Source organism: Bos javanicus, chromosome 7 (genome assembly GCF_032452875.1).
Source record: "Bos javanicus breed banteng chromosome 7, ARS-OSU_banteng_1.0, whole genome shotgun sequence".
In the NCBI taxonomy this organism is placed as follows: Eukaryota; Metazoa; Chordata; class Mammalia; order Artiodactyla; family Bovidae; genus Bos; species Bos javanicus.
In genome coordinates this window covers 17,610,730-17,671,677 of record NC_083874.1, presented here as the reverse complement: position 1 = coordinate 17,671,677, position 60,948 = coordinate 17,610,730, and the positions used below count along the sequence as shown (strand labels likewise).

Below are 60,948 nucleotides of genomic sequence, written 5' to 3'. Positions count from 1 at the left end.
ATTTTCAAAGGAGCAGAGGAGCCTGGCAGGCTACAGTACATGGGGTCGCAAAGAATCGGTCGTGACTGAATGACTAACACGATAACAAGAAGACATCAAAATAAATTCCTGATGGATCAGATCATACAAATAAGGGTGACCCCTGCCCCCACCCCAGGATCAGTGAATTACTTCCTCTGTTATTTAAATGTGTGTAGCATCCTTCAGTAGGTCAGATAATTATGGAGCACAGTCTCTTGGGATGGCTCCACAGAATCCCCTAACCCAGAAATTCTCAGCTGGAGGTTACCCCCCTCCATTACAACCTGGGGTTGTGATTGGCACCCAGTGGGTGGAGTCTATGGAGGCTGCTCACTGGCCTCCAGTGCACTGAAATGGCCCCTGCAGCAAAGAATTATCTGGCCCTGAAAACCAACAGCAATAACCAAAGTCGAGAAACCTGACTGAGACTTTCGAGATTATCAGACGTTGTTATAATTGATCCCTGGGATGTGGTTCCCGGATTGATATACAAAGTCTATCAATCCATGTTAATGTCTCTCAAGAATTCATAAACCTGGTGTTGGCATTTCACTCTTTAATATAGCAAGAAAACATAAAAACATAAAGTGAAAGTGGCCCTGCTGGGAGGGGCTAATTTGGGGTTCAGCCCCAGGAAAATGGGACTTCCTGTGTCACCCCTCCAGGGCAGGGCTGATCTGGGGTCAGGACTGAGCTCCAAACAGGTGGGGCTTCCTGGACTAGCCCACCTGGGGGAGGGACAGCCCCACTGGGGAGCACAGGCCCTGGAAAGCAGAGTGTGCCCTCTGTCTATCTCTGCATCAGGGCATGCCTTGGGTTCCCTGAGGGTCCTCAGGGGAGGAATACAGAGAGGGGAAGTGGGGAGGAACGTGGCACACAGAGCATAGGTGGCTCTGGGACTTGGCATTGCCTGCGATGTAGAAAACCTGCAGGGATGAAGCCAAGAGAGGTTGTGGTGGGCTGACATCACCTTCACTCCATGGCCATTCTCCCACTCCAGTCTGGCCTCTCCTGCACTCCCGTCCTGGGAGGTGAGGAGTGCCGGGCATACCCAAGGGCTCCCAGACAAGCAGACCCTCCCTGTACCCCGGTGTCCCACGGCATCACTTACCACCCAGAAAGCCGTCAAAGCTCCCTGCAAGAAGCCGAAGAAAGCATCGTAGGGGTGGTGCCAGTGGTCCAAGACCCGGATGTAGCCAGTCAGCAGAGCCAGGGACAAGAAAAGGAGCTGGATGGTGGGCCGTAAGAGCCAGATTTTCTGTCCCCAGGAACCGGCCTGTATGTAGAGCTGGAAGGCGGGTGGCAGTGCCTTGAAACCCTGGGAGAGGGTAATCAGAGGGACTACACCCCAGGGCTGCATTTTTGTGCCCACCCGTGTTTTCTATCTGAACCTGCCAGTTTTGTATGGAAATGTATTTCAGCTTCTAAAGAGGGTAGGGGCTGTGTCCATCACTGTAACAGAGCTATGTGCTCTTAGCTACATGCTAGCGTTGGGAGAGTTGTTAGTTGGTGAATGATTTCCTAAGAGTCAGGTGAGACCCTCCGGGTAGGCTCATGCTGTGAGTGGGCACTGCCACTTCCTGCATCAGGTCTCCAATCGGAGCAGGTTGGCCTCATTGGCAAACCTTCAAGGAGCCGAGTTTGGGTTCTTGATTTTGAAATGGAAAACAGAAAAAAAAAAAATCCCATCAGGTGAAATTTACTTCCTTGAGATGAGCAAGAACAGGACAGTGGTGCTTGTGTGTTTCAGGGAGAGATCAACTGTGGGCACTTGAGGGACGCTTAAGAGGTGGGGGAATTCCCCGAGATCCAGAATATTCTGTTCACAAAGTTGTCCACTCCATCCAAAAATCAGACCACGGCCGGCCTCTGAGTTGTGTGTGGTCTGTCTGTGCACGTTGGCATGTTGGCGTGTACCCAGTCCCCCAACCACCGCCCCATCCCGGGAACGAAGGGAGTCTGTTTTGCTTGTTATTAATGATTAATAGTGACCTTTAGGCCAGATCCTGTTCTGAGTCCTTTGAGGGTATCAGTTCATCTATGTGTTAACTCATGAAACCACAACCCTAGGAGGCAAGTGCTATTTCCATACAGATGAGGAAACCGAGGTTCAAGGTCTCACGTAGTGTCACACAAAGTTGAGGCTGGAAACAGAGCGGGTACATTCCACCTCCAAAACCCTGCGCTTTTATCACTACAGGAAGCTGTAATTACTTTGTCTTAAAATACAAAGGGGCAGGGATGGTTTGGGGGAGGTGGCCGCTGAACCCACTGTCTTTCAGGGAGAAAACATTGGTGGTGTAAAGGCAACTGTGTGACCGTCATGTGCCCCGGTGGCTGGAGCTTCTGTGTCGTTGTGTCTGCCCACCACCAAGCTTGGGTGCTTTGGGCTGGCTCTAATCTGCTTCTGCCATCCAAGCCTATGCCCCTGGGTTGTTGGCTCCTTCCCAGAGGCAACTCCCCCTGCCCCCCCCGCCCACTTCCCTTCCTGCCATTTTATTACCTAAATCTTAGATCTTCACCTCAGCTGGGTCTTGGGTGATTTCCCTTCCTGCTGTCCTTGGTGGAGCCCAGTCCTGGGCACAGACCCAGCCTGGCATGAGCCCTCTCCAGCTGCAGGGGCAGGGGCCGGGGGGACAGAGGGTTCTGCAAGTTGCTATTCTGGGACCAGGACGCTGAATGAATCTTAAGAGGAGATGGGCCCACCCCACTCTTGCCCTCCTGACTCTGGGGGAACACACAAGCTCTGTGGGAGCTGTGCCTGGCACTGTGGGCACCGACCATGGGATGGTGGGGGTGGGGGGAACAATGGAGCATTTTCTGGCCTTGCTGTGTGTGCAGCTCACCTCCCACCAACACTCACCACCAGATACACCATGCAGTACATCCCCAAGGAGGCGTTCTCAGAATAGAAGGACATCCTGGGGGATGGGCAGGGGGAGCATGGATATCAGCTGGGGGTGGAGTGGGGTAGGGTGGGGTGGGGACACCTCCTGGGTTCCCCTCTCTGCCCACCCACTCGCCTGGCATCGAGGACATCTTCAGGATGCCCTGTGCAGCTGTAGTTGGTGATGTAGCCATTCTCACAGTTGAAGGAGGTTGGATCCGGCAGGCATGTGGCCAGGAAGTGGGGCCGCAGTTGACCTGTGGTCATCTTGGCGATACTGGTCAGGGAGAAGCTGGCCAGGCCGCCAAAGATGAAGGCGCGCAGCTGCTTGTAGATCATGGCCATGTAAGCGCTGCTCATGAAGGCTGGCGAGCTTAGCTGCAGGCCCCTGACCCGAATCAGCTCTCCCAGGCTGATCTGTGGGGCCAGAGTGGATGGGTGAGGGGGTCACTGCTGAGGGCAGGGGGTGCAAGGAGGGAAGGAAATCCTCCACGCTTTATCGCATATGGAAGGGAGGCTGTTGTTTCCCACTAAACCAGCCGAAAGTGTGGGTCTTCTCATTCCATCACACACACACACACAAATGGGTGATTTCTCCCACCCCTGTGTCTGAAATGGGAAGACTCCTAAGCCAAGGAATATGGCTTCCCATTACCACCAGGGAAAGGGGGGGGGTCCCATATCTGAAAGGGGTAGGATTTCGATATATCAGGAAAAGAGGCAGGGCATGGCTCTAGCTTATGTCAGACATAGGTAGGATTTCCTGTCCTATAGCTAAAAGGAGTGGGACTTCCTGTTACACCAGGAGAAGAGGTGGGACATCTCCCTAGTTTATGTCAGACATAGGCAGGATTTTCTGTCCCATATCTAAAAAGGGCAGGACTTCCTGTTATACCAGGAAATGAGGATAGGCTTCCACCCAAATGCTGGAAAATTGTGGAACATCCCCTGTCACCAGGAGGAAGAAGCAGGATGTTCCATGTTTGAGAGGAGGAGGTTTCCCACCTTCCCAGGGGGCAGGGCTGCTTCCTGCCTTCTGCATAAAGGGTTGGGGCTTCCCAGTCTACTGGGGGGAGGTGGGGCTGAACTTCCTGTTCCATGCCTAAGGCAGAGAGGGGGTTCTTTCCCCTATACTAAGTCAAAAGTGGGGGCTTACTTTGTCCTCAAGGAAAGGGGTTTTATGCCATTGAGCAGTGAAATGTCCCATTTCAGTAGGAAAAAGGTGGTATTTACTCCTGCTTTAGATCTATAATCCTGGGGGGTTCCCATTTTGCCAGAAAAAGGGGTGAACTCGCTCATAGCGTGTCACCACAGCCTGAGGTGAAGTGGCCAGCCTCTTACCGTGAAGATGGAGATGAAGAAGCCCATCTTTATGAGTGCCGAGTCTTCGATGATGTAATGGGCCATCCGGGGGTATTGGATGGTGGTGTCATTGCAAAAGAAGCCCTGGATGTGGGGTTCCAGCAAACCGGTCTCACTCAGCACAATGGGGAGGCTGACTGCAGGGGGTGGAGATGACCCCACTCATAGACGGGTCACCTGAGGTTGACTCTCCTTAGGCCTTCTGGCCAGTCTGTCCTCCCAGCATCTCCACAGCCTGGACATGGGGACATAGGTGGGGAGGACAGTCTGGCCAGGAGGCCAGAGCCCCAGGGACCCATTCACAGCTGGGGTCTTGGGAATGAGGTGGATAAGGGGTAAGGATAATGATGGAAGGGATAAGGGTGGAAGGGCTCACTCTTTCCATATGTGTGTGTGTCCTCTTGTGTGCAGGTACACGTGTATGACTGTGGCTCCGCATGTGTTTGTGTACGAATGTGTATGTGTGCTGATGGATAGCTATGTCTATGTCATGTGTATGTGGTGTGAATAGGTGTTTGTGGTGCTCATGAGTACATGTCTGTGAGAGAGAGAGAAAAAAAAAGAGATTATACATTGTATCCACGGATGTGTGGGTTGTGTTGGTGTGTGTGGCTGTGTGTGGTATCTATGTGTGTTTCATGCCTATGTGGATGGTTCTGTGGCTGATCGAGCTGGGAGAAAATGGTAGCAAAGTTGTGTGTGAGCAGCCTCTGGGGCCCCTCACCTGACACTACTATCCTGAAGGCAGGCAGACCAGGGGGCCTGTCTCCAGCCGGTGTAGGCCTGCTCATTCTACAAGCCTATACCAGGCCTCCCTCCCCGTCTTGACTCTCATCCGCTGAAGCCTAGTGGCAGCTGGAACCCAACCTCTCACCATCCCCAGCTCCCTCGCTGGGCTGGAAGGGCCAAGCTAGTGTCCCAGCCTGGCCTCCGCATCCCAGCAAAGGAGCTTTGGTCACTAGTTCTACCCACTGGGGAGTTGAGGGTATTGGTCTATGCCAGCCACACATCTGGACCCCAAGCAAGCTCAGGCCACATGGGTACCCACACACCCAGAATCTGACACACACAATTATACAACCACACAGTCTGACCCAGACACCCAGATTCCGATGTACATACACAGACATATAACAGTATACCCACAATACACATAGGCCCATATAGACCCAGACACAAAGCTGGCTACACAAATACCATTGGATGGACCACCACCCCAGATGCATAGTCACGGGCTCCCATAGATGAAGTGCATGCAAAAAAGTCACCCACAATGAACCGCCCCCTGCCCACCAAGCCAATACAGCAGGCAACACAATACAATATGCAACTCGGGGACCCAAAGGGACACACGCATACACACTCACATGTGCACACACACACAGAATTATACATTCACATGGATATGAGTGCAACACAGACCAGCCCCAGACATACATATAGACCCAGGGGCTTGCACACAACATACCCCTAGTCAAAACGTACACAGAGATATATATAGTAAAACATACCTCCTACCACAGACACATAGACAGACCCAGATACACAACTCAAGGAGACTTACAGCACATAAAGTCATATGCAAGACTGAAACAAAAAGATGAGCAGCTGGACGCTGACCCCAGCATCCAGATCCAGGATGACAGGTAAGCACACAAAATCCATTCTTGTGGAGAGTCCCTTTCTGCTCCCTTCACGCAGAGTCTCATTGACCCAGACATCCCAGAAATATGCTGATGACACGAATGTCCCAAGTACACACATTAGGGCAGGCAGCCAGCCCCAGGCCTAGCAAACCAGGAAGACAAACTCCCTCCAAGGCTTCTTGGGTGTCCACGTAGGGCAGGGGCTCAAGGACGGTAGGGAGGGGGCTCACCCAGCATCAGACAGAATAAGTCCAAAGCCACCAGCAGCTTGGCAGTCCAGGAGTGTGGCAGCGGATGGAACAGGGGTGTCCTGCGCGGGTCTCCAGGCCACAGGCACTGGTATCGGACCACCAACTCAGGCAAGGCCAAGATGGTATGTGGTAAGTTGATTGCCTGTGGGGAACGAAGGGGTTGGCATGCCCACCCGGACTGGAATTAGAGCTCAAGAGGCGATCTGGTCATAGTGGGGGAGAGGCTGGTTTGAATGGTGAAGATCAAGGTGGGCAGGGAGGGGTCCCATTGCAGGCCAGTAATTAGATGGCCAAGGAGGCGGGGCAACCCCCAGAATGGCCAAGGAGGTGGCACCTTCCTGAGGACGGCCTGAGGGTCGGAGGAAACTGAGGCCTCCCTGACTCCATTAGTTGGGAGCCCCATCCCATTCAGGGACTTGACTGATTTTGGGGTAAGGTCTTGAAATTTTGAGTGGGGTCTGGAAGAAGGTGGAGAGGAACAAAGTGGGTGGGGTTTAAGTGCTCAGACAAAATGCTCAGAGACCAGAGGACTCCAGGAAAGTTAGACTAGGACTGGGGATGGGGCAGAGAGTTCTGGAAATGTGTTGCTGCTGCTGCTAAGTCGCTTCAGTCGTGTCCGACTCTGTGCGACCCCATAGACGGAAGCCCACCAGGCTCCCCATCCTTGGGATTCTCCAGGCAAGAACACTGGAGTGGGTTGCCATTTCCTTCTCCAATGCATGAAAGTGAAAAGTGAAAGTGAAGTCGCTCAATCATGTCTGACTCTTAGCGACCGCATGGACTGCAGCCTACCAGGCTCCTCCATCCATGGGATTTTCCAGGCAAGAGTACTGGAGTGGGGTGCCATTGCCCAGGACAAAATACTCAAGAGACTGGAGTCTCCAGGAAAGTCAGGCTAGGGAGACAATAAAAGGGCGGAGCCTGGGGAGAGGCAGTCCTAGCCCGAGAAAAGTAGAAAAGTGAGTGGGCCAGGAGAGTGGGCAAGGCCTCAGAAGTTGGTCTGAAATGTGGGCGGAGCTTACGGGAAAGTGGGCAGACTGGAGGCTGGGCAGGGCTTGGGACAATAGTGGCTAGGAAGTGGGCGGGGCCTAGGGAGAATGACAGGGAAGTGGGAGGGGCTTATGAGTGGGCAGGGCTTGGGAGAAAGGGAAGTGGAAAGGGCTTACGGAGTATGACGGGGTAGTGGTGGGGTTTGGGATTGGGCAGGGCTTGGGAGACTGGGGCAGCTCTGCGAGGGGCAAGCCCACCTTTCTCAGGGTCCCGCGGGTAAAAGGCATATCGGAGTTGACGAGAGTCCTCCTGGGAGAAACGTCTCCGTGCTGGCGATTGCAGACCTTGGGCGATTCCCTGGTGGTCATTCTCCGGCTGAGAGCCTGTTTGGGCAGGCAGGACCCTTCCATCTCTATCAACGGCTGCCCTGTCCCTCTTCGCCACGCCGGGAGTCCTCGCCGCTCCTCATTGGTCCGCCGCGGACCAATGGGAATTCGCCTCCGGGCTTACCCTGTCTTTACTGTCCCTGGAGCACCGTCCTCGCGGGGACCCGGGGTTGCACCGAGTGGGGATGGGTGAGGGTCTTCAGTCCCACTCCTTCTTACGCCCTGTTCCCGCGTCCAAGACCCTGTCTGGTCCCGTTCCAGCCGGGCTCCGGTGTCTCCCTTTCCCTGTTGCCACGCTCCTTTCTCCGAGTGTTTCAGTAGACGCCGAAGCATCTTTTCATCCTTTCAGCCTAGACACCCTCCTCCCACCCGCCCATTCCGTGAAGCCCTGGACCGAGGCGCCGGGTCCACCAGGGGTCGCCCGCGGCCCACACTGCCAAGGAAAGGGACCCAGAGTTTCCTTAAGGGAGGGAGTGAGTGATACGCCCCCAGAAGGAGAGCCTGGGGGGTGGATCTTTGGTGGCTCAAAGACCCTGGATCTTCCCTGGGGGCGGGACCTGGGTTTCCTTGGTTGTGCTCCCTTGTATTTGTGTCTTTTCCAGTCTTTCCAGGTCAGCCTGTGTCAGTCAGTGTGTGACTTAAGTGCCTTTGGTGGTCTTTGGGCATCTGATACTGTGTGTCTTTGAATGCATATCTCAGAGCCTTCAAGACTCTTTCAGGCTGTATGTTAGTGGGTATGCGTGACTCTGGGCATGAATCTGTCCTTTTGTGCTCTTGTGGCTAGCTTGGGCAGCTGTGTGTCTAGTATTGTGTGTCTGGGCATGTCTTAGTGTGTGACTGTGTGTATGCCTGTATGGTGTATCCCCACCACTGTTTTGGTATGCATGTGATTGTGGTATTGTGTGTTCTTATATTCTGGGGTGTTTATGCTCTGAATATGTATCCGTTGTGTGTCTCTGTGCGTCTGTGGCTAGCTTTGGGGGCTACTCTTGTGTATCTGTGATTACGTGTCTCAGTGTGTGTATGTGTGGTGTGTTTGTGTCTCTGCCTTTGTTTGTAATTGTGTACTGCCTGAATCGGGATGTCTTTTGTACACGAGTGTCTGTCTGGTGGCTGCCTTTCTGGGCCAGTTGGAGAGTCCCTTCCAGGTGTTAGCCGTGCTGGGGCCTCCTTCCTGAGACCAGGCTGGCTTGCTTCCCAGCAGAGTGAGCTGGCTTCTCAGGGACCGGGCCCTCTGAGGGGTACCCTGGGCCTGCCCTGGTATGCTTGGGTCTTCCCCATCCCTGTGTTCGTCCACTGCCATTAGCAGGGAAACACCATTTCCTACCTTTGATGTCACTGGTGTGAAAATTTTCCCTTCTCCAAATAGCTCGGGTCTTTCTCTCTTTTTTATTTTTTCTCTTAAAATGTGTGTGTGTGGCCTGTGTGTGGCCACTGGTTTCTTTCTCTATGTACTCATACTTGACCACGATTCTGTACGTAACACACACACACAAACCAAGACAAAGCAAACGTGGAAAATGTAAGTGGGCAGAAGCTTATACAGTGGAAGGTTCATGATCTCTTTTTCAGATAATTCTCCTGAATACCTCTAGCTTCCTTCCTTTTTTTTTTTTTTTAAATTATTTATTGGGCCACCCTGGGTCTTAGTTGCAGCATGTGGGATCTAGTTTCCTGACCAGGGATCGAATCCAGGCCCCCTGCATTAGGAGTGCGGAGTCTTAACAGGGAAGCCCCCCACTAAGCTTCTTATAAACCTTCTAGATATGTGCTATGCAAATGTGTCTTTGCTCTGAAACCAAATCCGCATTCTTTGTTTTCTTAGCCCTTAGAGATCTCTATCGAGCCCCAAATAGATGACTCAACCTCCCCCATGGCTTATTACTGAACTGATTCTATGAGTGATAATCTGACCATTTCGATGACACTTTTGACTATTTCCATTCTGAATTCTTCCTGCCTCTCTTTTGGCCCAGACATCTGCACTCGTTTCTGGACTCTGCTGCTTCATCTACAGGATCAAATCCCCACCTACAAGTTACAGAGGCACCAGACCATCAGCCTCAATCGTGCCGGAGAGCACTTGCTGAATGCCAGGTGCCATTCTGGCTTCTGATTCGGGACAGTAATCCCAGGAGGTGGTCCCTGTAATAGCTATACTTCCCTGATGGGAACCTTGAGGCAGAGAGGTGAAGGCATTTGCTTTGAGACAGAACTGGGATTTAAAGCTAGCTATGCGTTGAGACCTTCTCTTATTCCCATTTCAGTTCAGTTCAGTTCAGTTCAATCGCTCAGTCGTGTCCGACTCTTTGCGACACCATGGACTGCAGCACACCAGGCTTCCTGTCCATCACCAACTCCTGGAGCTGGTGTGAAAAGCAAGGCTCAGAGATGGGATCATGTGCCATTGCTGTTCCTCAACTAGAAACACACTGGTAGGTACATCCCCTCACTCCCACTTTCCTTATCCTGAACACTCATTACGTTGGAAACACAACACAGTTCAACAGTAGCTGGGTAAGGGCACCCCAACTCCACAAAGTCTAATGGCACCATCATGCCTTGTCATGTTTACACAATATGGCAAGTGCATTCACATGCCGGATCTGTGTTTCCCCGGCTTCCCCAGGGCCAAGGAGACTCGGACCCAGCTTTTCCAGAGACTTAATCTGGAGAACGTGATTCTTCTCTCAGTTTCAATTTCCTCCTTCAACACGTGTGGACACTCCCTCAGCTCAAAACCAATCTCACTCAATTATTTTCTTCTCATTTTTCTTCTTTTCTTGGTTTACAGCCCCCTACTGGGTCCCATGCTGTCTCACTGTGCACTTACCCAGTAATCACTAAAGATCTCTTTCAGGCTTTGCCTATGGGGACACGAAGGATCCAGGCCAATGGACTTCATTCAGGGTGGCGGGCAGGCAGGAACTCATAAGGAGGTGAGTTTGGCTAGGAAGAATCAAGGCATACTTCCTGGAGGAGGTGCCTGTTTGCTGGGCCTCTGAGAGGGGAGAGGGGTTCTCCCCCCTCCAACTACTTCCTGCCCAGTCCCTCCCTTGAGCCCTGGAATGGCAATGGTGAGAGAATTCAGGTCCTTCCCCTAGAGGGGAGGGAAACCAGGGCCCACTCTCTCCTGGGGAGACAGTTGAGCACAGAGGTGTGACTACTGAACCATGTGGTGCTAGGCAACTGATGCTGAGAGCTCCATGGTGGGCGGGGCTGTTTATATCAGATGTGCCGACCACAACAATGCGTCATGGCGTTCCCTGGCTGCGGCCTGCGCCTTCCCCAGGCTGCCAGGCCTTGTTCCCCCACCCTGGAGGGGGTGTACAGAATTCTGCTAAGTCCCTTAATTCAGAAGTCACTGGAAGTCCTTGACTGTGACTTTGACTTTTGGAGTTTCAGTTTTTTTTTTACTCCAGCCATTGGAATTATAGAAAACTCAGTGATCCAGCTCACCTGGAATGAGCCTTTGCCATGGGCCTGCCACTGCTCACAGCAAGTTCTCAGCTACCCTTTGAGATTTACTCTTACTCCCATTTAGCGGATGTGGAAAGTGAGGCTCAGAGAGCTGAAACAGCTTGCCCCAGACCACACAGCAAGAAACCGGAGGGCTGAAATGCAAGAATGTTAGAGCGGGGGCAGCAAATTTTCCACTGAGAGACCAGAGAGAGTAAACATTCGGGGCTTCATGGGCCAAACAATCTCTGTTGTAACTACCCCATTTGGCTGGAACATTGCAAAAGTCACCACAGACTGTATGGAAACGAATGAGCGTGGCTGTGTGCTGATACAATTTTATTTGTGGACACTGAAATTTGAATTTCACACGTGATTTGCACCTGTCAGGAGTCTTCTTTTGACTTTTCCCAGCTGCCTCAAAATGAAAACACACAAAATGTCAGTGGACTGAGGTTTTTCCACCTCTAGAATCCATGCTGGTAACTATTATACTTCATTCATTCCTTTATTCAATAAATACTATCAAGGCCTATAATTTTCTAGGTACTGGAGGTAGCATGGAAACCAGGCAGGTGAAGATATTCCTCTTTGGGACTTAACAGTTTCTTGGGGGGAAACAACCACGAGCAAGTAAACAAACGAACAAGAATATCTCACGTGGTGGAAACTGCTAGTAAGGAAATTTCAAGGGGTGATGTAACTGGGGCCCGAGAGAGAGACACTTTCGTTTGGGTTGTCCGAGATGGTGCCTGGGAGTTCTCTGAATTCCTCTTTTTCGTCAGCTCAGGCAAACCTTGTCTGTGAGCTGCCTTGGGGTGGGGTTTAATAATAAACAGAATGGCCAGTGGCCTGTGAGCTTCTTGGCAGAGCGATGGTATCTGGTGAAGCCTCTTTGTCCTCAGAATCTTTGTATCTATCTTCCTGGCTGGTCAGATTCCTCGGAGAAAAGATCCCACCATCCCCATCTTTCAGGTCCTGGCTGCTGGGTCGAGGGGGCGAGGGTCAAGGTGGGACAGTTTCAACTCTTGCATTCAAGTTCACACATTTGATTCACACATGATCCTAGCATGATTCTTCTATTATCAACTGCATTCCTCCCACCAGAAATGTTGAGATTTCCGTGGTCTAGAGGGGAAAAAAAAAAAAGCAACAAAAAAATGGCTGTGTTTCCACCCTACTGGGGAGCAGAGCTGGTATCTCTTTTGGGAATTTACTTTCAACCAATGCTTCTACTTTAGCTGCCACCCACCACATCTCTTTTGGAGTTGGCAGGAGGTCACCAATAACTGAGGCGTGAGACACGGTGGTTGATGGTGGTATTTTGCTAGGGAATGTGTATTTGGCATTCCACCCCATGGCTGACAAGTTTTGGTTTAGGTTTTAAAACAGTCCCTTAACTATGGCTGCAGTGAGATTTTGGGAGACAGTAAAAGTAGGCGCTGGACCTTAATTCTTCTGCTTTACTCAGAAGGCCAGCTGACCGCAGATCTGGGGGAAAGAACATTCCAGGCATAGGGGACAGAAGGTGCGAAGGAACAATCTTGGTACAACGCAGTGGGTTCTTCAACTTGGGCAAGTGTCAGAATGTTCTTGAAGGCTCCTTCAGACACTGACTGCAGGGCTTCAGTTCCCAGAATGTCAATAGGTCTGGCTGAGGTGCTAGAATTTGCAGAGCTAGCAAGTCCCCCAGGTGATGCTAGTTTGGGCACAGAAATTTTTTATAAACCGCTAGTATTAAAACGGAAGCTTTTTACACCTAGGTGTCAACAAGAGCCAGTATCATTACTGTTTTCTCCTTTTAATTCCTCAGAGAGGCTTAATACAAGGTTGAATACAGGGTCGGTATCCGATCTTTGTTCAGTTGAACCAAAACACCCCTCCCCCCATTTCCTGGGCCGCTGGTGGACGGGTGAGATCAATTCCCGAGTCCATTCTCCCTTGCGCTATAGGGGAAGTGAGACCTGAAGAAGGATGGCGAGGTCCACCCTGCTGGTCTGGGGAGAGCCGGGCTTCTCTGGGAGCCCAGGGCTTTTCTAGGGCTGGCCATCTGTCAATCCACGATTGCTTCCTCTTTTGAGGCAGAGTTCTGGTCGCATCTCCGCTCCTCCTCCCGCCCCCGCGGACACCACCAGAGCGCGAACGGGAAATTTGAGTTTCCTCCGCCTCACTCAAGGTTGTCCCTTTCCTACAAGGGGAATTTCTCCACCTGGACTCTCCAGCCTTTTGCTTGTGGGGTCCAGGGAGCCCCAGACGGGAAGCGTCTAGGTGGGTGGGTGGGGGCAGGCCAGGGAAGGTCCGGGGTCCCGGGAAAAGAGAGGGAAGTAGAGAGAGGACTGAGCAGGGCACTCGGGGTTCCATTGGGAGGACTTATGCTCCAGAGGACAAGCGGGCTGAGGCCTGGCTGTTCTTTGATTCCTCCGAAGAAGTGCTGAGTTTAGGGGAGCCCTGGAGGAGCCCCAATGCTGGGGGGAGGAGCGCTAGGGAGGGATAAGAAATCTGGAAAAGAGACAAGAGAGAGAAGCAGAGAGGCTAAGAGATAACCAGGGAGATGCAAGAGAGAGAACTGGGGGTCAAGAGGATTTGATGGAGCAGAGCGTGGAGAGCTAGAGAGAAAAGGAGACGGAGATTCAGGGAAGAGAAAGTTGGGGAAAGTTTGGACCGAAGGTGGAGGGGGCGGGGCGGGGCCGCACGGGGCGGGGCGGGCGGGAACCAACCTACCCAGCGGGTCGCTGGGATCCCCACGGGCCACTCCCCGGAAAGCGGGACTTAGCTATAAAGGGCCGTGCGCTGGACCCGGCTCGCAGCCGCCCGCAGCCGGCCATGCACTCCAGCAACCTCGCCACCCCGGACCCCGAGGCCCAGCGGTCGCCCGCGCCCCCGGGTCGCGTCTGCAACCCGCTGCCCTGGGCTCTGAGCGCCGCGCTGCTGCTGCTTGCCGCTGCCTGCGCCACCTGCGTGGTGCGGGTCTGGGGCGTCCCCGGGACCCCTGCCTCGCCGGTTTCCAGTCCAGCGCCCAGCTCGATTCTCCCCGTGGGCCTGGAGCAGACTTCCGACCCCCACGCCCGCCTCCCCAACTCTCCGCAGGTGAGATACTGCCCGATCTGGACTCTGAGAGAGACCCGTACCCAGCCCCGGGACCCCTTCTCCATCCGCTTCCCCGCCTCCCGCAAGGTCTTTTCTGCGTCCCAGCCCGAGGGTGGAGAGACCCACCCCCCGTCCTTCTTGGATTTCTGAGGGCACCAATTCTTTATCCAGGTCTCCAAGGGGGCGCCATTCTAATCCTAACCCCCCGTGAGACCCCATCTGCACCCCGGGCTTCAGATGGGGACCGTTTCACCAACGCGCACCCCGAGGGACACTGCAATCGTCGTGGGGTTCCCCTTTTCTTTCGTAACTCGGGGAGAACCTCGGTTTTTCCCCGGACCCTTAGGGTACCCTCCTTTCCCTCTCAAGACTCTGCAGTGTCAAGCCCCCTGGAGGGACTGTCTCATTTCCCTCCTAAGTCCTCGGGGTCCTCTCCTTGCAGACAGCCAGGGCTGGGGCAGCGTGTGTGTGTGTGTGTGTGTGTGTGCGCGCGCGGAGTGGTTCTTTTGGAACGCGAAGGGAAGGGACCATAAAGACTGTAGGCTCAAGGCCTGCGCAGATCCCGGGGACCCCACTTTCCAGGGGGCTGCGTGTTGCGAGTAGGAGGACCTTTATCCACTTTGCGTTTGTCCTTTCTCTCAGCAGGGCGTGTTCGCGCAGCTGGTGGTGGCCGATGGTGGTGAGTGACTCCCTAAAGACCCGGGGGAGCTGGTGGGGAGGGTGCACTAAGTGGGAGAGCTCCGGGAGAGGGAAGCCCCCTCCCCCCTCTGACCCAACCTGATCCTCTTTCCCTCCCTTCTCTGAAAAGCTCCCCCTACCCTCTTAGAACCTCGGCTGTCCCTCTCCGGGTCTCCTTCTCTGACCTCCATCTGTGTCCACCTCAGACCCCCGCCCCCTTAAGGCTGGGCCTGGATCCGCGCAAATCTCAGCCGGGTCGGCTCCCTCTACTGGACTCAGGGAGATCCGGACCCCTCCTCCGCAGCCGTTTCCCCTCCCTCACTTCTGGAAGCCCTGTTTCCCACTCACTTCCCTTCCCCGCTTTCAGGGACCCTCCTCCTCCTCCTCCTCTCTCTTAGGGAGACTCTTTCCCTGTTCCCTCTGCCCCTCCCTCTCCCAGACTCTCCTCCTCACCCTCCCTCAGTAGACCGTCCCCCTTTCCTCTCCCTCTTTTGGGGACTCTTCCCCCCAGCCCTTTCCCTCCCCCTTCCGGACTCTCCTGCAACCTCCTCGCATCTCTTTTAAGAAGACCTTCACCCCATCCTCTCTCTCTTTGAAATTCCCTCCTTCCTCACCCTCCACCCCTTTCTCTCTCCCGTTAGCTTTCCTCTAGGATCTTCGCTCCTTCCTGACAAGCTTCCCTTCCCCGCCCTCTCCCTCTCGTCCTGCCTCCTTCTCCGAGTCCCTCCATTCTATCTCGTCTCTGCCTGCCCCCTCTCTCTCCAAACCCCTTCCTCCCATCCCTAGGAGCTCCCTTTCCCCTCCATCATCCTTTCTGGCATTACATGTCCTCCTCCTCCCTAGTTTCTGGAAGTCTCTCTCCCTCCACCAACACCCCCTCTCTCCCCTCCGCTTCCTCAATCTCCACCTGAGTCTCTTCCCCCTCCCCCCGAATTTTCCTCCCTTCTTAGCCCCTCTTTCCCCTCCTCAAGCCCTACTTCCCTCCGAGACGCTTTTCCTTCCCTGAGCTCCCTTATCTTTCTCACACACTCCTCCCCACTTTTGCCTCTCCCTTAGAGCCGCTCCCCCCGTTTCCCAGGGCTATGCTCACCGCCCACCAGCTATGCACACCTGCTCAGTGTACCCCACCTTCTCCTCCCACAGCACAGCTGACCGAAGGGCCGGTGCAGTGGCGTAGCGAGCGGGGGTTGACAGGTGTGACTCTGGCGCCAGGCGTGCACTACGACAAGCGCACCCAAGAGCTGGTGGTCCCCGAGGCCGGGGTCTACTATGTTTTCTTGCACTTGACCCTGAAGCGCGTGATGGCGGGCAACCGCAACGGCTCCGACTCCGTCTCCGTGGCCCTGGACCTGCAGCCTTACCAAGCCGGGGCCGCCCTAACCCTGACCTTGGACTTGCCACCCCCACCCTTGGGGAACTCAGCAGCTGGTTTCCGGAGCAGCTTGCTGCACCTGGATGCGGGGCAGCGCTTGAGCGTCCACTTGCGCCCCAGGATCCGGGAGCCTCTCTCCTGGCAGCTCTCAGCCGAAGCCACGGTCTGGGGCCTCTTCCGCGTGGCCACCCAAGTTCCCAGTGGACTTCCCTTGTCAAAGCTCACGTGACCCCAGGCCTAGGTGTCACCTCCTGGAACAAGACTGCATCTTCCCTTCTTTCGTTGGGGCCCCAGGTGATGGGACCCAGCTCCTCTACCTCACTGGGCTGGCCATGGGTCAGTGCTGCTGACCCCCTTCCTCCAGGATCCTCTGGGTCCCTCGGTATTTATTCTGAGCTGAGCTCAGACACTGTACATTATATTAATCCATTCAACTGATATTTATTGAGCTTCTGCTCCATGCCAGGCACTGTACAGGGCTAGAGAAATAGGAGCAAATAAAATAGACCCTCTCCCCATCCTTATTTATGTTAATATGTGTGAAATAGAGACTCATTTCCAATCCCTCTCCTTCCCACTCCATGGGATTCACGGGGCTAACTTGTGGGAGAGGGTCCAAGTATGTATGCTGCGTGAGCTTTATTCACTCATGCAAAATTTATCAGGCACTGTTTTAGGTGTTGGGGATCCAGCCAGGAACAAGATAAGACAAAACCTCCAGCTTTTGCCAAGCTGATGGTCTAATATGCTGGCTTTACAATACGACTGTGTGTGACCGTGTGTAACAGGGACATACGGGAGGGTGTGAGGTGGTACCTGATGCTGGATAATAAAATATTTTTATATATTATGACTGCTATGTACTGTACATTTACTAGACATTGTGAGTTATCTTGAGGCTTCAAACTGCCCTGTGCCTTAGGCATGGGATTTTTGTTATTTTTGTGATATTATTTCTATGCCCTTGAGATAGTTCACCTCTACTGTATCTGGCATTGGAAATACTGTGTAATTCCGTTTCTCAGGACATTGCTTGCCAGCTCTGTGTTCAGTGTCACCACACTAGTAACTTAAAATGGACCATGGTGATGGTATTTACACTAGGGGAAGCAGCAAAGCTTACAAGTCTGATTTGATGTATTGTTTGTTGATTGCCTACACTCAAAAGTGCTGGGAAAACATGTTCGCCATGTAGATGACATTTATGTGGGTTTTGCCTGTAACTGTTAATATTGTCACTAGCACACAAAAAAATCGAGGGCTGTTAAACCATTATCTGATTTAGCAAAGAAGTTCCAAGCATCATCAAAAAGCAAGTGAAGTGTGAACACACATCTTGATTGTTTCGTTCCATCTCCGTGTCTAGAGGAAAATATCAACCTCCATTTGCTTGTTTCTCACCTGCAAGCATAGATTGGCTTTGGGTTACAAAAGTGGAAAAAAAAAAACCAAAAAACGAGAAAGGCAGTCTGTGACACTCAGTTTTGGCTGTATGGAATTTGCAGTGGGGAGTATCTTATTTTATTGCTGGAGGTTGCCTGCTAAACATTTATGCCAATAAAATTTATAATAAATACAGATTCAATGCTCTCCTTTTAAAAAATTTTAATTTTGTTTATTCATTTTGCTGCATTGGGACTTAGTTGCAGCACTTGAAGATCTTTTGATCTTTCTTTGAGCATGCGAAATCTAGTTTCTTGATGAGGGATTGAACCTGGGCCCGCTGCATTGGGAGCATGGAGTTTTAGCCACTGGACCACTAGGGAAGTTCCCCAACTTTCTACTTCATGAGAGCTGGTTGTTAAACATTTGCCAGCACACCACTGTCCTGACCAGTTCTCCCACCCCCCCCTAGTTTTCCCATCATGAAAATCTGCCCCTTGGCCCATTTAAACCAGATGGACCTTGGCTCCTGGGGCTGGGGTGGACAGGGAGGTTTCCATAGAGCAGGTGACCTTGATGGGGACTTAAAAGGAGGGGTGGAGGTAAGGAGGAAGGGGAAGAGCTTTGCCTGTGCTAGACAGCCAGGAGGGTGTGTGATGGGCAGTGAAGATGAATTTCATTGCCTGACCCAGCTCTACACCTTCTCAAAGAGTTCCTTCCATTCCCCACATCCCTTCTGAGTGAGCAGAACTGACATTGAACTGACAACCATGAATACAGGCATGAAAGTGAAAATGTTAGTTGCTCAGTCATGCTTGACTCTCTGTGACCTCATGGACTGTAGCCTCTGTCCATAGAATTCTCCAGGCAAGAATTCTAGACTGGTTTTCCATTCCCTTCTCCAGATCTTCCCAACCCAGGAACTGAACCCAGGTCTCTCACATTGTAGGCAGATTCTTTACCTTCTGAGCCATCAAAGTGAAGTGAAGTTGCTCAATCGTGTCTGACTCTTTGCGACCCCATGGACTGTAGCCTACCACGCTCCTCCATCCATGGGATTTTCCAGGCAAGAGTACTGGAGTGGGAGGCCATTTCCTTCTCCAGAGGATATTCCCAACCCAGGGATTGAACCTGGGTCTCCCACATTGTAGGCAGACGCTTTGCCATCTGAGCCATCAGGAAGTCTCAAATATTTGTAGCTCAGTCAGTAAAGAATCTGCCTGCAGGGCAGGAGACCTGGGTTCGATCCCTGGGTTGGGAATATCCCCTGGAGAAGGAAATGGCAACCCGCTCCAGTATCCTTGCCTGGAAAATTTCATGCACAGAGGAGCCTGGTGGGCTGCAGTCCATGGAGTCACAAAGAGTTGGACAGGACTGAGCGACAAACACACACACACACATCCTTAAATTATTAAACTAGCTCTATAGTGAAAGTGAAGCCGCTCAGTCGTGTCCGACTCTTCTCAACCCCATGGACTGTAGCCTACCAGGCTCCTCAGTCCATGGAATTTTCCAGGCAAGAGTACTGGAGTGGGTTGTCATTTCCTTCTCCAGGGGATCTTCCCAATCCAGGGATCGAACCCAGGTCTCCCGCACTGCAGGCAGACGCTTTACTTTCTAAGCCACCAGGGAAGCCTAGCTTTCTGGAAACTAGCTCTATGCTAATTGGCAAATATCTATTACTCCCCACCCCCTTTTGTTGGAAGCTTCCTCTGGACCCTAGGATGGCCCTGATAACCCAGGATCCAAAGTGTTAACACTGAGTTCGCCCCTGGGATTGGTGGGGGAAGGGTGTAGTCCAGGGGCCAACTTCAAATCTGATTGGTCAATCTCTGGCTACACTGAAGTGAGTGAGTGAAGTCTCTAGTCGCGTCTGACTCTTTGGGGCCCCTTGGACTGTAGCCTATCAGGCTCCTCTGTCCATGGAATTTTCCAGGCAAGAGTACTGGAGTGGGTTGCCATTTCCTTCTCCTGGCTACACCCGCTGTTTCCAATTTTAGTGATCACCCCTGGTGCCATGTGGTGCCACTTCTCTGGCACAGTTGATTGGTCAGTGTGGATACATGACTCAAGGTGGGCCAATCAGATCTCCTTGGAAGGAATGCAGTGTGCCTGGCCCCTTGCTGATCTTATTAGTCATGAATTGGAAGCTGTATGGGAGAGAGAGGCATGGAAGGGCCCACGGGCAGAGCAAGATGGGTGGGGATGTGTGGATGAGAGCACAAAACCCTGGTGTCACAGAGGAGCCACCGAGGTTTCCAGTTTGTGTGTGCTCAGTCCGTCAGTCTTGTCCTACTCTTTTATGACCTCATGGACTATAGCCCACCAGGTTCCTCAGTCCTTGGAATCTTCTAGACAAGAATACTGGAGTGGGTAGCTATTCCCTTCTCCAGGGGATCTTCCCCATCCAGGGACTGAACCCATGTCTCCTGCATTGAAGGCGGATTTTTTACCAACTGAGCTTGATATCAGGGAAGGCATTGCGTCGGTGATGGCATCCAACAGAGAGAGTTAATTCTCAGGTAGGTTGATAAGAAGTCCGGGATCCCCGAGGAGGAGAAAGGGGTCTGGGGCTCTTGAGGAAGAGAAAAGGACAAATTTTTTTTTCCTACATTCCTTAGTCTGTCACATAAGATGTTATTTTCTTTAAGCCCAAAGCTGATGATTACACAAGAAACAACACATCTTAAGCTCCATACTAAGGATTATATAACAACAATGTATCTTGCTCAAGGACATATTTCTCCTTTTTAACAAGAACCTTTTGGCTAATCTTGTTATTTTACATGGGAGTGGTTCTGGTAAGACCTTTCTATTGTTAATTCTAATCTTTTTAATTTAAGATGTATGTTGTGGGAGTTTGTCTGGTAAAAGTATATATTGATAAGACTAGCAAGGGGGCACTCTCCATCCCCCTTCTGATGTCAATGTCAGAAGCTTTCTCTGTCCTTTTTATACTTTAATAAAACTCTTCTACACAAAAGCTCTTGAGTGATCAAGCCTGGTCCCTGATCCCAAAGCTAAATCTTTTTCTTTGGAGATCACGAATCTAACATCGTTCACCATAAGCTATCACAGCCATCTCATCCTCTGTTGCCCTCTTCTCCTTTTGCCTTCTCCCAGCATCAGGGTCTTTTCCTTGCCTTTCAGCTTAGGCTGCTCACAGGAAGCACGTGAATTCTGGGGGGACACTATTCAATGTCTAGTGTGTTCTCTTGTGGGTGGGGCATGAGAAACTTGAGTGTGCTCCCAGGAATTTCCTTCTGGGGTGTGTTCTGTTCTGCCAAATGACCTTGAAGACAGCGTCTCCAAGGATGCAGTCCCCCAAGGCTCTATCCTTCCTAGTGGCTTTGGGATTCCAGTGTTATATTGTTATGTTGAGGATGAGTCTGAGATCCCTAAGTAGAGACCCATAGCCCCTCCCACCAAAGCAGGAGGGAGGAGACATGTCCCACCAGGACATGTCTCCAGTGATGGAGAAGGCAGAGTGGAGAAGCCCAATGCCTTGCATCAGCTTTGCGTGTTGAGTGTATGTGTTTTGGGAGAAGTACAGTGAGGCAGGAGCAGGGATGGGTCTGCAAAGCATGTTTTATTTTTATTATTTAAAAAATTTTTTGGCTGTGCCACTCAGCCTGTGGGATCTTATTTCCCCAACCAGGGGTTGAACTCATGGCTCCTGCAGTAGAAGGAGGATTCTTAACCACTGGAACCACCAGGGAAGCTCCGAGCATTCTTTCTTAAAAAAAAAAAAGAAAGAAATTGTGTTAAGATTACAGCATAAGATCTACCCTCAACAAAAGTTTAAGTGCACAACAGAGTATTATTAACTATAGGTGTAATATTGTACAGCAGATCTCCAAAACAAATTCAATTTGAGTAACTGAAACTTAATACCCATTGAACAACAACACCCCATTTCCCCCTCTTGCTAGTCTCTGGCAAACATCATTCTACTTTCTGTTTCTATAAATTGACTGTTAGGTTTCTCATAGAAGTGGAATCATGCAGCACGTGTCCCCTCTTGGTCTGGCTTATTTCACTGAGCATAAGGTCCTTTGGGTTCAAACATGTTGTGACATACAGCGGAATTTCCTTTCTTTTTAAGGCTGAATTATCTGCCATTGTATGAATGGGCCTCATTTTCTTTATCCGGCTGACCATGAACACTTAGGTTGCTTCCTTTTTTTGGCTATTGTGAATAATGCTACAGTGAGACTGAAAGTACAAATTATTTCTTTGGGATTCTGATTTTAATCTTTTTGGATCTGTAGCCAGAAGTGGGATTGCTGGGTTTACACAGAACATGCATTTTAGTGTCACACAGAGCTGAGTTCAAGCAGTGCTAGCTAAGCTGTGCATCCTTGGGCAAGTTTCTTCACCTCTCTGGGCTCAGTGTCTTCATGGAAAAAGTTTTGTATCTCATGGGCTCCTAGGAGTATTAAGTCAGTTAATGAGTTTAATGGCATGGTGCCTGGTATTTGACTCAATATGTAGAAGCTGTTGTGATTATCACATCAGTTGGGTCATGGAGAGATAAAGTGTCTCAGGTGAAGTGAATTCCTGGTAGGAAGAACAGCACGTACAAAAGGTCAAAAGTAGGAGATCGGCCAGAATGGTGTGAGATGGGGTTGAGGGGGTCAGATCATCCAAGCTTGTGGATGACAACAGCCCAAAGCTTTATCCTGTGGGCAAAGGATTATGAAGACAGAGGTCAGATCCTGGAAAAGACCCTGATACTGGATAAGATTGAGGGCAGGAGGAGGAGGAGGAAAGAGAGCACGAAATGGTTGGATGGCCTCACAGACTCAGTGGCCATGAATTTGAGCAAACTCCAGGAGACAGTGAAGGAAAGGGTAGCCTGTCGTGCTGCAGTCCACGGGATGGCAAAGAGTTGGACATGACTTAGCAACTGAACAACAGCAGCAATAGCTCGGATTAGCTGGTTAGATTCTGCAACCAAGCAGGACTCTGTGGGGCTCCTGGGCACAGAAGCCCTTCTGTGTCCCCCATTTCTTTCTTTTTTAATTAAAAATTTTTATTGATTTTTGACTGCACGGGACCTTTGTTGCTACGCACGGGCTTTCTCTAGTTGTGAGGAGTGAGGGCTATGCTTTGTTGTGGTGCACGGGCTTCTCATTGCAGTGGCTTCTCTTGTGGAAGAGCACGGGCTCTTTCAGAAAGAAAAGTAAAGACGTGGCAGGGAAGAAGGTCTAAGATTGAAGGCTGAGACTTCCCTGGTGGTCCAGTAGTTAAGAATCTACCTTGCAATGCTGGAGATGTGGGTTTGATCCCCGGTTGGACTGCAAGGAGATCCAACCAGTCAATCCTAAAGGAAATCAGTCCTGAATATTCATTGGAAGGACTGATGCTGAAGCTGAAACTCCAATACTTTGGCCACCTGATGCGAGGAACTGACTCATTGGAAAAGACCTGATGCTGGGAAAGATTGAAGACAGGAGGAGAAGGGGACAACAGAGGATGAGATGGTTGGATGGCATCACCTACTTGATGGACATGAGTTTGAATAAGCTTCGGGAGTTGGTGACAGACAGGGAAGCCTGGTTTGCTGCAGTCCATGGGGTCGCAAAGAGTCGGCAAGACTGAGTGACTAAACTGAACTGAACTCAACTGGGGAACTAAGATCCCACATGGCCGAAAGGCAACCGAGTCCACGTACCACAACTAATGAGCCCGCTCGTCGCAAGAAAAGATCCCTTATGACATAAGGCACAGTGCAGCCAAATAAATAAGTAAACAAACAAATATTTACAGTCAAGGGCTGAGGAACCCTATTATCCAATAGATAATCTGGTTCAGTTGGAAGCCAGGTTGCACAGAAACCTGAAAAGGAGCAGCCAAAGAGGAGAGAGGAAAGTGAGGATTCCAAGGAATCTCTTTCTAGAAGGAAGTAGTGGTCAGTGGTGTTTGATACTGCTGACTGAGAACTGAAAATGTTTACCAGCTTTTGAATCATCAGATTCACGGGTGGCTATATTTAGGGGTGTGATCGAATCAAGTTTCATCAGAGTGGCTTGAAATTAGTTAACAAGTGAAGAATTTGAGATTGTCTCGAGAGATACTGTCTTGAAAAAATTTAGTATTTGGAAATAATTTCAGATTTAAAGAAAATAACGAAAGGACCAAGATTACCTTTACCCAGATTCACTCACTGTTCACATTTGGCCCCTTTTGCTTTGTCGTTTGCTTTCTCTCCTCGCTTCCCCCTGCCATGTTGTGAATGAAAGTTGGATGTATTCATTTAAGATGAGTCAGACGAGATCAGGATTATTAAGAAACAGAACTGGTGGAAACCACATCCTCAGAGGTTGGGGCAGTTCTAGGAATTTCCCAAAGGTAGTGTGTGGACTTAAGAAATGGGAGGAAGTTTGGGGGCATTTATCAAGGTGATCACACAGAAAGAAACATGGGTAAAGCTACATTAGCTGTACTCATTCTTTGGCCCATGTTCTAAGTGTGCTTCCCAGGTGGTTCAGTGGTAGAGAATCCGCCAGCCAATGCAGGAGATGTGTGTTTAATCCCTGGATTGGGAAGATACCCTAGAGAAGGAAATGACAACCCACTCCAATATTCTTACCTGTAGAACCCCATAGACAGAGGACCCAGGAGGGCTACAGTCCATAGGGTTGCAAAGAGTCGAACTAAACAACAGTAACAACATGTTCTAAACAGATCCAACTGATATAATTTATCCCTTGGCTAAATCAGTGAATAAAATATATCCAATGTTACAACTTGACTCCTTTTCTAAGTCAAGTTATAACAAATAGAACAGGCAGTGGAAAAAAAAATTACTTAATTAAAAAAAACATTTTGTTGTTGTTGAGTCCATAAGTCATGTCTGGCTTTTTGCGACCCCATGGACTGCAGCATGCCAGGCTCCTCTTTCTTCCACTGTCTCCCAGAGTTTGCTCAAATTTATGGCTGTTGAGTTGGTGGTGCTATCTCATCCTCTGCCATTCCCTTCTCCTTTTGCTTTCAGTCTTTCCCAGCATTTTATTCATTTCTTTATTTTACTTTTGGCTGTGCTTGGTCTTTGTTGCTGCACTCGGGCTTTGTCTAGTGGTCGTGCGTAGGGGCTATTCTGTTGTGGAGTACTGGCTTCTCATTGTGGTGTCTTTTCCTGTTGTAGAGCATGGGCTCTAGATGCATTGAGATTCAGTGGTTGCAGCACGTGGAATCTTCCCAGACCAGGGATCAAACCCATGTTCCCTGTATTGGCAGTTGGATTCTTTACTACTGGACTGCCAGGGAAGTCCCTGAAATTGTCAAACAAAAGATGAGCAGACAACTAAGAATCACCAGGCATATGACCAAGATCAACATTGTGAAAGAAACATTTTAAACTCTGCAAATCAGAAAAGAATCGACACCTGAAGAAATAGAGCTAATAGAACAAGTAAGACTCCAGACAAGCTAAAGTCATTTCCCTAGAAATATTTTTTCAGATTAAATGACATTTAAATACTCCAATATTAAAATCTATAAGGATATGCCCTCAAATTTGAGTCAAGCTTCCAGAGAGATGAAAGTTTAAAGATTAAATGCCGTTGTCTTTGAAGTTCAAAGATACTAAAGTGCAAAGGGATTGACCTACCAAAGTGAAATTAAAGAATACTTTTTCATGCTCTCATTTGTTTGTTCAACAAATATTTACTGAAAGTTTTTAATGTACTAGCAATTTTTCTAGGTGCTAAGGATTCCTGGGGAAAGAAAACAGACATGGGTTCTCTCTCAGGTAGCTTATGTTCTAGGTCAATCATTAACTATTTTTGTAAGTGAAGTTTCCTTTTTTGCAATATATATGTATATAAATTCAAAGTGAATCAACAGGAATCCACCATAAATTATTATTTTGACACTCACCAAAATAGTCACCTGGAAAACCTGCTTTTTGTTGCAAAATGCAGAAGGTCTGATTACATTTAAATCACTGAGAACTTGAGAGAAGTATATCACAAACCATATTGCATCCATAAAGATTTTCTCGGTCCTTACTATAACACTGCACAGTGCAGTTGTGACATGGCAAACTAGTACAGCACAGAAGCAAAAGCAAAACCCAACAAACCAAAGAAAGAAAGCCACGAGTCTAAAATTGCTGAACAGTGAACAGATCAAACTTAGTAGTCAAATCTATATCATTGGATGCTTTAAAACAAGTCTTCCTACACCTTGCAGTGTATGATTTAACTTTTACTTAACACAAATCAACTTTAAAATTAGTAGTAGAGATTTTTTAAATGAAGAAGTTTTGCTACTGCAGTAATATAGTTAGACACCCTAAAGGAAAAGAAACAAAATGTCAGGATATTTGATTGAAAAACAATTTGTAAATTAAAGTAGTATGCAATTTTTCTTTCATTAAAACAATTTTTTTAATGAAAAAAAAAGAAACATGAACATTTTTAGTGATAAAAGATATAATTCACAAAGAAGATAGACACCATAAATGATTAGATGCCTAACAACAAAGAAACGAAGATACATAAAGCAAAAATCAGAATAAATATAAAGGAAAAGAAAAAAGTGTATAGTCATAGTGAGACATATTAACATTTCTCAGAATATTTTATCAAGTACAGAAAAAAAAAAGAATAGGAGCATCTTGAATGGTGTCATTAATAATTTAAATATAATAGATTTCTATTTATATTAATTTACATTAATCTTATATCCTACACAAATATATTTAAAATTTTGTATCTCATACATGCAAATTTTCAGCTAGGAATTCATGCAGTGGTTTATTTTCAAAAAAATTAAAATGAAGGGAAACTGGTGAAAATGGTTATAAAGAGGGTATAAATCCAGATTCTTTTGACAATAGGCTAAATTTAGACTTCTGCAGATTCTTGGATTTTTTTTTTCCTCTTTAAAAAGCCCACAATTAAAATCAGTTAAGAGCAGTGTACTTAACTCAGGTACGCCTTTATAAAAAAGGACTGTTATCTTATGAAAACAGTGAATTCTATCATTCACTGTCAATTTAACCAGACATCTCAGTCTTGGAACTGAAATACAGAAAATATGATGTTCCAGGGTAGTAGACACAGCCCTGAACAAAAAGAAAACTGTGCCAGTTTTGTACCTGGTACAAACATCAGTCAATCTTTTGCACTTGGGATTTCTGAAACATCCACTGCCAGCCCTGATTCTTCTGCAACAAGTGAGCAGATTCCAGTAAACTGCTGGACCAGATAAATAAAATTAGAAAGCTGTGTACGGCAGTTCAGTTCAGTTCAGTTCAGTCGCTCAGTCATGTCCGACTCTTTTCGACCCCATGAATCGCAGCACTCCAGGCCTCCCTGTCCATCACCAACTCCCGGAGTTCACTCAGACTCACGTCCATCGAGTCAGTGATGCCATCCAGCCATCTCATCCTTTGTTGTCCCCTTCTCCTCCTGCCCCCAATCCCTCCCAGCATCAGAGTCTTTTCCAATGAGTCAACTCTTTGCATGAGGTGGCCAAAGTACTGGAGTTTCAGCTTTTGCATCATTCCTTCCAAAGAAATCCCAGAGCTGATCTCCTTCAGAATGGACTGGTTGGATCTCCTTGCAGTCCAAGGGACTCTCAAGAGTCTTCTCCAACACCACAGTTCAAAAGCATCAATTCTTCAGCGCTCAGCCTTCTTCACAGTCCAACTCTCACATCCATACATGACCACAAGAAAAACCATAGCCTTGACTAGATGGACCTTTGTTGGCAAAGTAATATCTCTGCTTTTGAATATGCTATCTAGGTTGGTCATAACTTTCCTTCAAATAAAGGAAGGGCAGTAAGTGTAGGGCAGTAAGTTTATTTAAATAGTGACTCAATCACTTTTCCATCTGTAAATAATCTTTTAAGTTAATCTTAGGCAACTCTTTTTATGTGTGAAAGTGAAAGTGTTAGTCACTCAGTCATACTCTTTGCAGCCTCCTCTGTCCATGAGGATTCTCCAGGTGAGAATACTGGAATGGGTTGCCATGACCTCCTCCAGAGGATCTACCCGACCCAGAGACAAAACTCATATCTCCTGCGTCTCCTGCATTGCAGGCAGATTCTTTACCCACTGAACCACCTGAGAAGCTGTTTTTATGTGTAATATATATATATATATATATATATATATTTCTATTTATATAAAATGCATAGAATTGACTACTAAAAACACTGAAACTTGTGTGGAAAATTAAGTCCTTCATGTTCAGCATAACTAAAAATTGTGTTGCTGGTTTTTATTTTATAATTTATCACTGTAATTATTAAAATGAATATCAGGTACATTTATTTCATTGATGATTATTAAATAAACCACTCTTATATTAATGGAATAAAGAAAAGTTTATCCACGATTAACTTACCGTTAGAGCTATACTAGATCAAATTGCCAACATCCGCTGGATCATGGAAAAAGCAAGAGAGTTCCAGAAAAACATCTATTTCTGCTTTATTGACTATGCCAAAGCCTTTGACTGTGTGGATCACAATAAACTGTGGAAAATTCTGAAAGAGAGGGGAATACCAGATCACCTGACCTGCCTCTTGAGAAACCTCTATGCAGGTCAGGAAGCAACAGTTAGAACTGGACATGGAACAACAGACTGGTTCCAAAGAGGAAAGGAGTACGTCAAGACTATATTGTTGCGGAGAAGGCAATGGCACCCCACTCCAGTACTCTTGCCTGGAAAATCCCATGGACAGAGGGGCCTGGTGGGCTGCAGTCCATGGGGTCGCTAGGAGTCGGACACAACTGAACAACTTCACTTTCACTTTTCACTTTCATTCATTGGAGAAGGAAATGGCAACCCACTCCAGTTTCTTGCCTGGAGAATCCCAGGGACGGGGGAGCCTGGTAGGCTGGGGTCTTACAGAGTCGGACACGACTGAAGCGACTTAGCAGCAGCAGCAGCAGCATCGGACGTTGGCAATTTGATCTCTGGTTCCTCTGCCTTTTCTAAAACCAGCTTGAACATCAGGCACTTCATGGTTCACGTATTGCTGAAGCCTGGCTTGGAGAATTTTGACCATTACTTTACTAGCATGTGAGATGAGTGCAATTGTGAGGTAGTTTGAGCATTCTTTGGCATTGCCTTTCTTTGGGATTGGAATGAAAACTAAGATTAATAGAGATAAAACACTGATGCAAAAACACACCCCAAAATAACATATGCTACTATTTTCCATCACTTACAATACAGTAGTTACAGTGACACTCCAAACAGAAAAGCAAAGTAAAAAAATCAGAACCCCAGTGAAGTTTTTTTTAATTAATTAATTTATTTGGCTGCACCAGGTCTTAGTTGGGACATGTGGGATCTAGTTACCTGACCAGAAATCGAACCTGGGACCCCTGCATTCGGAGCCTGGAGTCTTAGCCACTGGACCACCAGGAAAGTGAAATTTTTATTGGAACATGGCCACGATCATTTTTTATGTATTGTTTTTAGTTGATTTCATGCTTCAAAGTAGAGTTGAGTAGCTGTGACAGAAATTGTATGGCCTGTGAAGCCTAAAATACTTAGTAAGGAAGTGTTAGTCAATCGTGTCTGATTCTTTGTGACCCCATGGACTGTAAACCTCCAGGCTCTCTGTTCACGCAATTCTTTAGGCAAGAGTACTGGAGTGAATTGCCATTCCCTTCTCCTGGGGATCTTCCTGACCCAGGGATTGAATCCAGGTCTCTTGCGTCGCAGGCAGATTCTTTACCATCTGAACTACCAGGGAGCTGGACCTTTACAGAAAAGGTTGCTGATCTGTGTTCTAGATAACCCCCAATACAATAATTTTATATTGTATGAATGCATATTAATGAGTTCTCCAGAGAACCAGCAAGATATGTATGAGTATAGAGATTTATTTTAAGGAAATGACTTATACTACTACGGAATTTTGCAAGTCTGAAATTTACAGGGCAAGCCAGCAGGGTGGAGAGCCAGGGAAGAACTGAGGTAGTCTCAAATCCAAGGGAAGTCTGGAGGCAGAATTACTTCTTCCTTTGGGGGACCTCAGTCTGGTTCTCTTAAGGCTTTCAACTGATTGAACAAGGCCCACCTACATTATGGAGAGTAATCTGCTTTATTCAAAGTCTAATTATTTAAATATTAATTGCATATAAAAAACACCTTCCCAGAAACATTTAGATTGATATTTGACCAAGTATCTTCATACTGTGGCCTAGCCAAGTTGACATAAAATTAGCTATCACAAATGTTATGAAAAAAACATATAGGGGATGTTTCAGAGAATGAAGGAGGTTTACTTTCAAATGATGGCCAGGGCTATTTTTAAAAAATATTATTTATTTAATTGGCTGCACGGGGTCTCAGTTGCAGCAAGTGGGATCTTCGATCTTCATTGCAGGCATTAGTTAGTTTAGCGCTCAGTCGCTCAGTCATGTCCAACTCTTTGCAGCTCCATGGACTGTAGCCCCCCAGGCCCTTCTGCCCATGGAATTTTCCAGAAAGAATACTGCAGTAGGGTGCCACGTCCTACTCTAGCGGATCTTTCCTACCCAAGGATTGAATCCACATCTCTTGCATCTCTGCATTGGCAGGCAATTCTTTACCACTAGCGCCACCTGGGCAGCCCTCATTGTGGCATACAGTTTCTTTAACTGTGGGATGTGTGATCTTCAGTTGCAGCATGCAGGATTAGTTGCAGCCTGTCAGATCTTTTAGGGGCAACATATGAATTTTTAGTTTCAGCATGTGGGATCTAGTTCCCTGACTAGGGATCAATCCCAGGCCCCCTCCATCCAGAGCACAGAGTCAGCCACTGGATCACCAGGGCCTCTAGAAGGTAACAGATGAGCTGGGGTTCAAGTGGTAGGAATTCAAGACATGGGAATATCTGAGGAAAAACATTCCAGGTAGAGGCGACAGCAAGTGCATGCGTCCTAGAAACAAGTCAGGTATATTTGAGGTCCAGAAAGACCAGTGTGGTGAACAGTAGTGGGGAATGAGGATGCTGGTGATATTATGAGGGCCTCATGTGTAGCTTTAAGGGTTTGGCACAAAACAGCAACCATTTTCTTATGCTCATGAATTCAGTGGGTCAGGAATCAGGGCAGGGTACACTGGGAACAACTTATTTTCTTCTCTACAATGCCTAGTGTCCAGCTGGGAAAACTCAAAGGGTTGGAGGTGGAGGTAACTTGAATGACTAGAAGTTGGAACCATCTGGAAGCTTGTTCACTCATAGGTGCTTCACCTGAGATGGATGGTGGGAAAGCTCAGCTCAGTCAGCACTATCAAATGACGTACCTGCCCTTGTCTTCTCTGTGTTGCTGGGCTTCTCATGGCATGGCAAGCTCACAGATGGATGCCAAAAGGCAGGAAGCAGAGGCTTCCAGGATGGTTCAACACTATACCTGAGAGTCACTTTGTCACCTACCATTCGGCTAATCTTCCTGAGGGTCCACCCAGGTCCAAAGAGTTAGAAAAATTGACTTTGGAGGGGCAAGTCCCACTTGCAGAAAGGCCCACTGGGATGGGAGTTGCTATGGCAGTCATCTTTGAAACATACCATCTGCCATTACCTTGAGGGTTTGTGGGGAGGCTTTAATAATATGAAGCATCTTAAGTACCTAGGAAGACTTGTAGTTCCAGGGAAGGGGGAGAATGAAGTATGTAGGATGAAGTACAGATCAGAAGGACCCACTTTTTAAAAAAGTACATTTTATTATTATGTTTTAAAATTTATTTGGCTGCCCTAGGTCTTATTTGTGGTACTTGGGGTCTTAGCTGTGGCAGGCAGGATCTAGTTCCCTAACCAGGGGTTGAACCAGGTCCCCTGTATTGGGAGTGTGGAGTTTTAACTGATGGATCACCAGGAAAGTCCCAAGACCAACTCTTATTAAATTTACTTATTTATTTAATTTTAAATGAAACAAAGATGAATGTTTTTCAGATAAAAGGTACTATTCACACAGAAGACAGACATCATAAGCCATGAGGTGCCTAACAACAAAGGAACAAGGATACATAAAGCAAAAATCAAAAGAAATATAAGGGAAAAGAAGAAATATATAATCATAGTAAGACATATTAACATTTTTCTGAGAATATTTTATCAAGGGCATAAAAAGTAAGAATAGGAGCATCTTGAATGATGTCATTAATAATTTAAATATAATAAATTTCTATTAATCTTTATACCCTACACAAATATATTTAAAATTTTGTATCTCATACATTCTTATTAGATGTCCATAGGGCATTTAGAAAAACTGGCAAAAAAATAAACATTACTAAATTTCAAAAAGTGGAATTCTTTTTTTGTAATTCATTTATACATACACACATACATTACTTTTGAAATTATTTTCCATTATAGAAAATTACAAGATATTGACTATAGCTCCCTGGGCTATACAATAACCTTTGTTGAATATAAGTTTCTTTTAAATTAGAAATATAGCATTCTGTTTATTCTAAGCCAAAAAGTGGAATCAAAATGCCAAGACTGACTCTTGACCTGCTAGATGCTAAGCTCCACGAAGGCAAGAGTTTCTGTTCATTGAAGTTCACTGATGAATCCCGGGCCTCAACGACAGGGCTCAATATTGAGTAGGTTTTCAATAAATATGGGGAATAAGGAGAAAGCACACAAACTCGGGCATTTCAGGGAACCACTCTAGGGCTTCCCAGGGGGAGCTAGTGGTAAAGAACTTGCCTGCCAATGCAGGAGATGTAAGAGATGCGGGTTCAGTCTCTGGGTTAGAAAGATCCCCTGGAGGAGGGCATGGCAACTCACTCCAGTATTCTTACCTGGGGATCCTATGGACAGAGAAACCTGGTGGACCACAGTCCCTGGGGTCGCAAACAGTTGGACACCTCTTAGCCTCTTAGTACACATACACCCGAGGGAAAGCAAATGAGAGGATTTCAGTTCTTAGCCTAGCTTTGCAGGATTAAGAGAAGTTATCCAGTCCTTGGAAGGAAAGCTACGACCAACCTATGGGTCATATTACAAAGCATATTAAAAATAGAGACATCACTTTGCCAATAAAGGTCCATCTATTCAAAACTATGGTTTTTCCAGTAGGCATGTACGGATGTGAGAGTTGGACCATAAAGAAGGCTTAACAGCGAAGAACTGATGCTTTTGAACTGTGCTGGAGAGGACACTTGAGAGTCCCTTGGACTGCAAGGAAATCAAACCTGTCAATCCTAAAGGAAACCAACCCTGAATATTCATTGGAAGGACTGACCCTGAAGGTGAAAAACTCCAATACTTTGGCCACCTAATGTCAAGAGCTGACTTGTTGGAAAAGACCTTGATACTGAGAAAGATTGAGGGCAGGAGGAGCAGGGGACAACAGAAGACTAGATGATTAAATAGCATCACCGACTCAATGGACATGAGCAAACTCTGGAAAATAGTGGTGGACAGAGGAGCCTGCAGTGCTGCAGTTCATGGGGTGGCCAAGAATCAGACTTAGCGATTGAACAACAAACAATCCAATCTTAAGAATCCCCCACAAGAGGGAACAATGAGTGTGAAGTGAGTGCATTCATGGAAAAGGTCTGAGACAGCTCCAGAACCCTGACTGGGCTGGCTGGTGAAGGTTTTTCTCTCTCAATAGTGTGTGTTAAGGTGCTTCAGTCATGTCCGATTCTTTTGGACCCAGTGGATTGTATCCTGCCAGGCTCCTCCGTCCATGGGATTCTCAGGCAAGAATACTGGAGTGGGTTGCCATTTCCTTCTCCAGGGGATCTTCCCGACCCACGGATCGAACCTGCATCTTTACATCTCCTGCATTGGCAGGCGGGTTCTTTACCACTAGCACCACCTAGGAAGCCCTTTCCCTCCCAAAGCCAGGAAGTAAAGACTGGAGGAAGTGACTTCTTCAAATGTGAAGACAGCAATGCAAGATTTCAAGGAACATGAACATTGAAGACAACTAAGCACCACTAACCTGGAGAAGGGCATGGCAGCCCACTCCAGTATTCATGCCTGGGAAATCCCATGGACAGAGGAGCCTGGCGGGCTACAGTCCATGGGGTCGCATAGAGACGGACACAACTGAGACTAACACACAGACACCACTAAAGGGATACAATAATTTTTCAGCAATTGATCCGAAGGAGATCTACAAATTGCCTAGCAAATAATTTTTAACAACATTTATTTATGTATTTATTTTTGGCTGTTCTGGGTCTTTGTTGCTGCTCACAGTTGTTCTCTAGTGGTGGTGAGAGGGAGATACTCTCTTTTATGGTGCACAGGTTTCTCATTAAAGTAGCTTCTTTTGTTGTGGAGTGTGGCTCTAGGGCATGCGGGCTGAGTTGTAGCTCCCGGGTTCTATAGCACAGGCAAAATAGTTGTGGTGAACGGGCTTAATTGCTCCACAGTATGGGCTTAATTGCTCCACAGTATGGGCTTAATTGCTCCACAGTATGCGGGATCTTCGTGGATCAGGGATTGAACCTGCGTCTCCTGTGTTGGCAGGTGGATTCTTTACCACTGAGCCACCAGGGAAGCCCCCACATTCCTTTTGTTATTGAACTGGTTGCCAGGACCAGTGCCAGGTCTTAGCCTGAATTCCTTCCTGGTCCTCATATGGGCTTTTCAGATTGTCATGCAATTGTCAACTGTCATAATTCTAGTGAGTGTGTCATTTGCATGCTGATGTATTACAATGAGTGTATAGTGAGGCTCAAGTTCTACTGGAAGTCAAATATTTAAAAAAAATATTGTTATTGGAGTATAATTGCTTTACAATGTTGCGTTGGTTTCTGCTGCACAACGAAGTGAATCAGCTATACATATACTTATATCTCCTCCCTCTTGGACATCCCTCCACCCCACTCTCCATCCCACTCATCTAGGTCATCACAGAGACCCAAGCTGGGCTCCCTGTGCTATACGGCAAGTTACCACTAGCTATCTATTATAATTCATATAAATTACAGTATTATAATTTAGAGCAAACCTAATTTCCCAATTCATCCCACCCCTCTTTCCCCTCTTGTGTCCATAGGTCTGTTCTCTTTGTCTGTGTCTCTATTTCTGACCTGAAACTAGATTCATCAATACCATTTTTCTAGACTCCATGCTGCTGCTGCTAAGTCGGGTCAGTCATGTCCGACTGACTACCATTGCCATTGCCTACATGCGTTAATATATGACATTGATTTTCTCTTTCTAACTTATTTCACTCTGTATGACAGACTCTAGTCCATCCACATTGCTACAAATGACCCATTTTTCATTTCTTGTTACACCTGAGTAGTATTTCATTGCGAAGGCAATGGCACCCCACTCCAGTACTCTTGCCTGGAAAATCTCAGACGGAGGAGCCTGGTGGGCCGCAGTCCGTGGGGTCACTAAGAGTTGGACACGACTGAGCGACTTCACTTTCATTTTCACTTTCATGCATTGGAGAAGGAAATGGCAACCCACTCCAGCGTTCTTGCCTGGAGAATCCCAGGAACAGGGGAGCCTGGTGGGCCGCCGTCTATGGGGTCACACAGAGTCGGACACGACTGAAGTGGTTTAACAGCAGCAGCAGTATTCCATTGTATATGTGTACCACATCTTCTTTATCCATTTATCTGTTGATGGACACTTAAGTTGTTTCCATATCCTGGTTATGGTAGATAGTGCTGCAATGAACATAAGGGGTACATGTGTCTTTTTGAATTATGGTTTTCGCAGGGTATAAGCTCAGTAGTTGAATTGCTAGGTGAGATGTTAGCTCTATTTCTGGTTTTTTAAGGAACCTCCATACTGTTCTCCATGCTGGCTGTATCAATTTACACTCCCACCAACAGAACAAGAGGGTTCCTTTCCTCTCCATCATTTATTGTTTGTAGATTTTTTGGTGATGGCCATTCTGAACCATGTGAGGTGATACCTCATTGTAGTTTTGCATTTCTCCAACAATTAGTGTTTCATGTATTTCTATCTGTGTGTCTTCTTTGGAGAAATATCTATTTATTTCTTCTGCCCATTTTCAGATTGGGTTGTTTATTTTTTGATATTAAGCTACATGAGCTGCTTGTATATTTTGGAGATTAATCCTTCGTCTGTTGCATCATTTGCAAATATTTTCTCCCATTCTGAGTGTTGTCTTTTCATTTTTGTTATGGTTTCCTCTGCTGTGCAAAAGCTTTTAAGTTTAATTAGGTCTCATTTTTTTTTGTTTTTATTTTCATTACTCCAGGAGGTGGGTCATAAAAGATCTTGTTGTGATTTTTGTCAGAGAGTGTTCTGCCTATGTTTTCCTTAAGAGCTTTATACTGTCTAGTCTTACATTTAGGTCTCTAATCCATTTTTGTTTATTTTTGTGTATGGTATGAAAAGGAACTAAAGAGCCTCTTGATGAAAGTGTAAGTAAGAGGAGAGTGAAAAAGCTGGCTTAAAACTCAACATTCAAAAACCTAAGATCATGGCATCCATTCCCATCACTTCATGGCAAAGAGATGGGGAAAAAATGGAAACAGTGATAAGCTTTATTTTCTTAGACTCCAAAACTACTGTGGACAGTGACTGCAGCCATGAAATTAAGACTCTTGCTCCTTGGAAGAAAAGCTATAATAAAGCTGCTGCTGCTGCTGCTAAGCCACTTCAGTTGTGTCCGATCCCACCAGGCTCCGCCGTCCCTGGGATTTTCCAGGCAAGAACAGTGGAGTGGGTTGCCATTTCCTTCTCCAATGCATGAAAGTGAAAAGTGAAAGTGAAGTCGCTCAGTCACGTCCAACTCTTAGTGACCCTGTGGACTGCAGCCTACCAGGCTCCTCCGTCCATGGGATTTTCCAGGCAAGAGTACTGGAGTGGGGTGCCATTACCTTCTCCGATAACAAAGCTAGACAGCATATTAAAAAGCAGAGACATCATTTTGTTGACAACAGTCCATATAGTCAAGGCTATGGTTTTTTCCAGTAGTCTCGTATGGATGTGAGAGTTGGACCATAAAGAAGGTTGAGCTCCAAGGAATTGATGCTTTTGAACTGTGGTGCTGGAGAAGACTCTTGAGAGTCTCACAGACAGCAAGGAGTTCAAACCAGTCAATCTTAAAGGAAATCAACCCTGAATATTCATGGGAAGGATTGATGCTGAAGTGGCCACCTGGTACGAAGAGCCGACTCACTGGAAAAGACTCTGATGCTGGGAAAGATTGAGTACAGGAGGAGAAGGGAGTGACAGAGGATGAGATGGTTGCATGGCATCACTGACTCAATGGACATGAGTTTGAGCAAACTCCAGGAGATAGTGAAGGACAGGGCAACCTGGCATGCTGCAGTCCCTGGGGTCAAAAAAAGTCAGACACGACTGAGTGACTGAACAACAGCAACATGATGCTAAATAGTGTCCTGCTGCTGCTAAGTCGCTTCAGTCGTGTCCGACTCTGTGCGACCCCACAGACGGCAGCCCACCAGGCTCCCCCGTCCCTGGGATTCTCCAGGCAAGAGCATTGGAGTGGGTTTCCATTTCCTCCTCCAATAGTGTCCTAGTTTCATTCTTTTACATGTAGTTGTCCAGTTTTTCTAGCACCATTTATTGAAGAGACTGTCTTTTCCTCATTGTATAATCTTGCCTCCTTTGTCATAGATTAGGTGAACCTAGGTACATGGTTTTACCTCTGGGCTTTCTGTCCTGTAGCATCCTGACATCTGGGGCCTAGCTGGTTCTAACTAGTTGTTGGTTTTCTCTTTGTGGCTGCCTCCTGAAACCTATATAAGAGCAATTGGTTTCTGTTGGAGAAGGGGCAGGTGTATAGTTCTGGGTCACTATTCTGAGTCACTTTCACCATTTTGATTATTTTCATCAGCCCAGAAATTCTATTATGTGCCTCTCCCAAGTCAATATCGCCAGTTGTAATCAACATTCTAACATCTATTACAATTCATTGTTGTTGTTGTTTAGTCAATAAGTCATGTCCAGCTCTTTTGCCATTCCATGGTCTATATAGCCTGCCAGGCTCCTCTCTCCATGGGATTTCCCAGGCAAGAGTACTGGAATGGTTGCCATATCCTCCTCTAGGGGATCTTCCTAACCCAGGGATCGAACCCCTGGGTCTCTGGCGTTCCTGCATTGCAGGAGGATCCTTTACCACTGAGTCACCTGGGAAGCTATTACAATGCATAACATTTGTCTATTCTTTTTTGGGGGATGGAAATCTTAGTTCCTCAACCAGTGATCAGACATGGGCTACCTGCAGTGGAAGCATAGAGTCCTAACCACTGGATCACCAGGGAAGTCCCAAAATTGTCTGATAAGTGGGGGTATATAATATGCATTCTTTTTTTGTCTGATATGAATTTATGATTCATATCAGAATATCTGATTCATATCATTGAATTTCTGATATGTGGAGCTATATAATATGCATTCTTTTTTTGTCTGGAGTATGCCACTGAAAATTATGTTTCTGAGGTTTATCCAAGTTCTGTGTAGCTATAGTTCATTCTTTCTTGTTATTGTCAAATAGCATTTCATTATATGAATGGAGCACCGCTTGTTTATCCATCTGCCAGCTGATGGACATTTGGGTTGTTTCCCATGTTTGCGTTTTGTGAATAAAGCCGCTACAAAAATTGTTGAGCAAATGTGTATGAACATGTGTGCATTTCTTTCAGGGAAATACCTAGAAGTGGAATGAGCTGTTATAGGGTTAAGGCAAGACCAAAATAGAAACAGAAACTTGAAAGCACAGACATACATTTACCCATAAGTTAAAAAAAAAAAAAATGTGGCCCCCATATGGTACCAGTTTTAGGCAACCACGTGGTAATTTGTGACATCTCTTCTCATTTAAGAAAAAAAGTTCTATTCCAGTAAAATACACATAAAATTTACTGTCTTAACCATTTTCAAGTTAAGTTAATTCATCTTGCTGTATGACCATCGTTATTGCTGTTTAGTCGGGAGTTGTGTCCCACTCTTTGAAATCCCATGGACTGTATAGCCACCAGGCTTTTCTGTCCATGGGATTTCCCAGGCAAGGATACTGGAGTGGGAGGGATCTTCCCAACTGAAGGATTGAACCCACATCTCCTTCGTTGGCAGGTGGATTCTTTATCACAGAGTCACCTGGGAAGCCCCTTCCATCACCCATCTCAAGGACTGTTTTCATTTCCTATCCTTCCTGTTTTGCATTCACATTTCCTCTTTTCCCAGGTAGCCTGAACTTTCTGGGGGTGACTTAGAAACTTTAAAAGTCTAAAAATTCCTTGAAACTACTGTTTTTCTTTTTTGAGTATATTCTTGCAACTCTCTTTTTTTCCTTTTGAGTGTTTTGTTTTGTTTTTTTTTTTAGTAACTCCCTCTCATAATATATTCTGTTTCTTTTTTTCTTATTACCTTATTTTCTCATATTACCTTTTGCTCCATCCCCTGATTCAGATCTTCAGCTAAAAATTGAACACATGTGACAATTATTCCAGGTTTAGAAGTTATAAACACGAGGGAGTTTCTATGCCTGGCTACCTACAAAAATAATCTGGAGAGCTTTGTTTTATTTTACTTTAAAAATATTTATTTATTTATTTGGCTGTGCTGGGTCTAGTTGCAGCACGTGGGATCTTTGATCTTTCTTGTAGCACGTAGAATCTTTAGTTGAGGGATGCAAACACTTGGTGGCAGCATATGGGATTTTGTTTCCTGACCAGGAATAGAAACCGGGCCCCCTGCATCGGGCGCACGAATCTTAGCCGCTGTACCAACCGGGAAGAGCTTTAAATAATACAGAGACTTGGGGGCCACCCAAGACCTGACCTACTGATTTGGCATTTCTGGGTGAGAGAACCCGGGAACATGTATTTCAATACTTTACTGAATGTGATAGGCTGAAATTAAAGACCACCCCAAATGACCCCGGCTTTTGTATAATTCCAGGTGATATGTTGAGATAGTACTCCCATGATTATCAGTTCAGTATATTATGGGGTAAAAGGGACTTTGCAGATTTTGTTTCATTGACTTGAGTTAATCAAAAGAGAGGTCATCCAAGAGGGCCTGAACTAATCACCCAAGCTGTCTCTCTTTTTAAAAACTTTTATTTTGTATTGTGGTATAGCTGATGAATACAAACTTGGGCAAACGCCTAGAGATGGTGAAGGATAGGGAGGCCTGGCGTGCTGCAGTCCCTGGGGTCGCAGAGAGTTGGGCACGACTGGGCAACTGAACAACGATAGCTGATTAACAAACAATCTTATGATAGTTTCAGATGAACAGCGAAGAGACTCAGCCATACATATACCCATATCCATTCTCCCCCAAACCCTGCTCCCATCCAGGCTTCCACATAAATTGAGCAGAGTTCCATGTACTATACAATAGGTCCTTGTTGGATAACCATTTTAAGTATAGCAATGTGTACATGCCTATCCCCAGCTACCTAACTATCCTTTTCCCCCATCTTCCCCCTCTCCCCTCAGCAACCATAAAAATAAGAATATTTATTTATATTTATTTACTGTTTATTTGGCTGTGCCGGGTCTTCATCAAGGCACTTGGGATTTTTACCTGCAGCATATGAACTCTTAGTTGTGGCATGTGGGATCCAGTTCCCTGATCAGGGATTGAACCCAGTTCCCCTGCATTGGGAGTGTGGAGTCTTAGCCACTGAATTACTAGGGAAGTCCCCGTGCAAGCACTGTAAGCCTAGATCTAGAAGTTAGAAATGGAGAAAGTCAAAAGCCAGAGAGACTCAGCACTTGAGAGGGATCCAATCTGTCCTGGTTGGCTTTGAAGATGAAGGGGATCATGTGGACAAAACCTGAGAATATCTTCAAGCTGAGAGTGACACCTGGCCAACAATGAGATTACTGTGGGCTGAGCATCTAGTTCTCTCTCTGCCAGGCCACCCTGGGGTAAGAAAAATTGATCTAAAATCTGGGGAAAAGGAGATGGACGGCTGTCTGTCCTCTCAGTGTCACTGCTTCACACGTGTGTCGGTGTAGTTCTCTAGGAAGCAGATGCTAGGAGTCAGGATCATTACCGAGAGAGAACGACTCATACGCCTAAGTGAGAAGGAAGCTGGACGGGGCAGAAAGAACCTCAGACTCAACCCAGATCTGACCAGGCTCCAGCCAGGGCGGTGTGGAACTTGGAAGTGAAGATGAGTCACTAAGGAATCCCGCATTAGTCAGAAGACCTAGTGCCCTTAGCTGTGTCATCAAGTCTGGGCAGCAGAGGAAGAATGAGATCTGGGACAGATCCTGAAGGTGTGGACAGCTGGAGGCTCTTGGGGAAACTGCATTTCTTGCAGCTGAATGACAGATTCTCTAGGGAGATCTCAGGGATAAGTCTCCACAGGCTTATTCAAAATTTATTTTCTCATCAAGAAAAACGCATCTTTAAAAAGAGTCATGGGGAGGCTTCCCTAGTGGCCCAGTGGTTAAGACTCTGAGCTCCCAATACAAGGGGCCAGGGTTCAATCCCTGGTCAGGGAACCAGATCCCACATACAGACCAGACCTGAAAGAGACAGATGTACACGTGTTAGTCTCTCAGTCGTGTCTGACTCTTTGCGACCCCATGGACTGTATGTAGTCTGCCAGGCTCCTCTGTCCATAGAATTCTCCAGCCAAGAATACTGGAGTGGGTTGCCATTTCCTTCTCCAGGAGATCTTCCTGACCCAGGGATCAAACCTGGGTCCCCTGCATTGCAGGCAGATGCTTTACTGTCTGAGCTACTAGGGAAGCCCTACTCTATATAAATTAAAGTTCAATCCATGCCTTTTAAAAATACTTAATATTTATTTATTTGACTATTAGAAAAAAAATGTCATGGTGGTCTAGTGGCTACTCATGGTGGTCTAGTGCAAGGGTCCCCGATTGGATACCCGGTCAGGGAACTAGATTTCACATGCTGCAACTAAGACCCAGCACAGTCAAGTAAATATTTTAAAAAGGCATGGATTGAGCTTTGATTTATATAGAGTAGGGCTTCCCTAGTAGCTGAGCGACCATCACTTTCACTTTTCAATATTCCATTTTATTTATGTACCACATCTTTATCCATTCATCCATTGACAGACATTTAGGCTGTTTCCATGTCCTGGCTATTACAAATAGTGCTGCAATGAACATTGGGGTGCACATATCTTTTTGAATTGGGTTCTTCTCCAGATATATGCCCAGGAGTGGGATTGCTGGGTCATATGATTAACTCTATTTTTAGTGTTTTTTTTGTTTTTTTTTTAAAGAAACCTCCATACTGTTCTTCATAGTGGCCATACCAATTTATATTCCTACCTTAAAAAAAAAAAAAAGACTTTATTTTTTTAGAGCAGTTCTAGGTTCACAGCAAAACTGAGCAGAAAATAGGGGGTTTCCATAAATTCCTGGTTCCCACACAGGCACAGCCTCCTCCACTGATGACATCCCCCAAGTTGAACTCCAGTGTTGCACGAATGATGTATAATGACACATACCCACCATTACAGTATCATGTAGAATAGTTTCAGTTCCCTAAAAATCCTGAGCTTCACCTATGCATGCTTTCCTCCCCCTCGGTAATTGTAATACACCCAATACATAGTTGTGTAACTACTACCACCATCAGCGTAGGCAGACCCTTGGTCCTAGACCCAGGTTATACTTTAAAGTCTAGTCTTCAGTAGCTAAATTCCTGGACCCTTAGGCTCTCAGGTATTTTCCAAGCTCTTTGTTCTGCTTTGCTTAACATATTGGTTCTTTTTCCTAGATTAAAGGAAGTGGGGGAGGGAATACAGAAATGAAGGAAGAGCAATCAAGCAACAATCGTGCAGGGACTTTCCCGGTGGTCCAGGGGCTAAGACTTGGAGCTCCCAGTGCAGGGGCCCAGGGTTCAATCCCTACTGGGGGAACTAGATCCCACATGCGGCAACTAAGAGTCTGCATGCTGCTCCTGAAGATCTGGCATGCTCCACACTGTTCTCCATAGTAGCTGTATTCAGTTACATTCCCACCAACAGTGCAAAAGGGTTCCCTTTTCTCCACACCCTCTCGAGCGTTTATTGTTTGTAGATTTTTTGATGCTGGCCATTCTGACCAGTGTGAGGTAATATCTCATTTAGTTTTGATTTCCATTTCTCTAATAATGAGCAATGTTGAGCATCTTTTCATGTGTTTGTTGGCCGTCTGTATGTCTTCTTTGGAGAAATGTCTGTTTAGGTCTTTTGCTCACTTTTTCATTGTGTTGTTTGTTTTCTGATATTGAGCCACTTGTATATCTTGGAGATTAATCCTTTGTCAGTTATTTCATTTGCTATTATTGTCTCCCATGCTGAGGGTTGTCTTTTTCACCTTGAGGGGTGAGATGGGGTGGAGGGTGGCAGGGAGGTTCAGGAGGGAGGGGACATATGTATACTTACAGCTGCTTCACATTGTTGTATGGCAGAAACCAACACAATACTGTGAAACATTTATTTTTCAGTTAAAAATAAATTTTTAAAAAATTAGAAGAAAAAAATGTCCTGCATGCTGCAATGAAGACTGAAGATCCTTAGTGTCACACTAAGGGTCAGCACAGCCAAATAAATAAATATTTTTTAAAGATTAAAAGAAAGAGAGAAACAATAGTGCAGCGTCCTGGTTCCTCCTGAAAGGATATGCATAACAATATCGTTGAGCTCTTCTGCAGAAACCCCGGGGAAGATGGTAAACGTCAGGTTCAACACAAAATTCCTGGAACACCGCTCTGTTACGTCACCACTAACCAATCAGAAGAAAGCTTGCACCCAGTGGAAGATATAGAAGACACTTACTCCCTCCCCCCGTGATTAATTTCGATTAACTTCCCCTTTCTCCCGTAAAAAAAAGAAAAAAAATTTTCATGTTTCAGCAGAAACTTTGAAGCTGGTTCTTGGACATGAGTCTGCCTTCTTCCTAGGTTGCTAGTCTGAATGAAGCAAACTTTCCTCTCCAATCAGCACTGTCTCTCAAGTATTGACTTTCGAGCTGTAAGCAGCCAAGTACCGTCAAGACTCGGGATATTTCCACCACGCCACAAAATTCCTCCAGGTCTTTGTCTGAAGTCCTCCCCTGCCCCTGACAGCTACTGTCAGCCACTGTCTGATTTTCATCCCTTTAGCTTGGTGTTTTTCATAATGTCATATAAATAGTAAATGCACCTGTGTTTGAATGAACTGCTTTCTACTTCATTATAAGCCAGGCATGGGAAAATTCCGTGTGAACTTGCAGATTCTTCAGGAGAAAAGACAAAAGTTATAGGGTGACCTTTTTTGACCCTCTAGGACATTATTAACTGGCTTCTTTTTTGGTGGGGAGGAGAAACACAATTCGATGGAGATAAAATTTCACATACACATCCCATTAAGGTATGCAACTCAGCTTCTTTCAGTATGTTCACAGAGTTGTGCAACCATCATCACAATCAATTTTTCAAATTATCCATCACCTCGCCATAGAAAACCCTGTGACTTCTCCCCATTCTCTCTTCCCCCTCAGCCCCTGGTAACCATAAATCTACTTTTTGTTTATATAGACTTGCCTATTCTGGACATTTCATATAAATGATCACCTACAATGTACGGTCTTTTGTGTCTGGCTTCTCTCACTGAGCATCACGTTTTCAAGGTTCATCCACGTTGTAAGGTGTCGTGTTTCATTCCTTTTTATGCCTGAATAATATCTCCTTGGGTATGGCTGTAGCATATTTTGTTCCCTGTTTCATCCATTAATGGACATTTGGGTTGTTTCCACTTTTGGCTATTATGAATAATACTGCTACAGATTCTCATGTACAACCATTAATCACTTTTGTTCCTATTGGCAAATTCATTTTAGGATTTCTTTGACTCACTATAAAAAGTATGTTCCTTGAACTTGAACCTGCCTTATCATTTTACCAGTTCCTTTATGAACGAATGAATGGAACAAAATCTTTCATTGTATATGGTCTTTCTTCACTTGTTGAAAATCACACTTTGAAAATATCCTCACTTAAGGCCACAGGTCCTCTCCTGTAGCCCTTTGCTAGAGCAATATTGAGTTCTAGTAATTGCTTCTTCCTCTGGCTCTAGGGATTCATTCCATTTCTGGAGGATTCCCTTAACACTGTCCACAGTGTTTAACAGGATCCCTTTTCTGAACACGGTGAGTGTGCTATTTGCTTCCTGACTGGATCTGACTGATAGTGATATTGCAGGGAACATTATGGGATATGGTTCACATGGTAGCCTTAGAAGATACATAGTAATACACAGCAGGTTCTCATTAAACATTTTGTAGAATGAATAAATCAAAGGGCATAATGAGGCATACAGTTTGAATGTTCTTTTTTTAAAAAAGGTTTCTCCATCTATTTATTTATTTTTGGCTTCGCTGGATCTTTGTTGCTGCCTGTGGACTTTCTCCAGTTGCAGCAAGCGGCGGCTACTCTCTAGTTGTGGCACTTGGGCTTCTCATGGCGATGGCTCCTCTTGTTGCAGAGCACAGGCTCTAGGCTCGTGGGCTTCAGTAGCTGTGGCTCAAGGACTCTAGAGGGCTGGCTCAATAGTTGCGGTGCACCGGCTTAGCTGCCTTGAGGCATGTGGGATCTTCCCAGACCAGGGATGGAACTCTTGTCCCCTGCATTGGCAGGTGGATTCTTAACCACTGGAACACCAGGGAAGTCCAATTTGAAGGTTCTTAAAGGTTCCTTAATTATTCACTGCTATGAGCTGGCAGGATTGAATTTTATCTGAAAGTTAGAAAATCCCCTTACCCTTTGTGTTATGAAAAAGTCCCTACTGCAAGGACCACCATCCTTCTTCATATGAGTAAGATATGACCCAAAGATCCCCCTCCCCCAAATTATCTGTAACAAAGCCAGACAAGGACTCTTCAATTCCCATTCTTTGCCTCATAAGTGATTAGCTGAATTGCATGCCCCCATGTTAACGAGTCCAAACTCGCTCTGCTCATCGCACGTCAGACCAATGAAGATGAAGAGGTGAGGTATTGAAGCAAGGAATACAACTTTATTCAGAAATTCAGCAGACGGACAAGATTGCAGACTAATATCTAAAAATAACCATCTTCTCAGGGTCTGGATGCCAGGATCTTCTGTGGAATGGAAGGCTGGGGGGAGGTGAGGAAGTAAAGTAAAAAGATTGTTAACTTTTCTTTTTTCTTTTTTTAAATTATTAAATTATGATAATACATTTATAGGAGACTTGGGAAATACAGAACAAAGTTATGTATTAGAATTATTTTTTTAAGTAGAAAAATTAAGATTTTTACTTGGAGTTTCAATGTCAAACACTAAAAATTAAAGAAATGAATCGACAGAAAAGTAGAAGGATATGGTAGACCTGAAAGACCCAATTCAACATAATTAAGATTCGCACAATTTTCCCAGAACAGTAGATACAAATTCTATTCACGTTCCCATAGACTATAAGCCAGGAGACACTGGAACATACCCAGGGACACAAAACAAGGTGCAAAACTTTCATGGTCTAAAAGTATTGAAATCATACAGTCTGTTCTCTTATCACTATGGAATTATGTTAGAAATCAATATAAAAATATTTGAAAATAACCCACATATTTTCAAGGGAAATATGATATTTGCCAATACAGATCTTTGACTTAGCCACTGAAAGCCTCAATAAAGTTAAAAAGATTGAAAAAAAAAAAAAAAACCACAGAGGAGGATTGCAGAGAAGAAAGCAAAAGATCATTAAATTTGCAATTATCTCCAGGACTGGCCAGTCTGGGGAGGGAATGTGTTAATTTCTTCCTTCCTGTAGTTACCCATAGTTTAACAGGGTCCTGAACAAAGGCATTTTGGTTTAACATTCAGGCAGAGTGGTGGGGTTTCCTGAGGCAGTGAACAAAATGTTCACTAAAAGGAACATAGTGAACAAAATGTTCCTTTTAGTGATTAGTGAACAAAAGCAATGGGAAGCAAAGGTTAAAGTAAAAGAAACAGATCCAACATGGAGTAAAATTTTGTTCTTCTCTGTCATACCCATTGATCAGTTGAAAAAAGTTGCTCTTAAATCAAATTTTGATTAAATTTCTTTCCTTCCTCCTGGGCCCTGTAAAGGAAAGGTACATGGCTCAAAATAGCCTGGAATTAAAACTCCCCTCCAGGTCCTCCCCACCATTCTATGCAAAACGCATAACTCTCTCACCAGAAGAAGAAAATGGACATTAAGGTTGATTATGCCCAGCTCCCAGCTGGTCCAGCCTCTGGCTGATCTCCAGAATTCCTTGCCCCAGCCGTTTAAGAGATAACTACTCCAAACAACCTTGGAGAAAAACAGGTCCCCTTAAGACAGTAGCTTTCCACCTATATGCCTATATATACTTATTCTTTTCTTGGGTTAGCATTAATCTGACTGCTGCCCCTTCTCGCCTCATTAAAGGTGATCTGTTCCTGTAAAGTGCCAGCCTCATTCTTTTTCCAAACCTCGCCTTCTCTAACTCTCTTGCCCTACACTCTGAACTTTGGCCCCAGCCTCACCTGAGCCAGCAGACAGCATCTCTTGAGAACAGGAAAACTTCTGAGCTGCTGTCTCATTACAACATCCTTTCATCCCTTTCCCCCAATTCTAGAAAGCTCAATTCTTTCTAGTATTCCTATTGTCAGGCGAGCGTATGCTCCTCGGTTCTGTCTCACCACAACAAAGATTTGGAGTGACGGACATTAGAGCCCTTGGTGTGTCACAGCTCTCGGGTCTTGGACAGATGGTGTTATAGCTCTCAGGTCTCAAACGGACCGTGTTATAGCTCTAAGACAAATCAGTGCTACAGCTCTATTTTATTTAGATGATAGCAGGAAAATCCATCCTCAAGGCGTAAGGGCATGTCAACCCAAAGACGCAAAGCGATCCCCCCAGGGCGCGGGAGAGAGAGAACGCTTTGGCTCCTTTTTTTAGTAAGTTTTTTTCCCTCCCCCTGGGGCTGCCGTATGTAAATTGGACTAGCCAGGCGTGCTGTTTGTTCTACCTGAAGTCCAAACTCCGGTCCTCGGACCTTCCTTTGACCTTCCTTTGTTCTATTTTTGCAGGCTTTTCCCTTCCTTGTCTTTTAGCCACCGCCATTTTGGACTCCTGTTTCCTACTTTAACCACCTAACACTATAAAAGAAAATTTTTGGAACAAAAATCTTGAAATGCTTATCAGAGTGTTCTCCTGCCCTATTTCAATATCTTCCCCTTCTCCCTTGAAGAATCCTTCTGAATAAAGTCTCTTAAGTCTGGGTTTGTTTTCTATTTGACAGAGTAATGATCCATGTGCCTAGCCTGACATATATGGTGTAGGGGAGAAAAAAATTCTGTACCCTCTTTGGGGTATTATTTTTAGTAGTTTTAATTATGTATATTAATTTAAAATCTTAATTCTTAGAAACCTTAATTTTTAGTGAAGCAAGAAACTTCTTCACTAAAAGAAGTGAACTAAGAAGAAAGCAATTGTTAACCGTTACATACCAATCATTCTGTACATCAACAAATTTGTGAATATACTATTTCATATTTCCAGAAGCATACACTTCTTTAGAGTACAATTTTTCATTGTGGCACAAGACATGTTTACTGAAAGACCTTTAAAATCTTTGTGTTAGGTAGGTAGAATAGGGAAAAGGAGTCCAAAATGGCGGTGGCTAAAAGACAAGGAAGGTCAAAGGAAGGTCCAAGGACCAGAGTGAAGACTTCAGGCAGAACAAACAGCACACCTGGCTAAGCCCAATTTGCATAGGGCAGGCCCAGGTGGAGGAAAAAACATATAAAAGGAGGAGCCAAAGTGCTTTCTCACGGACTCTGTCTCCCGCGTGTGTGCGCTCTTTTCTTTCTCTCTCTCTCACTCTCCTGCTATCGTCTAAATAAAATAGAGCTGTAATACTGATTTGCCTAGAGAGAGCTGTAGCATGGTTTGTCCAAGACCCGAGAGCTGTGACGCGCCGAGGGCTTTAATGTCCGTTGCTCCAAATCTTTGTTGTGACGACACAAAGAACCGAGGAACATACACTCGAGTGACATCTAGTTCAAATAGGAAGCCCAAAGCAGGTAAACTAAGATTTAGCAATTAATGTTTCAGTACTCTATCTTACTGTTTTTTTTAAATTTTAATTTAATGTAATTTAATTTTTTGGCTGCTCCACAAGTCTTACAGGATCTTAGTTCCCCAACCAGGGATGGAACCTGTGCCTCCAGCAATGAAAATGCCCAAGTCCTAACTACTGGATCTCCAGGGAATCCCCACATTATCTTATATTCAGTTAAGCCATCATTTGACTTAACTGAGTAGAACTTCAAATTTACCAGAAAAGATTTTGGAAACTATTTTAAAGTAGACATATTTTATAAAACATCATCCTTGTTGAAAACTTTTGTAAGTTTCATCTCCCATTTATTTAACTTGCTTGTTGTTAACCATTATGCTGAGATTACTTTAAAAATTTCATGAAATATTAAAGTCATCAAAATTTTTCTTGCTGACAAATTTTGTGATATATGTGTATACCAGGCAAACATCCAATCCTATAGTGCTGGGGAAACTCCCAGGACCTTCTGAAGGTCTGTTTGCATGTGAAGAGGGAATGTGCAAGTTTTCTTACTGTTTTCAGCCTGTATGTGAGCCTGAGAGTTCTGAGGGCTTTTAGATCTAAAGAAAGCTCGGGCAAGTCTGGACTTGTCTTGGGGGCCCAACCTTTCTGGGTCTATTTGCATAACGATAACGAACAGTTCTTACAGTACAGACTTAATTGCAAGGAAGAAAAGAGCCTTGTAACTGTAATATTCTTATGGGAAACACGCTGACTGAAACTGCTCACCCTGGCCAGTCACCATAGTAACCATTTATTTATGAGTTATTTTAGAACAGGAGGTCATGGTAAGGAACACAGAACTAACATGTCACCACCTTTCAGGAAAGGTCAAAAGGAGACGCTGCATGTCCTACCACCTCCCAGAATCATCCTCACTGGATGAGTTTTGCATCCATTTTCACTGAGCAAAGCCTGCGCCTCCAGGAAGTTCCCTGAGTCAGAATGATTGGCCAAAGACAACCTGGAAATTAACCCAATTAGCATAAACCCAAGACCACAGGGCAGAGCATTTCTCCTGGGTTCCCTCATCCTGGTGTTCTCCGCCCAGGCACCCCTTCCCAACAAAGTCTCTTGCTGTGTCAGCACATGTGTCTCCTCAGACAATTCATTTCTGAGTATTAGACAAAAGCCCCTTTTCAGGACCTGGAACAGGTTTCCCCTTCCTGCAATAGTATCATCTTGTGATAAGATGAGAGACAAGAAAGAGAGTCTGCCTCAGATACACCAGGATGGACTTTTGCTTTCTCTGGGTCTTATGTGACTCCCAGATAGACTATGAGGAAGAATTCTCAGATCAGTTTTTCTGAGAAGGAACAACCTTGTCAACCTCTCTTACAATGCCTTGTTGGGGAAAATCTCAATGTCCGGGAGCTTTAATTTAAAGCTTCTCCAGTACTGTGGGCATTTATTTTCATGCATTTTAAAACCCACTACAATACATAGAATTAAGTCTAGACTGTGACTATTTCAAAGGAACTATAAGCATGAAAGTTAATGAGCCAAATCCAAGCCTTTTCCCATTGGATCATGTCAACTGCAAATTGACACTTACCGTGGGTGCTTGCCATCTACCTCTACAAGGATTAAACCATGTACTGCAGCAGAAGCTGACCTTCAAAACCTCCTGAAAGGATTTCAGGGTGGAGAGCAGAAATGAGTCACTGTTTGTGGGAAAAATTGATAGGACAGGTCTTAAGATAGATAGTCTCAGGGGCTGGTTTTATGAGCCCAATTCTTGTATCTCTTCATCTCTAGAAAAGCACTAAAATCCATCATAGTGATGACTATTTCTTGTGACTTAAAGAAAGCTTCACGGAGATCAGCAGAGAGTTTCTGGAAAAATATGTGCTTGATTGCACATGCTCCCCTTCACCAAAATCACATCTTTACTGACTTTCCTGCCTGCCTCTTTGGAGCAGTCTCTCAGAGCTATCCGAGGTGCTATCTCCCGGGCTGCAGTCCTCATTCTACCCCCCAATAAAACTTAACTTATAACTCTCATGTTGTGGATTTTTTTTAGCTTAACATCATGTTAGGGAATTTCACAAATTTTTATTTGGCCCTTCAGTTCAGTTCAGTCGCTCAGTCGTGTCCGACTCTTTGTGACCCCATGAATCGCAGCACGCCAGGCCTCCCTGTCCATCACCAATTCCCGGAGTTCACTCAGACTCACGTCCATCGAGTCAGTGATGCCATCCAGCCATCTCATCCTCTGTCGTCCCCTTCTCCTCCTGCCCCCAATCCCTCCCAGCATCAGAGTCTTTTCCAATGAGTCAACTCTTCGCATGAGGTGGCCAAAGTACTGGAGTTTCAGCTTTAGCATCTTTCCTTCCAAAGAAATCCCAGGGCGGGGTTGTCAAAAAAGCTTTGGGAAGAGATCTTTACAATCTTATCTCCTGAGTCATTTTAAAAGTCTCCTGAGACTTTTATTTAGCATTTACCACCTGTTAAAATAACTTGAGGAAGTAATTTAGATAATTTTCTCTCCAAAGTATATATCTATAGCTTTTTAAGAAATCTACCATGCTGCAATGATAAAGTGCAGTTGTTTTTAAGAGAACTTTGCTTTCCAGTATCAGCTGAATATCTTTTTTTTTTTTTTTAACTTGATGAATGTTTTCCTAGCAAAGACAGTGTAACACTGATGATGTGTATTTCATGGATTTTTATTGCACTAAAATATTTATTTTTCTGATTAGATTTCAAAGTTAGAATTGAGATGTTTTATTCAAATTTAGCTTTACTGTTCCTTTGTGACTCCTCATAAACGTAATTGATAACATTCACTTACACATAATAAAGACATTTTAAAAACTTATTATGGGTTCACCAAAGAAGTGACCTTGCTTATAGGTACATCCCCTACATGTTCAGAGAAATGAAGTGTGTGGTGACTGTCTGGGGTCTTGCATCATACTGGGGGCTGTGGTTATCTCATTGGGGAAATTTGAGCTATTTTTCTTCAAACGATTTCACTTTGTTCCTAGGGCTGGAGAGGTTGATCAGAAATGCAGTTTATATACCTATGCCAACATGGTCTTTTGAGTCAGTATAAATGGCAACCCACTCCAGTATTCTTGCTGGGAGAATCCCCATGGACAAAGGAGCCTGGCGGGCTACAGTCAGCCAAAGGGTGAGCGACTAACACACAAACACATGCATAGTGAATTTTAAAGAGATAATATGCTTTCTTCTTCAGCTTAACATACTTTCAGGCTTTTATCGTCATCAAAAAGAACATACAGAGAATGTTAAAATCGTGAACCCAGGAGTCAGATAATTTGCATTCAAATCCCGACACTGTCGGTTATTAGCTGGTTACTGTGGACAAGTCTTAAAACCTCACCAAACCTGCTTCCTTGTCTGTAAAATGGGAAAATAATGGTACCGGAATAATGCAGTTGCTGTAAGGAGTGGGATATGGGCAGTGGAACCAGACAGCTTGAATTTGAATCCCAGTTCTGCCTTTTGTTAGCTGTGTGATTTTTGGTAAGTGACTTAACCTCTCTGTCCCACAGTTTGTTATCTGCAAAATGGCAGGGACAATACAAGTACATAAACCACTGGATTGTTGTAGGAGTTAATGAGGGTAATGTACATAAGATGTCAAACTCTAGTATAATGCCATCTAAGTTTTGCTGTTATTATCATAAGGCAAGTAACAATTTTTACACAGTAGTACTTATGCAAATGTTTGAGCCAGGCTAAGGGATAGGCTGAAAGGGCAAGATCTGAGAGAGAAAAGGGAAATGGGACAGGTGGGTTATGATATTATTTTAGGAGAAAGGTGGGCAGAGGCGTCAATCACAGGACAACTTTCAGAAGTTTTGGAGTTTCATGAGAATTTCAGGCTGGGCACCATTTCCCTCAGGGTCCTAAGTTCTAAATCTGTCAATAGAGAGATATTCTGCCCATTGCTTTTTTTGTTAGTTTTTCCCCTCAAAAAAGGTTTTAGGGATTTCCCTGGTTGCCCAGTTTAGATTCTGCACTTCCAGTGCAAGGGGCTCAGGTTCGATTTCTGGTTAGAGAACTAAGAACCCATAGGCCACAGGGTATGGCCAAAGAGAAAATGGTTTATTCTGTGGTTATATCTTATGGTTTGTGAGAGCTGAGTCGTGTTCATCTCTTTGCGACCCCGTGGGCTATAGCCCGCCAGACTCCTCTGTCCATGGGGTTCTCTAGGCAAAAATACTTGAATGGGTAGCCATTCCCTTCTCCAGGGGATCTTCCCAACCCAGGGATCAAACCCACATCTCACGTGTCTCCTGCATTGGCAGGTGGATTCTTTACAACTGCATCACCAGGGAAGCCCCCTGTTTATCTTCATGGGGAATTAATAGCTGACAACAATATCTAATTAATACTATGTATAATGAGCAAGTTTTAGTTAAGAAGTTCTCCTTAGCTTTGAAATTTTAACTGAATTTTGGTTGAACCTCAAGAAATGTTAACTATAAATGTATAATAACTGCTCCTCTACTTGGACTTCCCTGGTGGCTCAGAGGATAAAGAATCTGCCTGCAATTCAGGAGACTTGGGTTCAATCCCTCGGTTGGGAAGATTCCCCTGGAGAAGGGAATGGCTACCCACTCCAGTATTCTTGCCTGGGCAGAGGAGCCTGGCGGCCTACAGTACATGGGATTACAAAGGGTCAGACACGACTTAGCAACTAACACTTTCACTTTCCCCTCCAAATTGTCACATTTTGAACGTACCTCTTGCCTCAGTGAAAATTACTGAATGTCTCCCCTTATTATTAAAGCTCAAAGACATTTATGCCATGGCATATGGTAAGCAGATTTGAAAACTTTTAGTTTACACAAGATTTCAATTCAAGGTGACAGATAAAACATAAACTTGATTTAAAGTGTTCGATTAAAAACCAAAAACACAGATTGTATTTTAGGGTAATTTAAAGAGAGAGAGACCTAGGGGACTTCCCTGGAGTTCAGGGGCTAAGAATCCACCTTCCAATTCAGGGGACACTGGTTTGATCCCTGGTCAGGGAACTAGATCTCACATGCTGCAACAGAGACCCCATGCAGCCAAAACAATAAAAAAAGCTAATCCAAAAAAAGGTCTCATTCTATAAAGATTTATCGTTTCCAAATCACAGTGAAAAAATCTTGAGTGAGACATCCCTGGTGGTTCAGTGGCTAAGACTCTGTGCTCCCAATGCAGGGGGTACAGTCCCTGGTCAGGGAACTAGATCCCACATGCTGCGACTAAGATCCAGAACAGCCACATATGCAGAATAAAATAAATATTAAACACAATCGAGTAATTTACTAGTTTTGTTTTCTACTGTGCCTTAAATATGCCTTAGTAAAAATTGATATCTGACACCACAGAATGACGTATGTAGAATGTAATATTGTAGTAAGAGGACTGAGGTTGGTTTTTTAAAATGGTATTAAATTTTAAATTAAAAAAATTTTTTTTTCAAATTGAAATTTAGGTTTGTTACAGATGGTCTGTATTTCTCTGTACTTCTTTTTTTTTTTTTTAAGTTTAAACTTTTTATTTTCTATTGAGGTATATCCAATTAACAGTATCGTGATAGTTTCAGGTCAACAGTGAAGGGACTCAGCCATACATATCCATGTATCCATTCTCCCCCAAACTCCCCTCGCATCCAGTCAGCCACATAATATTGAGCAGAGTTCCTTGTTCTATACAGTAGGTTCTTGTTGGTTATCCATTTTAAATATAGCAGTGTCTACATGTCCATCTCAAACTCCCTAACTATCCCTTCCCCCATCTTTCTCCCCTGGCAACCGTGTTTGTTCTCTCAATCTGAGTCTCTTTCTGTTTTGTAAATAAATTCATGTGTGTATTTTCTTAACAATGTTGTATTAGTTTCTGCTCTGTGGTTGATTGTGACATATTTTAAACTCTGATTATTAAATAGTTACCTTCTATTTATTTATATAGAACATTGGTTCAGTTACAAACAGAGAGCACAGTAGTTGGAACTTTATCTCATTCGGTGTTCAAAGATAAAAGAGTTGACCATTCTTTTCATGATTCTCTGCAGGGAAGACTTTCTTTTTTTTTTCATATTTAAATGTGATGGCAACTAAATTCTGGTATATTTCCAAGCTACTATTTGAGGAAGATGCATAAGTCATCACAATATGACATACTGCAAAGGACTCTCCCTTTCACCAATCCTGGTACACGGCAAAATATGCCCACCAACCCAGTTTTATTTCTTTCTAGGAGGCTGAGTCCCAAGGATCAGTTATAAGCACTGGAACATATGAGCAGCAACTTTACAGTCAACAGAATTTGAAAATTGAAAATGGCTGAGTTAGTTAGAGCAATGAAACCCCAGCCACATCCTCTCATTGCTTCTTAATGCTCTGTTTCTCTTACATGGGCTTGTCCACTTAAAGGAAGACACACCACCTGGGAGCTTTTGCTTGAGTCTTACTGAGGACTATAGCTCAGGAAACAGCTACTCAGTTTGAGGATAAATGCTTTGTAGAGGTGGGAGAGGTGCCTGTTTATACATGATTTGTGGCTGGGGAGTACATACAGTCAAGCATACATCTTGATAAAAGATTTCTGCTAGTTGCAAAGAACAAGTGTCTCAAGTTAATGAATTTAAAGCTTTTCTGTGTATGGGAAGATACAGGAATCCGGAATCATTAAAATTTGTCCTAAGATACTAACTTGGTGGTTTCATAATAATGAAGATAAAGTGATATTAAACATTTTTAAACTGTCCTTTATGTAATAAACAGTTTTCATTTTAAGCATTGTTAAACTTTTCAGTTCATTTTTTACATTTTTTTTTTTACATCTTCACATCTTTACATACATTAAACATTCAGTCTAAATTCATATAGAGCCTCTTACTTTATTACTTTTTTAATGGTTACTGTTGGCTTTCAACTTTGGGAGAAATGGAAAATTCTGGGACTATGAGATCATGACCTTTTTCCTTTCCTCTTTTTGTCCAAATTTAGTTGTTAAGACGTAGGAGTGAAGGGGGAGGGGATAGTAGAAGTTTTGGCTGATTTTTTTGTTAAGGTTGTTTTGAGCTGCATTATTATATGCCTAGGATAAATTTGTGGGCTTCCCTGGTGGCTCAGTGGTAAAGAAGCTTCCCACCAATGCAGGAGATGAGGGTTGGATCCCTAGGTTGAGAAGATCCATTAGAGAAGGAAATGGCAACCCACTCCAGTATTCTTGCCTGGGAAGTCCCGTGGACAGAGCAGCCTGGTGGGCTACAGTCCATGGAGTCTCAAAGAACTGGACTCAACTTAGCAACTAAAAGAATTGGAGGGATCTGCTTGTCCAAAGCACAGGGTGCCTCCTCCTGTTTTCTGTTCTGAATTCCCATCAGAGTACATGGTTGGTCAGCAGCTGTGGTGGGTTGTGACTTCCTCCTTGTAGAAATAGGTGGTGAGCAAGCTCTTAATTTTTCTTTACTTATATACTTCTCTGCTGGAACACCTTTTCCTCCTTCCTTCCTTCCTTCCCTCCCTCCTTCCTTTCTTCTTCCTTTCCTTCTTTCTATCCTTCCTTCCTCCCTTCTTTTATTATTTTTTTTCCCATTACACTTGAATTAAGAGTAACTCCATGGACATTTCTCATAATCCAGAAGCTCTCTTTTTAATTCCTAGATGATTTTATTTTCACTAAAACATACATTTGGAATACCTCATCATGGGATGCAGTTGATGGACAAAAAACAATTTTTTAGATAGTGTCCTGTATTACAGCTAGCTGTGTTTTATCTGAGTGTAAATCACTGGACTTCATAGTGATTCCCCTTCCTCCCTTCAGGTCCAAAGTCATGGACTACTAAAGCTGGAGGTGATCTGGTCTAGTCCTTTTATTTAGAAGAAGCTGAGACCAAGATCTTCCCTGGTGGTGCAGTGGCTTATACTCTGCTCTCCCAATGCAGGAGGCACAGGTTTGATCCTTGGTCAGGGAACTAAACCCTACATGCAGCAACTAAGACAGGCACAGCCAAATAAATAAAAATAAATATTAAAAAAAAGAATTTGAAGAAGAATAGATTATGTATATGGATGACCATATCACTTTGCTGTACATTAGAAATCAACACAGCATTGTAAATCAACTGTACTCCGATATAAAATTAAAAAAAAAACAATAGAGACCAGAGATAGAGATTTTCATCAGAGTACAATTATTTTTATGTTTTCCAGCAGTGAACATGATAAAATGAAACAATGATAGAACAGGCTAACAAATAGTCTAAGGGTCCACTTTTCAGTTTATCTCCCTCCCTAATTTCTCTGCCTCCTTTCATCTCCTTTGCTGTGTTGAAAAGCTCAGAAGATGAGGAAAAAGAGGAAAGAAAGGGAGAAACAAAAACGGGTTTTGATTTCTGAAAAAACTGAAAATTGTATATGGCAGATAATTTTCAGAAACCACACTTGGGAAACATCAGGTTTATAACATACTGCCGTCTTCCAGCACCTTTATGTTTCTTTTTATTTCTTTTTAATTTTTTACATGCTCTGTGAATTTTTACATGCTCTGTGAATTTTACTTTCTTATTTTTACAAAATGTCATTGGAGTATAGTTGATTTACAATGTTCTGTTTCCTATTTTTTTTAATGTATTATTATTATTATTTTTGCTACACCATGTAGCATGTGGGATCTTAGTTCCACCAACCAGGGATCAAACCTGTGCCCCCTGCATTATGAAGCACTGAATCTTAACCAAGGGACCACCAGGCAAGTCCCTGTCCCCTCTTTTATTTTTGTGACAGCTTTTTTGAGATATAACTCACATATCATACCAGAACATTTATCCATTTAAATTATATAATTGCAATGTCTTTTTAGTACATTCACAGAATTATGCATCTAACACCCTAATCAATTTTAGAACACATTCATTCTCCTCCCAAAGAACGTTGTATCCATCATCAGTTAGTCTCCAGTCCTCCCTCCCTAGGAAACCACTGTGGTGGTTACTTTCATGTGTTAACTTGACTGGATCACAATGTGCCTGGATATTTGGCCAAACACTATTGTGGGTGTGTCTGCAAAGGTCTTCCCACCAGGGAAAATCCTGGTCTCAGCTTCTTCTAAATAAAAGGACTAGACCAGATGACCTCCAGCTTTAGTAGTCCATGACTTTGGACCTTGTTGACATTTGAATCAGTAAACTGAGTAAAGCAGATTGCCCTCCCTAATGTATGTGGGCCTGATCTAATCAGTTGAAGCCCCAAATAGGAAAAAAAAAAAACCCCACTGAGTAAGAGGAAAATCCTCCTGTCTGACAGTCTTTGAGTTGGGATATTGGCCTTTTCCACTGCCTTTATTTTTATTTCTTGCCTCTATATTCAGACTGAAACAAATATTGGTTTCAGTCTGAATATATTCATATTCTTCTATCTTCATATTCAAAGTGAAACTTCAAATCCTCCGATTAGCTAGAATCTGTGGACCTTTGAACTGAATGATATCATCAACTTTCTTGGGTTTCCAGCTTGCCAACTGGAGATGTTGGGACTTGTTCAGCTTCATGGTGGTGTAAACCAAGTTCTGATACTAAATCTCTTTCTATATATTTTTATGCATCCTACTGATTCTGTTTTGGGGAAGGCAATGGCACCCCACTCCAATACTCTTGCCTGGAAAATCCCATGGACGGAGGAACCTGGTAGGCTGCAGTCCATGGGGTCGCTAAGAGTTGGACACGACTGAGCAACTTCACTTTCACTTTTCACTTTCATGAATTGGAGAAGGAAATGGCAACCCACTCCAGTGTTCTTGCCTGGAGAATCCCAGGGACAGGGGAGCCTGGTGGGCTGCCATCTATGGGGTCGCACAGAGTCGGACACGACTGAAGCGACTTAGCAGCAGCATTGATTCTGTTTGGAGTACTCTGGGTAATATAACTACTAATCCACTTTTGCTTACTCCTTGGAAGAAAAGTTATGACCAACCTAGCCAGCTTATTAAAAAACAGAGACATTACTTTACTAACAAAGGTCCATCTTGTCAAGGCTATGGTTTTTCCAGTAGTCATGTGTGGATGTGAGAGTTGGACTATAAAGAAAGCTGATCACTGAAGAATTGATGCTTTTGAACTGTGGTGTTGTAGAAGACTCTTCAGAGTCCCTTGGACTGCAAGGAGATCCAAAGAGACCATCCTAAAGGAGATCAGTCCTGAGTGTTCATTGGAAGGACTGGTGTTGAAACTGAAACTCCAGTACTTTGGCCACCAGATGCAAAGAGCTGATTCATTTGAAAAGACCCTGATGCTGGGAAAGATTGAGGGCAGGAGGAGAAGAGGACGACAGAGGATGAGATGGTTGAATGGCATCACCGACTCAATGGAGATGAGTTTGAGTAGACTCTGGGAGTTGGTGATGGACAGGGAGGCCTGGCGTCTCGTGGTCTATGGGGTCGCAAAGAGCTGGACACGACTGAGCGACTGAACTGAACTGAGCTGAACTGAATCCACTTTCTGTCTCTATGGATTTGTCTACTGGGAACATTTCACATAAACGGAATCATAGAACTTCCCTAGTAGTTCAGTGGTTAAGAATCTGCCTTCCAATGCAGGGGACTTGTGTTTAATCCCTGGTTGGGGAACTAAGATCCCACATGATGTGGGGCAACTAAAACTGCCCATTGTAACTACTGAGCCCACATGCCACAGCTAGGGAGAAGCATGTGCACTACAATGAAAGATTCTGTGTACTGGTTACTTTTATGTGTTAACTTGGCTGGACCAACTAAAACCCAATGTCTCCAAATAAAAAAACAAAACTGAAATCATGTATCTGATTTTGTATCTGATTTCTTTCTCTTAGCATCATATTTTCAAGATGCATGAATGTTGTAACATGGGTCAGTACTTCACCTCTTTCACTGCCAAATGATCTTCCATCCTATTGGTGTATCAAATTTTAGTATCTGTTGACAGACATTTGGGTCGTCTCAGTTTGGGGCTATTGTTAATAATATTGAGATGGACATTTGTGTCCAAGTGTTTGTGTGGACAACAAATCTCTTGGGTATATACCTGGGAGTGAAATTGCTAGGTCACGTGGTAACTCTATGTGTAACTTTTGAGGCACTGTGCTTCCCACAGACAGTACACCATTTTATTTATTTTAATATTTATTAAAAAAAATTTATGTATCTGGCTGTGCTGGGTCTTAGTTGCAACACATGGTATCTTTAGTTGCAACACATGGTATCTTTAGTTGCAGCATATGGGGTCTAGTTCCCTGACCAGGGTTTGAACTCAGGCCCCCAGCACTGGGAGTCTTAGCCACTGGACCAGGGAAGTCCTGCTACAACCGTTTTAAAATCACACCAGCAATATATGAGAGTTCTTGTATTAGTCGGGGATGTTCCAGAGAAACAGAACCAGTAAGAGATGCATGGGTTTCCCGGGTGGCTCAGTGGATAAAGAACCTGCCTGCCAAAGCAGGAGACTTGGGTTCGACCCCCGGATTGGGAAGATCCCCTGGAGGAGGGCGTGGCAACCCACTCCAATATTCTTGCCTAGAGAATCCCATGGACAGAGGAGCCTGGTGGGCTACAGTCCATGCTGTTGCAAAGAGTCAGACATGACTGTAGTGACTGAGCATGCACGCAAGAGATGCATATTTGTAGAGATTTATTGCAAAGAATTGGCTCGTGGGAATTTGCCCCATGACCTGACATCTTCAAGCTGGAGTTCTAGGAGAGATATGGGTATAATTTCAGTCCAAATCCAAAGGCCTGAGAACTAGGGGAGATATTGGTGTCAGTTCCAGCTGAAGGGCAGGACTCAGGCAGGCAGGCAAGAAGAGGAGGCATCTTCTCCTTTTCCCTTTCTCTGCCTGTGTTCTATTCAGGCCAACACATTGGATAATGCCCCACCTCCCCACACTGGGGAGGGCAGAGCTGCTTACTCAGTCTGCTGATTCAAAGGCTAATTTCCTCCAGAAACACCCAGCAGTATTGCCTAACCAGACATCAGGACATCTGTGATCCAGTCAAGTTGACATATAAAATTAACCACCACTGTTCTGATCTGTCTCCATCCTTGACAGTGATTTTTTTTGGCTACACCCTGCGGCACGCGGGATCTTAGTTCCTCCGTCAGGTATCAAACCCATGCCCCTGGCAATGAAAGTGCAGAATCTTAACCACTGGACCATCAGGGAAGTCCCATTGACACTATTTTTAATTGTCTGTTTTTTCTGAATATAGCCATCCTAGAGGGAAGGTGATGCTATTTTATGATGGTCTTTATTTGCATTTCCTTGATGACTAATGATGTTGAGCCTTCCTTCCTTTGGTCTTTCCTTTTGCAAGTATTTCTCCTTTCTTCTCTATCATTATTACACTTATTCCCATGCTATACCATAGACACTAATGCCTGAAGTAAACAAGGCTAGCTTGGTCTGGATGGAGAGTTAGCAACTTTTTCC

At 45.0% G+C, this 60,948-nt stretch overlaps 2 protein-coding genes across 10 annotated transcripts; one reads left to right on the top strand and one right to left on the bottom strand.

Moving 5' to 3' along the window:
* Positions 1-562: 562 nt before the first annotated feature.
* On the bottom strand, positions 563-10,464 carry LOC133250792 (phospholipid phosphatase 3-like). 8 transcript variants are annotated; one of them, XM_061422443.1, is made up of 8 exons: positions 10,377-10,464; positions 7,415-7,540; positions 6,147-6,309; positions 4,250-4,407; positions 3,045-3,325; positions 2,885-2,942; positions 1,133-1,309; positions 724-947 (listed from the first exon to the last, which is right to left on the bottom strand). In XM_061422443.1, exons 1-8 carry the CDS (start codon positions 10,446-10,448, stop codon positions 822-824), a joined length of 1,161 nt encoding a protein of 386 aa, XP_061278427.1. In that variant the 5' UTR covers positions 10,449-10,464; the 3' UTR covers positions 724-821. The 8 variants fall into 8 exon arrangements, with proteins under 8 accessions (XP_061278426.1, XP_061278431.1, XP_061278425.1 ...); XM_061422449.1 differs by lacking the exon at positions 724-947 and adding an exon at positions 2,544-2,634 and having other exon boundaries at positions 1,226-1,309; XM_061422448.1 differs by lacking the exon at positions 724-947 and adding an exon at positions 2,525-2,634 and having other exon boundaries at positions 1,228-1,309.
* A 2,678-nt stretch (positions 10,465-13,142) lies between these two features.
* On the top strand, positions 13,143-17,719 carry TNFSF9 (TNF superfamily member 9). 2 transcript variants are annotated; one of them, XM_061422452.1, is made up of 3 exons: positions 13,143-14,089; positions 14,735-14,768; positions 15,911-17,719. In XM_061422452.1, exons 1-3 carry the CDS (start codon positions 13,826-13,828, stop codon positions 16,366-16,368), a joined length of 756 nt encoding a protein of 251 aa, XP_061278436.1. In that variant the 5' UTR covers positions 13,143-13,825; the 3' UTR covers positions 16,369-17,719. The 2 variants fall into 2 exon arrangements, with proteins under 2 accessions (XP_061278436.1, XP_061278435.1); XM_061422451.1 differs by having other exon boundaries at positions 14,732-14,768.
* The last annotated feature ends 43,229 nt before the right edge of the window (positions 17,720-60,948 follow it).

Excerpts from the sequence above, each read along its gene's own strand:
- LOC133250792 (XM_061422441.1), bottom strand. The coding sequence starts at position 10,448 with ATGAAGTCCATTGGCCTGGATCCTTCGTGTCCCCATAGGCAAAGCCTG. Across the intron at positions 6,310-7,414 it reads CCCGCGGGACCCTGAGAAAG|GCAATCAACTTACCACATAC; the intron begins GTGGGCTTGCCC and ends CGTTCCCCACAG. Across the intron at positions 3,326-4,249 it reads TCTTCATCTCCATCTTCACG|ATCAGCCTGGGAGAGCTGAT; the intron begins GTAAGAGGCTGG and ends CTGGCCCCACAG.
- TNFSF9 (XM_061422451.1), top strand. The coding sequence starts at position 13,826 with ATGCACTCCAGCAACCTCGCCACCCCGGACCCCGAGGCCCAGCGGTCG. Across the intron at positions 14,090-14,731 it reads GCCTCCCCAACTCTCCGCAG|CAGGGCGTGTTCGCGCAGCT; the intron begins GTGAGATACTGC and ends CCTTTCTCTCAG. Across the intron at positions 14,769-15,910 it reads GCTGGTGGTGGCCGATGGTG|CACAGCTGACCGAAGGGCCG; the intron begins GTGAGTGACTCC and ends CTCCTCCCACAG.